Source organism: Bos taurus, chromosome 1 (assembly GCF_002263795.3).
Source record: "Bos taurus isolate L1 Dominette 01449 registration number 42190680 breed Hereford chromosome 1, ARS-UCD2.0, whole genome shotgun sequence".
NCBI classification, from domain to species: Eukaryota; Metazoa; Chordata; class Mammalia; order Artiodactyla; family Bovidae; genus Bos; species Bos taurus.
This window is the reverse complement of record NC_037328.1, coordinates 153622433-153694521: the sequence shown is the minus strand read 5'-3', so window position 1 is coordinate 153694521 and position 72089 is coordinate 153622433. Positions and strand designations below refer to the sequence as shown.

Here is a 72089-nt window from a genome sequence, read left to right as displayed (position 1 = left end):
AAAAATCTTCAAGAGATGGGAATACCAGATCACCTTACCTACCTCCTGAGAAATGTGTATGCAGGTTAAGAAGCAACAGGTAGAACCGGACATGGAACAACAAACTGATCCCAAATTGGGAAAGGAGTACGTCAAGGCTGTATATTGTCACCCTGCTTATTTAACCTATGTGCAGAGTACCTCATGCAAAATGCCAGGCTGGATGAAGCACAAGCTGGAATCAAGATTACCAGGAGAAATATCAATAACCTCAGGTATGCAGATGACACCAGCCTTATGGCAGAAAGTGAAGAGGAACTGAACAGCCTCTGGATGAAAGTGAAAGAGGAGAGTAAAAAATCTGGCTTAAAACTCAACATTCCGATAACTAAGATCATGGTATCTGGTCCCATCACTTCATGGCAAATAGATGGGAAAACCGTGAAAACAGTGACAGACTTTATTTTCTTGGGCTCCAAGAAATAACGTCAGATGGGGACTGTGGCCATGAAGTTAAAAGATGCTTGCTCCTTAGATTTTCCAGTAGTCATGTATAGTAGTCATTTTCCAGAGTCAGACTATAAAGAAAGCTGAGCGCCGAAGAACTGATGCTTTCAAACTGTGGTGTTGGAGAAGACTCTTGAGAGTCCCTTAGACTACAAGGAGATCCAACCAGTCCATCCTAAAGGAGATCAGTCTTGGATGTTCATTGGAAGGACTGATGTTGAAGCTGAAACTACAATACTTTGGCCACCTGAAGCGAAGAGCTGACTCATTTGAAAAGACCCTGATGCTGGGAAAGATTGAGGGCAGGAGGAGAAGGGGACAACAGAGGATGAGATGGTCGGATGGCATCACTGACTCAATGGACATGAGTTTGGGTAAACTCCGGGGGTTGGTGATGGACAGGGAGGTGTGGCGTGCTGCAGTTTATGGGGTCGCAAAGAGTCGGACATGACTGAGTAACTGAACTGAACTGAACTGCTCCTTGGAAGAAAAGCTATGACCAACCTAGACACCATACTAAAAAGTAGAGACATTACTTGGCTGACAAAAGTCCATCTAGTCAAAAGCTATGGTTTTCCCAATAGTCATGTATGGATGCAAGAGTTGGACCATAAAGAAAGCTGAGCACTGAAGAACTGATTGTTTTGAACTGTGGTGTTTGAGAAGACTCTTGAGAGTCCCTTGGACTGCAAGGAGATCAAAGCATCAGTCCTAAAGGAAATTAACTCTGAATATTCATTGGAAGGACTGATGCTGAAGCTGAAACTCTAATACTTTGGCCACCTGATGGGAAGAACTGACTCACTGGAAAAGACCCTGATGCTGGGAAAGATTGAAGGCGGGAGGAGAAGGGGACGACAGAGGATGAGATGGTTGGATGGTATCACTGACTCAGTGAACATAAGACTGAGAAAGCTCCAGCTGGAAGTTGGTGATGGACAGGGAAGCCAGGTGTGTTATAGTCCATGGAGTCTCAAAGAGTTGGCCATGACTGAGCAACTGAACTGAGCTGAGCTGTACTGTAGCATGCCAGACTTCCCTTTCCTTCACTAATTTTTATTGTTGGTGTTGTTTTTTTTTCCTTTTTCGTTCACTGATTCCTAAAATGTTGATGTTCACTCTTGCCATCTCCTATTTTACCACATTCAATTTACCTTGACTCACAGACCTATTATTCCAAGTTCCTATGAAATATTGTTCTTTGTATCATGGGTCTCTACCATTACCACCAGACAAATCCAAAACTGGGCATCATTTCCACTTTGGCCCAGCCTCTTAATTCTTTCTGGAGCTATTTCCCTGCTCTTCTCCAGCATACTGGACACCTACTGACATGGGGGGCTCATCTTCCAGTGTCCTATCTTTTTGCCTTTTTATACTGTTCATGAGATTCTCAAGGAAAGAATACAGAAGTGGTTTGCCATTCCCTTCGCCAGTGAAATGTAAGACTGGATACTATAAAACTCCTAGAGTAAAGCAGGCAGAACATGCTTTGACAGAAATTGCAGTAATTTGGGGGGGGGTGGGGGTAGGGGACCTGTCTCCTAAAGTAAAGGAAATAAAATAAAAAAATATACAAATGAGACCTAATTAAACCTAAAAGCTTTTGGAGAGCTAAAGAAATCTTCAGTAAAACAAAAAGACAATCTATTGAACAGGAGGAAATACTTGCAAATGACCAATAGGCGATTGATATCCAAAATATACAAATAGCTTATACAACTCAAAAAAAGAAACCCAAACAACCTGATTAAAAAATGGGCAGAAAAACTGAATATTTCTGTTTCCAAAGAAGGCATGTAAACAGTCAACAGACACATAAAAAGATGCTCAAAATCACTAATCATCAGGGAAATGCAGACCCACCATGAGACATCACCTCACACCTGTCAGAATGGCTACTATTAAAAACACAAGACATAACAAACGCTGTCTGGGATATGGAGAGAAGGAAACCCATGTATACTGTCGGTGAGAATGACTGGTGCAGTCATTACAGAAAGCAGTATGGAGGCTTCTTCAAACACAAAAATAGAACTATCATATATGACTCAGCAGTCCCACTCCTGGTATATATCTGAAAGAAAGCAAAAAGACCAGTTCTAAAAGATATACACATCCCAATGTTCACAGCTACATTATTTACATTTGCCAAGATATGGAAGCTACCTAAGTGTGTCCATCAACAGATGAACAGATAATAAGATATGGTATGTAAACAAACACACACGTGCGCGTACACACACACACACACACACACAGGAACACTACTCAGCCATAAAAAGTGAATTCTGCCGTTTGCAGCAACATGGATGGACTTGGAGGCCAAGACGCTAAGTGAGTGGAGAAGGTATGCAGCCACTGCAGTGTTCCCGCCTAGAGAGCCCCATGGGCAGAGCGGCCCAGCAGGCTGCAGTCCATGGGGTCACAAAGAGATGGACGTGGAATACCAGACCACCTGACCTGCCTCTTGAGAAACCTGTATGCAGGTCAGGAAGCAACAGCTAGAACTGGACATGGAACAACAGACTGGTTCCAAATAGGAAAAGGAGTACGTTAAGGCTGTACATTTTCCCCCTGCTTATTTAACTTCTATTCAGAGAACATCATGAGAAACGCTGGGCTGGGAGAAGCACAAGCTGGAATCAAGATTGCCGGGAGAAATCTCAATAACCTCAGATATGCAGATGACACCACCCTTATGGCAGAAAGTGAAGAGGAGCTAAAGAGCCTCTTGATGAAAGTGAAAGAGGAGAGTGAAAAGGTTAGCTTAAAGCTCAATACTCAGAAAACTATGATCATGGCATCTGGTCCCATCACTTCATGGCAGATAGATGGGGAAACAGTGGAAACAGTGGCTGACTTTATTTTTGGGGGCTCCAAAATCACTGCAGATGGTGATTGCAGCCATGAAATTAAAAGATGTTTACTCCTTGGAAGGAAAGTTATGACCAACCTAGACAGCATATTGAAAAGCAGAGACATTCCTTTGCCAACAAAAGTCCGTCTAGTCAAGGCTATGGTTTTTCCAGTGGTCATGTATGGATGTGAGAGTTGGACTGTGAAGAAAGCTGAGCACCGAAGAACTGATGCTTTTGAACTGTGGTGTCGGAGAAGACTCTTGAGAGTCCCTTGGACTGCAAGGAGATCCAACCAGTCCATTCTGAAGGAGATCAGTCCTGGGTGTTCACTGGAAGAACTGATGCTAAAGCTGAAACTCCAATACTTTGGCCACCTGATGTGAAGAGTTGACTCATTGGAAAAGACCCTGATGCTGGGAGGGATTGGGGGCAGGAAGAGAAGGGGACGACAGAGGATGAGATCGCTGGATGGCATCACCGACTCGATGGACGTGAGTTTGAGTAAACTTTGGGAGTTGGTGATGGACAGGGAGGCCTGGCGTGCTGCAGTTCATGGGGTCACAAAGAGTCAGACACGACTGAGCGACTGAACTGAACTGAACTGAACTGATCCTAAGAGTTAACCCTTCTTCTGGAAAATTCTTACTGCCCCTCAGGTCTCAGCACAACCATCTTCCCCAGACCACCACATTTCCCCTCCTCCCAGGCTAGTACAACCCCTTGTCACGTGCTTCCACTCCATCTGGCAATATTCTGCTTAAAGTTTCCTCCCACCAGGCTCCACAATGCAGGGGTTGTGTCTGTGGGTTCACAGTGGGATCCAGCATGGAACTGGCCACATGGTGAGTACACAAGAACTGAATGAGCGAACAGCCCACTCTAAAAGGGAACACAGAATCAGACTGGACACGTGAAAGCCCAGGCAGGTCCTGTGAACTCTAATTTGACACATTTTCTTTCCCTAACAATAACTCTGCAGTAGAGAAGCTTGGCAGATCTACCTTGGCCATGTGATCAAAATTAACATTGCCAGTAATAAGACATATCAATACCATGTACCCCCTGATAAGATGCACTGAGAAAAGCACCTCATCGCTTCTGTGGTATTCTTATCAAAAAGTCATAACCTCAGTGCGAGCGTGAGAAAACATCAGACAAGTGCAACTTGAGGGCCATTCCACCAAATAAGTGACGACGGGCCTGGACTGTTCCAACGTGTCACAGTTATGAAAGACCAAGGACTGAGCAACTGTCACAGGTCAGAGAGACCAGGGGACACGGCCACCATGTGCCACGTGGGGTCCTGCACTGGGTCCTGAGACAGTCCAAAGGACATTCGTAGGGAAACTGGAGACATTTGAATAATGCCTGTCAATTATATAATAATACTTTATTCATGCTAATTTGCTATGGATAATAGTGCTGTGTCTATGTAACATGTTAACATTAGGAGCAGTTAGGTAAAAGCTAAAGTTTCCCAGGTATTCAGAGGCCGAAAACCTTAAGCGCCACGTTTAACACGCCTCCTCTTGCCTGAGCACCCGCACTGGCCCATTAGTGCCCGTGTAGGAAGCCCATCCCCTCTGTCCACCTGTCAAGGCCCCTTCCAGCCCGACTGCCCGTGGGAGCAGAATGAAACGGGTTCCGGGGTCCCCAGTGCTCGTCTTATCTGTGTACTCACTCACCCAGTCTCCTGGGGACAAGGTCTTCGCCTCTTCCGCTTCTGCCAAAGGCACGGTCCCTCTCCGGCTTTATGTGGCTCAGAGGTCATGAAGGCCTTCCAGAATTTGCCCTTCCCAGGGCTGATGACTCCTTCTTCTCCCACGGCCTGGCCCTTGGATGAATATGTGTCCCATGGCACAGCTTCATCATGCGTTGTTAAGTCTTACCTTGCTCATCCCCTGTGATCCCAAACATCCCCTGTCCAGCCTGCTTTCAGTTGACTTTTCCAACCTTATTTCTCTTCCCCGTTCATGTTATACAAACTCGAGCCAAACAGGATGCCCATCACATAATCACCGTGGTCTTATCCAGCACCCAGCAAGGGATCTCACACACGGAAGGAAAGAACCCCAGTTTCCCTCCCAAGTCTTGGGCAGTGATGCTGTCCCAACTGGAAATCAGTGAAGACGTCTCCTTCATCTCTTCGTACACATTTCCACCTCTGTTATTAAGGCCTACTTCAAATACAGTCTGTCTGTTTTGGCTCTGTTGTAGGAGATGCTCTGGTATGCTGCCCAGATGCCCTCTGCCAGGCCTGTGCACCCATGCCCCAGCTTCCCTGAGGGTTGACTGCAAATAGCTCACAGATGCCTCCCTTGTCCTGAGAATAGACCTCAGCTGGCAGGATCCCCTTGTCCCTGGAAGTGACTCCCCCAATCCAACCAGGGCAGCTGATAGATAGCTAACAACTGCATGATATGAAGTGCAAAGAGCCAACCCACTTGTCTCAACGGGGAGAGACTGTGGAGCTGTGGATGCTACAGAGCTGCCATGAGTCAGGCCAAGGCTGCTGAGTTCGTGTCCTTGCGTGGCTTCTTCCGCTGTCTTATCTGCCTGCACACCCTCCCTTATAGGTTTCTCCTGAAGTACATTTCCTCAATAAAGCACTTTCATGAGAATTCCCATTTCAGGCCCACTTCTTGGAACCTGACCTAGAGCATACAGGAAACCACCAACATCCAGCTAAGGTGGGCAGAGACGGTTATAACTTGTCTGCAACGTGTCATGGACAGCAGCTATTTCACAGGCATTATCTCATTTAATCTTCTCAACAATCCTATGCCTTGGAATTGCTAATCGCTCTTCTGCAGAAAGCGTAACTGCAGAAAGGCTTAAAGTTAAAATCAGAGTCATGATTTCAACTCGTTTCTGTCCTCTCCACCACACTCAGCTGCTCACTCGCATAACCTCAACCCTCAGAGGAACTCAGTACCTGTTCCTGAGCAAATAAATGAGCCACAGCTAGGCTGCCTCAACTCCATTTATACAGTTTAGAGGCTTTGTCCAACTTAAAGAAATTGGAGCCAGTACTGTGCTAAGCGTAGGGAGCTAAGAGTTGTAACCTGGGGGAAACTTTGTAAGACCCGTTCTTTCAGATTCCTTCCGGAGTTCCTCTGTCTTGGAGATAAAGATCTTCCTTTCTCCCAGGTATAGGGAGGACACCTCTCACATGAGGGTCTTATGACCTTCTTCAGGGGAAGGTCAAAGAGTTCTCATATTCCTTCAGCAGAAAATATTCAACCCACCAAGGTGCCATGTTTGGGGGTGGCATATCCTGAACATCCCCAGCGCCCCTTCCCTCACCAAAACCCTGTAAGAAGAGCTGTGCTGGGGAGAGAAGGGCAACGCATCTGCTTTGAAAGAACAGGGGACGGGTAGCTGCCTGGGACAAGGGCGGTGGGGGTGGGAGCAGGGGATCTTAGAAGAGCCTCGGGGGTCTCGAGGAACAAGGCAAGGGTCATCTAGCAAGCAGGCGAAAAGGGAGCGGAGGATGATCTCGGTCTCGGTCCGAGAGGACGTCGAGGGGCGGCATGGGTGTGAGAAAGCGCTCGGCGTGCTCGGGACGGCCGCAGGTGTGAGGCGTGGTGTGCAGGCGAGACCAGCGGGGAGACACACGGCAGAGGCAGCTGCGGGTCAGGAGCCCGCGACGGCCCGAGAAGGAGCGCGAATCCGGAGGGCCCCGCCCGCAGCAGCCCGGAAGTCCCCTCCGCGAAGGCGGGCTGGACGCAGCGCCCGGTGAGACCGGTGAGACCGTCTGAGATTGTGCAGCGAGAAGGAGGACCTGTCGGCTCCCGGCAAAGGCTCAGCCCAGCGCCCGCCCGCTCAACGGGACTGCTGGCAGACAGCGCCAGAAATAAATACCCAGCTGTAACAGAACCAAGGCACGGGTGTTTTTCAAGTAAACAGCCTCACTTCACCTCACCTGAACTCACATGAATTCTCATTTTGTCCTGCTGGCTGGAAACTGCCGCAGGAATGCAGGAATTTACTGATAAGGTGTCTCAGTTAGAAGGAAAACTGAGCGGCATCCTCTTTGGTCCTTTATCATATGTTTTAAAACACGAGGGCTAGTTCTTAAGGGAAAACTTAAACTGGGTATGAATTTCAGCCCAAAGGGGTAAGAAAACTGTTGAAGGTTAGTTTCTGCATAAGCTGGCTGGAATCAATGTCCCAGCCCACATGCTGGAGTCCAAATATTCTTTAAGCAGGAAGTTTTTCGGTTCCTGATTTCTTACCTCCTTGAACATCAGGGGCCCAACAGTTTAGCGATTCTCATAAAAAAGATGTATACTTTTACATAGGCTTGAAGACACTAGAAAATACCGTCTCCCTTCAATGTCGTATGATGAAGAACCATTATTAACATTTCTAAAAAAGCCGTTTTGCCTGGCATGCAATTAATGAGTTGTATTCTCTAGTCACGTGGTTCTAAATCCTTTATTCCCAAAGGTCTGTGCGACGGTAAATGAACTCTGCTCATTAATCCTGGTGACCTGTCTGAGAAGAGATGGGGAATAATAAGAGGAACCGGAACGTTCCTTGTGAGTGAACTGAGAGCAGAGCGCAGGAAGACACTGCCTGGTGCAGCAGCTGGGACCCCAGCAAAGCCCGTGCCTGGGCCTTTCCGGCCTTCTCTCCCTGCACTGCGGTCCCTGGGGAGTGCAGGCCCCTCCGTCCTCAGCCTAGTTCACTGCCTGCCAACAAAGCAGGAAGGTCTCGCTCCCCTCCCCTTTACTGTTCAAATAATTACCTGGGCCTCCAAAACCCCTGTGGATCATTAATCAGTTATGGACCCTGGACTTTCTCCCGGCAGGCTGTGAGCAGGAATGCCCAGTGGGACTCCAGGGCGCAGAGCCAGAAGAGGGAATTTGTTACAGGCACCTGCTGTCAGCAAGGTCTTGATTTCAGATCCCTAAACCTAAGGCAAGGCTCAGAAGCCACACAACCCAGGGGGCTGCAGGATTAGCTTTTCCTGGGAGCTGCTCGGTAATGATAAAGTTTAGATGGATAACCGCTGGAGGTAGAAAGAACATAGCCATTTCCTCTTTTGGAAAAGGAGCCCCAAACGAGTTACTCTACAAGCTAGTATACAAAAGGCCAATTCTCTTTTCTTTTTTCCTTCTTTTATTTATTTTTTAATTTAAAAAAATTTTCTTTTTTTTTTTGGCTGCACTGTGCAGCTCGCAGGGTCTTAGCTCCCCGACCAGAGATCGAACCCTTGCCCTCCTTGGCAGTGAAAGCATGGAATCCTGGCAGCCCCTGGACTGCCAGGGGAATTCCCTAAGGCCACTTTTTCTTAAAAAAAAAAAAAAGAAAGAAAGAAAGAAAATGCAGTCCTTGTCATGATAGTCTGTGTTATCCTAACTAGAATCTTAGACTTTGAGGTTTGAAAAAGTGCTTTCGAGGGCTTCCCTGGCAGTCTAGTGCCAAGAATTTACCTGCCAATGCAGTGGACACGGGTCCCGTCCCTGGGCGCCACATGCTGTGGAGCAACTATGCCCACGCGCCACAACTCATGAGCCCAACGTGGCAACTCCCGGAGCCCACGTGCCTGGAGCCCACATGCCTGCGTCCTGTGCTCTGCCACAAGGGAAGCCGTGACGAGAGGCCTGCACACTGCAACGAAGAGTAGCCCCACTCGCTGCAACTGCAGGAAGCCCACATGCAGCAAGGACGACCCAGCGTGGCCAAAAACTAATAAGCACATACGTGAATCTTGTTTTAAAAAATGCTTTCGCGATGATTTCACTTAAACAGGCCATCTTACAGATGAGGAAACTGAGCTCAGCAAGTCCACACGACTTACTCAAGACCCTCCAGCGAGTCAGTGTCCCCAAAACTGGACGAGGAGCCTCCAGGTCCCAGCCTAGTCCAACCCCTCTGGGGTTGCAGGTAATATGCTGGCAAGAAGCAGAGAGCAAGGGAGTTACCGTGGCCCATCCTCCCCGAGCAGTTGTCATGCAATAATAATTCATTAACACATTGTTTTTATATGAAAATATACATGCTATTTTTTAAATTAAATTCTAAAGATTTAAAACAAGTCTCTTCGAGGAAATTCCACGCTTGTGGTAGTGTTTAAAGCTGTGTTCCTGGGCCATGACACTGGTGATACACCGTCAGTATGGAAGCCACATGTGGCTATGGAGCATCTGAAGTAGGGTTGATAAGAGTTGAGCTAGGCTGAAAGGGAAGACAGACTTCAAAGCCGTAGGTCCAAGAAATAATAAAGTTTCTCAATAACTTGTTGTGGTTACATGTTGAAACGATAATATTTTAGGTAAATTGGTTTAAATAAAGTACATTATTAGGGCTTCCCAGGTGGCTCAGTGGGGAAGAATCTGCCTGCCGATGCAGGAGACACAGAAGGCACAGTTTCAATCCCTGGGTCAGGAAGATCCCCTGCAGTTGGAAACGGCAACCCATTCCAGTATTCTTGCCTGGAGAATTCCATGGATAAGGTACATTATTATAAGTAATTTCAGCTGCCTCTTTCTCTTTTAAAATTTATTTTGTTTTTTCATTTATCTTTGGTTGTGCTGGGTCTTCATTGCTGCATGTGAACTTTTTCTAGTTGCAGCTGAAGTGGGGGCTACTCTCCAGTTGCATGTGAGTTTCTCATCGTGGTGACTTCTCTTATTGCGGATCTCGGGCTCTTGAGCACGGGCGTCAGAGTCGCGGCACACGCCGACAGTCGCCCTGCAGCGTGGAGTCTTTCTGAACCGGGGATGGAGCCCATGTCCCCTGCACTGGCAGGTGTGTCCTTGACCACTGGACCACCCGGGAAGTCCTTTTCTTTTAGTGTGGCTTAATAAACTGGAAGTTGCATTTGGGCTTGCATTATCCCTCTGTTGGACAGTGGCCGGACTAGAGGGTGGCTATTAGGGCTGCTCAATAGCCGGCTTCTCTCCCTTTCAACACACGCAAAGAGTGCAGCTCCCTGACCCCAGTGAAATTAGGTGTGGTCATGTAGTTGGCTTTGGTCAATGACATGTGAGTAGAAAAGACACACGTTCTCCTGGGCAGTGCATGTAACTGCCCACGCGGGAGCCTTCCAAGGAGCTCGTGGACGTGAATGTGGAGACTAACCGCCGTTAAGCTGCAGTGAGCGGACGCTCCCACTGATTTGCCCAAGATCTGGAGTGTGAGCTCAAAATCAACTTTTTAGAAATACGCAGTGAGATCTGGGGATCATTCACTCCTGTAACATCACCTAGTGCTAGGGAGTGAAAGTCGCTCAGTTGCGTCTGACTCTGCAGCCCTGTGGACTGTAACTCACCAGGTTCCTCTGTCCATGGAATTCTCGAGGCAAGAATACTGGAGTGGGTTGCCACTCCCTCCTCCAAGCATTACCTAACACATTCCTAAATATAACTTTCTGGTGTAAAGGTGTGCGGAGAATTACGCCCTGGCAGCATCTCCCAAACCTGCTTCACCACAGAACACTCTGAAGGTGTGATTTATTGACAGGAGACTAATTAGAGCTCATGCGTACCCAGATTAGTGAAGACAGCAAAATTTAGAACACAAATCAGTTAATTGAGCCAAAGATCAAAATTTGACTTGTATGTTTTAGTCAATAAAACCAAAAGTTAATCACTTTTATGTTAAGAATGAACAAACCAAAATCATTTATTTTACTTTTAAAAATATATTTCATCAACATTTTTTATAAGAATAATACTTTGTGACTTTTTAAAACTTGGGTGCCTGCTCAGTCTCATAAATACTATTGCTGATAAAGGATAACACCTTGTACGTTCTTAAATTTTGTCTTTACAACATTATGATCTGAAAAACGGTCACCTTTTCCAGAAAAGGAAGAACAATATGATCACTGTGCTCCGCTGTATTTGGGGGTTACTGAAACAGGCTTCTCCAAAATTCAATTATATCATCCTGAATAGCTCACTTCCTTCTTTTTTTTTTTTTATAGAAAGCAAAGTCTGTGATTTTTCATTTTCACTTTGAAGGGTTTACTTTTTGCTTGTTTTAGACTGACACAATTTGCTAACCACCGAGCCTGCTTTTGGTTTAAAACTTTCTTTTTTTCAATCTCAGATCGTCAGAGAGCAGGGTTATATAAAAATACAGCGTATTTTTGCATGCAATGAGAACTATTATTACAAATTATTTTTATTGAAATATAATTACTGCAATCTCTTAAAGTGGGTTTTAGTATATTCACAAGTCATGCCACCATCGTGACCAATTTCAGAATATTTTTATCACCCCACAAAAAACCCCATCCGCATGAGTAGCCACTCAGCACGTCCCTTTCCCCCCAGCTCCTGACCACCGCTAGTTAATTTTTGTCTCTATCTATTTGCTCTTTCTGGATATTTCTTACAAGTGAAATTATACATGATGTGGTCTTTAATAACCTGGAGAAGGAAATGGGAACCCACTCCAGTATTCTTGCCTGGAGAATCCCAGGGACAGAGGAACCTGGCAGGCTACAGTCCATGGGGTCACAGGAGTTGGACACGACTTATAGACTAAACCACCACCATCTTTAATAATGATTTTCACGTCGCGCTCGCCAATTCACAGTCCTCAGATGGCTGCTGCCCCTCCAAGCCTTACGACTGTGTGGAAGGGAAAGAGAAAGAATGGCGGGCAAGGGGCTTCTCTTCAGGAGGCTGTGCCTTTTCTTCAGGAGGTGACAGAGTCGGGGCTGCCCCCTCAAGAGCTTCTGCCTGTATCTCACTGACCCGAAATGTGTTGTGTGTCCCACTTGCCATAACAGAGGATGAAAAGAAACATTTCAGCTTTTGCCACCTTTGCAGTTGAGACAGATAAGGGAGACGGGGGTTAGAGTTTGAGTTTGAGTAAGCCAGCCTACAGTGTCTGCCGTGATCCTTCTTTTGTGGGGCTTCAGCTACTTATACTACTCTTGGTCTGGTCTGTACAATCCCCACAGTGCTGCCTCCTCCTGTGCTCAAATGAGGTATCTGATTAGATCACACTTATCTCCTGTGAAACCTCACGATTATACTCTTGGGAGTGGTAGCTTTCCCAGCTTCCTTGTTCAACACCTCTGCATTCCTCCCTTGGTAAATACCCTAATGCCAGCTGGTTTTCATCCAGGTGTGTAGCTGTATTAATCTTAGGTGATCAAAATTACACAAAGAAATAAATGCTTGCTTTCTATTATACATTCGAGACAGTAGCTAATATTAATCTGGTCTGATTTTTCACTAGCCTTGTACTTTTAATTCTATTCTTGGTTCAAGCTCATTTTTCCTCAGGAAAAAAAATCCTTTTTTCTTTATATGAGGCTACTAATGTCTAAAATACTAATTGTACCTGATCACACTTAAATATTTTATTCTCAGTTTAACTCCTCATGATTTGACTTCCTAATGTGTACCAATATAGCCCATGTTAAAGCCCTGATATTAACAGGGCAGAAAAGAGTTTCTTTGTACTCCTTCCCTAGAGAAGTGGGAATCTCTAGTTAGATAAGCAAGGAAAACCATTTTAAGTGTTCCTTCCCTAAATAAAAAATTTGCTTTAAAATAATTTGCTGTGTCTTATCTAGTAGAACTACAAGTTGTATAACAACTTATTTGTAAAAGTAGTACCACACTTTCAACAAGGGGTTGGACAAATAAGAACCTACAAATTCAAACAATCTGTGTGTTAAAGCCAATAGTAAACAAAGGCTAAGAAGGAAAGGCGAAGTCAAATATAATCATGTCAAATATGTATGGCAGTGTTATTCTTTCGATTTAGTGAGATGCAGGAAAATATAGGGAAAGAAGAAATGGACTCATATTTCAATCTCGAACACAAACCTCGTGCACATTTACATCTGAGCGTCCCATCAGCTCCACGTAACAGCATCATCTGCAGCGTGCCTGTCCTCACCTAATTCCCGCAGCAGCATCATGCCCCTCTGAACTTCCAGGCGGCCTACAACAGATACGCTGATGGTGGTGCTGCACACACAGGGCTTCAGCACGTCCTGCAGGGGCCTCTGAAGCTTCCGTCCAAGCCGGCTGGCAGTCACCTGTTGCTCTGTGTCTTCTCGTCCTTCGCGTCTCTGGCCAGAGTGCAGACATGATGGATGGAACCGGAGCCTCTATCTTGGACCACAAGGTGCCCTCGAGACTAGAGGTCACACGTGGTGGACCTATCAGACCCAAGCAACCCTGAGTCAAGGGGGACTTCCTGGAGCCATACCTGCCCTGGACTCCCCACCTCCAGGCGTTTATGTGATAAAAAAGGCAACTTCAGTCGTATCTATGTCACTGTTGTTCTGTGCATGCACTCCACCAAGCCTGCAGAGACACACTCAAGGAGCAGTTAGAATATGAAACGCTTCCTCTGTATTTTCATGTCCCCTTCATGGGTGATCTGGCTCTCCTCCATTCCCATTGCCTCTACAGGAAAGGGTGACAGAGCCTCTGGAACCTGGCAAGATGGAGAAAAGATGCCCCCGGTTGCTCAGGAGCCCTGTAGGGAGAAGACAGGAGAGCATGGACTATGAGACCCGTGTATCCTGACACCCCACTCCAGGTCAAAGCCCCAGATGGTCAGGATACACCGGAAGAAGAGAGGGAAAGCCCCAGCCTGAGAGGTAAGCTGGTGGGCACGCAGAGTGATGGGGCTGGGCTGGGCTGGGCAGGGGCTAGGGCGGGGCCAGCCCCAAGTCCCCCCAGGGCCCCAACTCCTTGCTGTGCTTTGAGTGTGGACTGTGCTGGGCTCACAGCGTGGTTTTGGGATGGGTGCTGCCCAGACCCGCCCCTACAGGAGTATCAGGCCACACAGCAGGGGAGTTACCCATGTCCAGGGACCCAGGCAGGCCCCCCAGGGGTCATCAGCACAGAGAGCCCTTCCCCATGCCCCCCCACTCTACAGCTCCAACCAATGAGGAGCCAGCCTAGATCAGAGGCCCTTGTCCCCCTCCAACAAGAGGCCTCAGAAAATCTCCATCTACCAGCTGCCATTTTTGAGAGAAACGGGAGGTAAGAAAGCTTCCCTGAAAAGAAATCTTATCCCAAGACCCAAATCAAATGAGTTCACCCTAAAGGGGACTGCTAAGAGAGACGGAAATGTTACCCACAGGAGCTCGCTCAGCCTCATTCACAACCTCCTCTATCCCTGTTACCCCAGGGGACCCTGTTGAAGAAAGTTAAATTTACGGAAGCTGCCTTTTCTCTGCACTTCTGAAGGTAGCCTGGGTGAACACTGGCCCCTGATGACCCTTTCAAGGTCATCAACATCAACAGCGGCGGATTGTTAAAGATGAGGAGTCTGTGTATCTGCTGCCAAGGCTGTGATAGGAAGGTGTGGGCCTTAAATAACATTAGGTCTTGAAGCGCTTTGCTAAAACAATAGCATTTACCGAGAATAAGAGTACAGTTTTTCGTGGCCCTAATGTGAATTTGTAAGTGGAGATTGTTTCTACTTGGAATCAAAACAACAAAAAAATGTACTCACCTCATTGTCATTGTGGATACATCTGTGGTCCAGTCGTGACATCTGGAACCTGTTGGATCCAGTTCTCTTTACAAACAAAAAGAATTCTAATATTAATTCTGTTTTTTGAAGACATGGATATTTACTTTACACTGGGGCTGTTTGATATAAAATGTTCAGAGTGTTAGGAGAAAAACAGATTTGTCTAATTTGTAGCTTGAAACAAAAGCTTTTGTGATACTGGATTCTGGAGAAATTTTGTTTTTACTTGTCAGGCTTTTGCAGAAATGCCCATTAAACATTTGGACAATCTGTTAACAAAGTAGCATTCCTTTTAAACAATAGTGAGATGTCAATAAAACTCAAATGATTTTTGGCTTAAAACATAGCCAAACAATCTTTTGTTCATTTTTTAAATTGTTTTCAATTAAATAGAATTTTTTTAAAGTTCCTTAAGGGAACACTTGTGATTTGGTATCATGTGTGCTTAAAATTGGGTTAAACTTTCCTATGAGATTAATATTGAATGCACGCATGCTCAGCCACTTCAATTGTGCCCAACTCTTTGCAAACCTATGGACTGTAGCCTGCCAGGCTCCTCTATCCATGGAATTCTCCAGGCAAGAATATTGGAGTGTGTTGCCAAGTCAACCTCCAGGGGATCTTTCCAACCCAGGGATCGAACCCTCATCTCCTGTGTCTCCTGCATTGCAGGCAGATTCTTTACCCACTGAGCCACCTGGGAAGCCCGAGATTAATATTATTCTGGAGTTAAAAGTCGAAATTCAAATTGAACACTGTTTAATGAAGGCCAAAGTGTCTCTAATGTTAAAGTTTATTTGTAGCATACCCTTAGAAAAAAGAAGGAAATTAAGAAACTTGTACTAAGCGGCCAAATACATTTTTCCCTGATTGCCTCTTATGAACTTATTTCTTTTCAAATTCTGAAAGTAATTTCATGGCCTGTGTAGGAAATTTGAAAGATTAGTATGATGATAATAGATCCATAATATTACCTGTTAGACCATAATACAACAACTGTTTTTATATTAGTTTATGTCGCTTTGTTCTTCTGTCAACTTGCTATATTTTAAATTAATCAAACCAGCAATCTGGAACTGCATTTTGCTAATCTGATGGATAATATATCACCATGTCTTTGTTTTTATCTACTTTTGGAAGTGTTAAAAATATTAACCAGAAAAGAGTAGCAACCAACCAATCAAACAGTTACTCAAAAAGGATTAAGGGGACTCTTCATCCTCTATGGCCAATACTATGGGAAGTAAGTACACAGCTGATTTCTGCCTTGAGGGATGTGCACGAAGAGACAAACATGCATGAAACCATTAAGAAACGAAAGAGGGCATTTAATATGGTAATAGTTATTATCTTAGTGATTATTAATTGGGACTGTTTAAGTGAGTCTAAGGCTCAATCAGGCTCTCTGATTTCAAGCAACAGAAACCCCCTGAAGGAGACTTACTGGAAAGATGCTGAGCTCTATCACAGAATGTCAGGCACTGGAATCGGGAACCACTGACTCCTGAGCTCTTAATTCATGTTCTAATGGGAGAGAACCTCATTGATCCAGGTTAGGTCAATGTTTGTTCCGATACAACCAGTCATGGCTAGAAGAACCCAGGTGGCATCTCGAGTTACCCAGAGGGCAGTCATGGTCGACACCTACATTATAGCCATCCCCTAGAACTCCCTTCTGGTATCAAGCGGGAATGTGCCTGAGCCCAGAGGAAGAATCATGACTAGTTCAGGCTGATTACTATAAATGCATTCCCCTTTGGCCAGATACACACTTACCTAGACTCCCTTTGAGCTGGAAGTGCATACATCACATAGTTCTGGCCAATAAGGTATAAAAGGAAGTCTACTAGCAAAGATTTTCTTCCCAAATAAAAGAGAGATGTAAAAAGAGATTTCTTTTCTTCCTTCCATGAGGATAAGTCAGGCTTTCCAGTACTAACCAAAGTGACTCAGAGGTACTGGCTTAGAGCCCTGACGTCGTGAGCCTCAATACTGGCCCTAGCATTGCTTACCTCCAGACCTTATATTTATCAGGTGTTTTTTCATAATTAGTATTACTTAATCACTTTTTACCAGGCATTTTTTTTTAACCTGTATCCCAAAAGCATCCAAAACAGTGGGCATCGCTCTGGAGCTGTGGGAAGAAGAGTTTCTCTTGGAAGGGTATGAAAACAAGAAGCAACATATTGCCTTATCTGGGGTGTTTTCTTTGTGGGCCGGGTGTGGTGTTAAGTACCAGATGCCTATCCGTTCACCTACATTCTTCTTCCACTGACCCTCTCAGGTAAAACAGCATTTCCCCCGTTCACAGACAAGAAAACAGAGCTCCAGAGAGGGGAACAGCTGCCATCCCTCCTCACCACGAAGCATGGGAGACAATGCAAAGCCAGTGTAAATCCGAAGACTTGCTATACTCTTTCCCCACCTTCAGGGGTTTTGCCACTCAATACTGCACATTACGCAACTTGGGCTCTGAAACGTCTATGAGAGAAGGAAGATAAAGGTGGGACAGACAGAAAATTTCACAGAGAAGGGGAGACTTGACTGACCTTCAGGAGCAGGCAGAATTCAGGGAGGAAATGCCCAGCTGGAAGGGTGTTCTAAAAGGCAGGAACACAAAAGGCAGAATGAGAAGGGGAGGTCGGCGAGACAGTCTGATTAGGGCAATGCCGGCGGGGTGACGCAGTGAAGGCAACTAAGAGCCAGGCTGAAAGGCAGAATTTAATGTGATGAAGCTGGAGCCAGGAAATGTTGGAGGGCTTGTGCGCAGCGCGAGAGAGCAATACTCTGACAGCAGAGTCTGATGCAGATTTATGTGACGTGCATCCCAGTCATGGAGCTATCAGAATCATCCAGGCACAAGAAGAAGAGAACGTGACCTGGCTTTTATTTTAACCCACGGTATGTCCTATGGCCTAAAAGAAAGTGGTATGAACAGAAACGAAGCTCTGTTAGAGAATCAGAATAAAGGACAACAGACAGAACTTGTTGACTGACCAGATATGGAAATGACAAAAGAATGCTTCCCTCAACTGTCTTTCTCTCTCCTTTTTTGAAGCATGCGTATTCTCTTCTTTACTATGTCTTTTCTTTCTTTATTTTCTGATTTTCCTTCGACTTGTGTTCTCCCTTTCACTTCCTTTTCCTTGTCTAGGCTGGCTGAAATGCTAGCGGCAGCTACGAAGTACAAAATGTTTACCAAATAGAGAAAAGAGGGGAGACTTCAGGTGAATAAATACAACATTCACAGGATCAGCATTTAGAGCCTAGCAGGATGGGCTCAGAAAACAATTTGATTAACACAAAGAAAAGACAGATTTTTTTTGGTCAGTTCCACAGAGGACACAGGGAAAATCCTTAGTAGGGAAAAGGAAACAGCTTGTCCTTTTTAGGGTGATCAGAGATTCATTTATGTTTGTGTTAATCAAGTAGTTTTCTGAGCCCATCCTGTTAGGCTTTAAATGCTGATCCTGTGAATGTTGTATTTATTCATCTGAAGTCTCACCTCTTTTCTCTACAGGTATTCTTTCTCTAAACAGAGGGGATCAGCGGCAAGAACAGAACTTCAAAAGTTGTTGGATCTTAGCACTGTTGCCCTGAGCAGATCTCTCAGGGTTTTTAGGCACTTTCTTTGACAGTGAGGGGCTATTTGATTTAAAAGAGTTCTTATTGGTTTTTTAGGAGGATGTCTAGGAAGGGGTTGATGTTCAAAGGTTCAACAGTCGATCTTTACACCAGAGATTTCCTTTCCTCTCATTTGTGGCTTACATCTCTTCAATTTAGGGAAAGAAATTCTTGGTAATGAAGGTAAGTAATTCATCACCTTGGATTAGAACTTTAAAGAGGTGCTCGCTTCGGCAGCACATATACTAAAATTGGAACGATACAGAGAAGATTAGCATGGCCCCTGCTCAAGGATGACACGTAAATTCGTGAAGCGTTCCATATTTTTAATTGATATCTATAGGATATTTCATCCCAAAACAATGAATTTCACCTTTTTCTCAAGCGCACATGGAACCTTCTCCAGGATAGATCACATCCTGGGCCATAAAGCTAGTCTTGGTGAATTCAAAAAAATAGAAATCATTCCAAGCATCTTTTCTGACCACAATGCAGTAAGATTAGATCTCAATTACAGGAGAAAAACTATTAAAAATTCCAACATATGGAGGCTGAACAACACGCTGCTGAATAACCAACAAATCACAGAAGAAATCAAAAAAGAAATCAAAATTTGCATAGAAACGAATGAAAATGAAAACACAACAACCCAAAACCTGTGGGACACTGTAAAAGCAGTGCTAAGGGGAAAGTTCATAGCAATACAGGCATACCTCAAGAAACAAGAAAAAAGTCAAATAAATAACCTAACTCTACACCTAAAGCAACTAGAAAAGGAAGAAATGAAAAACCCCAGGGTTAGTAGAAGGAAAGAAATCTTAAAAATTAGAGCAGAAATAAATGCAAAAGAAACAAAAGAGACCATAGCAAAAATAAACAAAACCAAAAGCTGGTTCTTTGAAAGGATAAATAAAATTGACAAACCATTAGCCAGACTCATCAAGAAACAAACGGAGAAAAATCAAATCAATAAAATTAGAAACGAAAATGGAGAGATCACAACAGACAACACAGAAATACAAAGGATCATAAGAGACTACTATCAACAATTATATGCCAATAAAATGGACAACGTGGAAGAAATGGACAAATTCTTAGAAAAGTACAACTTTCCAAAACTCGACCAGGAAGAAACAGAAAATCTTAACAGACCCATCACAAGCATGGAAATTGAAACTGTAATCAAAAATCTTCCAGCAAACAAAAGCCCAGGTCCAGACGGCTTCACAGCTGAATTCTACCAAAAATTTAGAGAAGAGCTAACACCTATCCTGCTCAAACTCTTCCAGAAAATTGCAGAGGAAGGTAAACTTCCAAACTCATTCTATGAGGCCACCATCACCCTAATACCAAAACCTGACAAAGATCCCACAAAAAAAGAAAACTACAGGCCAATATCACTGATGAACATAGATGCAAAAATCCTTAACAAAATTCTAGCAATCAGAATCCAACAACACATTAAAAAGATCATACACCATGACCAAGTGGGCTTTATCCCAAGGATGCAAGGATTCTTCAATATCCGCAAATCAATCAATGTAATACACCACATTAACAAATTGAAAAATAAAAACCATATGATTATCTCAATAGATGCAGAGAAAGCCTTTGACAAAATTCAACACCCATTTATGATAAAAACTCTCCAGAAAGCAGGAATAGAAGGAACATACCTCAACATAATAAAAGCTATATATGACAAACCCACAGCAAACATTATCCTCAATGGTGAAAAATTGAAAGCATTTCCTCTAAAGTCAGGAACAAGACAAGGGTGCCCACTTTCACCATTACTATTCAACATAGTTTTGGAAGTTTTGGCCACAGCAATCAGAGCAGAAAAAGAACTAAAAGGAATCCAAATTGGAAAAGAAGAAGTAAAACTCTCACTATTTGCAGATGACATGATCCTCTACATAGAAAACCCTAAAGACTCCACCAGAAAATTACTAGAACTAATCAATGACTATAGTAAAGTTGCAGGATATAAAATCAACACACAGAAATCCCTTGCATTCCTATACACTAATAATGAGAAAACAGAAAGAGAAATTAAGGAAACAATTCCATTCACCATTGCAACGGAAAGAATAAAATACTTAGGAATATATCTACCTAAAGAAACTAAAGACCTATATATAGAAAACTATAAAACACTGGTGAAAGAAATCAAAGAGGACACTAATAGATGGAGAAATATACCATGTTCATGGATTGGAAGAATCAATATAGTGAAAATGAGTATACTACCCAAAGCAATTTATAGATTCAATGCAATCCCAATCAAGCTACCAACAGTATTCTTCACAGAGCTAGAACAAATAATTTCACAATTTGTATGGAAATACAAAAAACCTTGAATAGCCAAAGCGATCTTGAGAAAGAAGAATGGAACTGGAGGAATCAACCTACCTGACTTCAGGCTCTACTACAAAGCCACAGTTATCAAGACAGTATGGTACTGGCACAAAGACAGAAATATAGATCAATGGAACAAAATAGAAAGCCCAGAGATAAATCCACGCACATATGGACACCTTATCTTTGACAAAGGAGGCAAGAATATACAATGGATTAAAGACAATCTCTTTAACAAGTGGTGCTGGGAAATCTGGTCAACCACTTGTAAAAGAATGAAACTAGAACACTTTCTAACACCATGCACAAAAATAAACTCGAAATGGATTAAAGATCTAAATGTAAGACCAGAAACTATAAAACTCCTAGAGGAGAACATAGGCAAAACACTCTCTGACATACACCACAGCAGGATCCTCTATGACCCACCTCCCAGAATATTGGAAATAGAAGCAAAAATAAACAAATGGGACCTAATTAACCTTAAAAGCTTCTGCACATCAAAGGAAACTATTAGCAAGGTGAAAAGACAGCCTTCAGAATGGGAGAAAATAATAGCAAATGAAGCAACTGACAAACAACTAATCTCAAAAATATACAAGCAACTCCTACAGCTCAACTCCAGAAAAATAAATGACCCAATCAAAAAATGGGCCAAAGAACTAAACAGACATTTCTCCAAAGAAGACATACAGATGGCTAACAAACACATGAAAAGATGCTCAACATCACTCATTATCAGAGAAATGCAAATCAAAACCACTATGAGGTACCATTTCACACCAGTCAGAATGGCTGCCATCCAAAAGTCTACAAATAATAAATGCTGGAGAGGGTGTGGAGAAAAGGGAACCCTCTTACACTGTTGGTGGGAATGCAAACTAGTACAGCCACTATGGAGAACACTGTGGAGATTCCTTAAAAAACTGGAAATAGAACTGCCTTATGATCCAGCAATCCCACTGCTGGGCATACACACTGAGGAAACCAGAAGGGAAAGAGACACGTGTACCCCAATGTTCATCGCAGCACTGTTTATAATAGCCAGGACATGGAAGCAACCCAGATGTCCATCAGCAGATGAATGGATAAGAAAGCTTTGGTACATATACACAATGGAGTATTACTCAGCCATTAAAAAGAATACATTTGAATCAGTTCTAATGAGGTGGATGAAACTGGAGCCTATTATACAGAGTGAAGTAAGCCAGAAGGAAAAACACCAATACAGTATACTAACGCATATATATGGAATTTAGAAAGATGGTAACAATAACCCTGTGTACGAGACAGCAAAAGAGACACTGATGTATAGAACAGTCTTATGGACTCTGTGGGAGAGGGAGAGGGTGGGGAGATTTGGGAGAATGGCATTGAAACATGTAAAACATCATGTATGAAATGAGATGCCAGTCCAGGTTCAATGCATGATACTAGATGCTTGGGGCTAGTGCATTGGGATGACCCAGAGGGATGGTATGGGGAGGGAGGAGGGAGGAGGGTTCAGGATGGGGAACACATGTATACCTGTGGTGGATTCATTTTGATATTTGGCAAAACTAATACAATTATGTAAAGTTTAAAAATAAAATAAAATTAAAAAAAAAAAAGAACTTTAAAGAGGTACCAACACCACTGTACCCTTCGCCAAAGGGGCTAAGGAAGTCAGACTCCCATGAGACAACATACAAAAGACAAGCAACTCAAAAGAAAAGTGGCCAAAGGCTAAGAACAGGCCGGAAGAAGAACCTGAACAGTCAACAGACAGCAAAAAGAGGCTCGATTCCATCAGCAATCAGGGAAATGAAAAGTAAAATGAAAATTAGATGCTGTTTCTTGCCTACTGGGCTGGCAAATTCAAGTGAAATAATATCAATATTAGGTAAGTGAGCACACAAACTGATAGCTGTAAACTGGTATATAATGGTACAGCACTTATGGGCAGTTTCCTACTCTCTACTAAAGTTTGAAAGTGCATATCCCATGACCCGGTAGTTACACTTGCTGGTGTTCACTGCAGAAAAACACTCACGTGGCTCTGATTAGACAGGGCTCACCGTCTCTATTTGTAGCAATGAAACAGTGAAACCAACCTAAAGGTCCATTTAGCAGGAAATAGCTAAGAACTATGACATATCCATAATATGCGAAATTATGCCACAGTTAAAAGGCATTAGGTACTGATATTGTTAGGTGCTGATATTCGGAGAAGGCAATGGCACCCCACTCCAGTACTCTTGCCTAGAAAATCCATGGACGGAGGAGCCCGGTAGGCTGCAGTTCATGGCGTCACTAAGAGTCAGACAAGACTGAGCGACTTCACTTTCACTTTTTACTTTCATGCATTGGAGAAGGAAATGGCAACCCACTCCAGTATTCTTGCCTGGAGAATCCCAGGGACAGAGGAGCCTAATGGGCTGCCGTCTATGGGGTCGCACAGAGTTGGACACGACTGAAGCGACTTAGCAGCAGCAGGTACTGATATTAGAAGTCTCTTAATCATATTGTTAAAGGAAGAAAACCAAGTTTCAAGATGTATACAGTATGATATCATTTATGTTAAAAACATACAACAAAGTATTGTATATAAATATATATAATCTACAGTGTGTTAAAAAGCAGAGACATCAGTTTGCTGACAAAGGTCTGTATAGTCAAAGCTATGGTTTTTCCAGTGGTCATGTATGGATGTGAGAGCTGGACCATAAGGAAGGCTGAGTACTGAAGAATTGATGCTTTTGAACTGTGGTGCTGGAGAAGACTCTTGAGAGTCCCTTGGACAGCAAGCAGATAGTCAATCCTAAAAGAAATCAACCCTGAACATTCATTGGAAGGACTGATGCTGAAGCTGAAGCTCCAGTACTTTGGCCACCTGATGTGAAGAGCTGACTCATTGGAAAAGACCCTGATGCTAGGAAAGATTGAAGGCAAAAGGAGAAGGGGGTGGCAGAGGAAGAGATGGTTAGATAGCATCATCAACTCAATGGACATGAATTTGAGCAAGCTCCAGGAGATAGTGAAGGACAGGGAAGCCTGGCGCGCTGCAGTCCCTGGGGTCACAGAGTTGGACATAACTCAGCAACTGAACAACAGCATGTGCTATGTTAACTGTATATAGTATATCTAGCATAAGTATCCATAGTATGTATTTTAACAAGTATACTAAAAGAAGTGCATATTTTCCCTTAGCACCAGTACTTTTGATAAATACAAATCACAAACACTGCATATAAGTATCCAAAAGAGAAAGCCTAGAAAAGGGTCTGCAAGGATTCATACCAAATTGCCAACAGTGTGTTACCTCTGCGGAGGGATCTGGGTGCAGAGCTGATGGTCGGAGGGGATTTAAACTTTGCCCTGAATATTTTAAATTTCTTTAGAAAGAGGAATGCATTCTTGAGGTATCAAAAATGGATAAGGAAAATAAAACATTTCAATGTGGAAAGAACAAAACTATGGACATGAAGGTGAGGGTGACTAGGGCTGAGGAAAGGGGGCTGGGAGAGTTCCACCAGCCTTTTCTCCTCACTCCTCCACAGTGTGAAACAGCTTCTGCTTCTCTGATTTGCAAACTTCTGCTCACTGACACCTCTTGACTCAGAAAAACACAGTTTCAAAGCGATTGGGAGGAGTACAAGCGTGAGTAGGGAGCCAGCAGTGGGAGCCCAGCCTGAAGATGAGGCTGTTGAACACTTTAGATGTGACCCCAACACTTGGGGAAAGGACTGGAAGACCTTCCAACAGGCAAAATTCAGAGGGAAACTTCCGTTCATCAGGTAGCCTCCTCAGGAGCCAATTATGTTCGGGGGGTTTCCTTCATTTTGATCAAACGTCTGAAGTCTTGGTCCTGGCCCTATTTATTAATGTGACTATATCAGAAATACTGATCAGACTAAAAACGCTTTTTTTCTTTTTTTTAATAAGAAAAGCCTCCCAGCCTTCCTTCCTTGGCTGCTCTCATGGAAACTAGGGATTTAATTTGTTCCACTATATTAGCCCTTTCTTCTTCCATGGAGTTTGCTAAAACAGCCTAATGGTTAAGAACTCAGACTCAGAAGCCAGACTGGATTAAAACTGCTCCTCTGATATTTGCCAGCTGTGCAATCTTGGGCAAGCTATTTGACCTCTTTGTGACTCTGTCTCCTTCTCTATAAAATTGGGATGATGATAAAAGTACCTATTGTTATTATAAAGACTGGATGAACAAATGGAAGTAAAATGGTTAGAATAGTGCCCAGTATGTAGTAAGCGCCATATCAGCAGCAGGGATTTTTGTTATCGTTGTTATTTTGAATAAGTGAATCAGTTTCATGATTATCTGTTTGGGCAGGTCTTATGAAGCCACTGTAAAGATTAGTCCAGCTTGGTTCAGATCGACTCCCAAATTTAGGCAAACTGCTTACAATGTTAAGAGTTGAATGAATAACGTGTGATGCAGGTAGTAGGGTAAAAGGTGAAAACACAGGCCTTAAGCAACACTGCTCAGCAAGTATGCACGGTGCCCTCAGGAGGTATGTGCGCTGCTGGGCCTTGGGAATGCAGGCCCCAAAGAAGCTAAGGCGTCAGACATTGGCTCAAACTCTAGTGTGGCGCTGGAAGAGCACAAATGTCTCTTCCTGTCTCTCTGGGAATTCTGAGTGTATGACTTATGGTTTCCAGGTCACTTCTGACTCCAAGCTTTGGTTCCTACTGAACTATTTCATCTGTGGATTGTCTTGTTGCAGACCATGCCACCCCTATCTACACTATGTTGCTCCAAAGCAGGAGAAAAAGACCCTCTCTTGACAACCCTCATAAAACACCACCGGCACAAGCCTGTATGTGTGTAGCAGAACCTTACTAAAGGTTTGAAGTAACGGAGGGGCATCATGTTATGGAGCCCGAGCAAAGAGCCATACATCTTTTAGCTGTTAACCCTCTTCTTAAAAGTACTTTGGGTGATCTCAGTTCAGTTCAGTTCGGTCACTCAGTTGTGTCCGACTCTTTGCGACCCCATGAATCACAGCATGCCAGGCCTCCCTGTCCGGCACCAACTCCCGGAACCTACCCAAACTCAGGTCCATTGAGTCGGTGATGCCATCCATCCAACCATCTCATCCTCTGCCGTCCCCTTCTGCTCCTGCCCTCAATCTTTCCCAGCATCAGGCTCTTTTCAAATGAGTCAGCTCTTCACATCAGGTGGCCAAAGTATTGGAGTTTCAGCTTCAGCATTGGTCCTTCCAATGAACACCCAGGACTGATCTCCTTTAGGATGGACTGGTTGGATCTCCTTGAAGTCCAAGGAACTCTCAAGAGTCTTCTCTAACACCACAGTTCAAAAGCATCAATTCTTCGGTGCTTAGCTTTCTTTATAGTCCAACTCTCACATCCATACATGACCACTGGAAAAACCATAGCCTTGACTAGACCGACCTTTGTTGGCAAAGTAATGTCTCTGCTTTTCAATATGCTGTCTAGGTTGGCCATAACTTTCCTTCCAAGGAGTAAGCATCTTTTAATTTCATGGCTGCCATCACCATCTGTAGTGATTTTGGAGCCCCCAAAAATAAAGTCAACCACTGTTTCCCCATCTATTTGCCATGAAGTGATGGGACTGGATGCCATGATCTTCGTCTTCTGAATGTTGAGCTTTAAGCCAACTTTTTCACTCTCCTCTTTCACTTTCATCAAGAGGCTCTTTAGCTCCTCTTCACTTTCTGCCATAAGGGTGGTGTCATCTGCATATCTGAGGTTATTGATATTTCTCCTGGCAATCTTGATTCCAGCTTGTGCTTCTTCCAGCCCAGCGTTTCTCATGATGTACTCTGCATAGAAGTTAAATAAGCAGGGTGACAATATACAGCCTTGACATACTCCTTTTCCTATTTGGAACCAGTCTGTTGTTCCATGTCCAGTTCCAACTGTTGCTTCCTGATCTGGATACAGGTTTCTCAAGAGGCAGGTCAGGTGGTCTGGTATCCCTCTCTTTCAGAATTTTCCACAGTTTATTGTGATCCACACAGTCAAAGGCTTTGGCATAGTCAATAAAGCAGAAATAGATGTTTTTCTGGAACTCTCTTGCTTTTTCGATGATCCAGTGGATGTTGGCAATTTGATCTCTGGTTCCTCTGCCTTTTCTAAAACCAGCTTGAACATCTGGAAGTTCACAGTTCAGTATTGCTGAAGCCTGGCTTGGAGAATTTTGGGTGACCTCACTCACCACCTATTTCAGTCAAGGTTTCTTGTTGCAAGCAATAACCACAGTACTTTTGGCTGATTTAAACAGGAAAGGAATCTCAAAAAGGACTGAAGAGTCAAGTTGGAATGTGTCTCTAGGAAGGACACGCAGGACCATGCTGGAGAACTGGTACAGTGACGATGCTTCAGACACTACCTCTGGGCCCTGAACAGCATCACAGCTTGCACAGCTGACCACAGTGGACACTGATGTTCTAACTGATGAAGGGCTCACTGCTGCTGTTGCCACCCTTCCAGAAAGCATTCTCTGCCGTCTCTGATTGTGGCATCCTTAGTCCCCTAGGGTGGATGAATTTCATTGGTCTTCTTCAGGTCACAGGCCCAGGTGCAGCTACAAGAGAGGCTGGAAAAGCAGTCTCTCCCTATAAAGGAGGGATTCTCAGATCGAAGAATGCAGGTTGTTTATGGCAAACATTTTCTATGTCTGTACGTCCCGAACGTTTTGTTTGTGAGCCATCTGGAGACCTTGTCAGTGCAGATTCTGATTCAGTAAGTGTAGGGGCGCCTGAGATTCCACAGCAGTGCTGCCGGTCTGAGGACCATGCTTTGAGTAGCAAAGCTTTATACCAAAGATTTTCAAATTTAGTTGCATATTAGACTCATTTGAGAACCTTTTTTTTTTTAAATACTAATGTCTGGGTGTCATCCTCACTGACTTAACTGGTCTGAGGGAAGGCCTCGTAATGCAAACTTTTAAAGCTCCAGACGATTGCAGTGACCTCAGATACCAGCTTTCACTGCAGGTTCCAACCGTTTGTCACTTTGCAGGGTTATTTCTTTTTTCCAAAAGCCCAGGTTGCCACTTTTCCAATCTGGCTTGGGTCCCCCTTCAAACTGAATAACTCTTATTTATTATGCAGAACAATTTGACACTCCACCCCCTATTTCCCGAGACCTAACTCTGTAAATCCAAAGACTGGATAGAGTTCTCCTAATCTAGGATTTTCCTGTTGCGCTGGGAGAATGTGATCTAAAGTGATCCATGGACAAAATTGTTATGAATGTTAACAGTTCTATATTTTAACATGCATTGCCCCAAAATGTAACTAACACAATAAATATAATTTCATAAATATTTTTATTTAGGACAAGTCAGTACATTTTTAAAAAATAGGTAAATAATGAGATAGAGATTCTGAGCAGATACAACTTAAAATATGAAAATGATTTGCAAATGAATGAGAGTGTTTATACTGCTAATTTTAAGCTTTCTATCCGAAGTCACAGGCTTTGGGAGCACAAAAGAACTGGCAGAAAAATTTTATTGGTCTTTTTTCTTCTCTCTTCCCTATCCGTCTCTGGAGGACAGGAAGCAATACAGATTTATTTCTGAATTTATGTGAATTACACTATCAATCTTAGCACACTGAAGTAGTTACAGTCAATTTTGATCTTAAATCACAATTGTTTTTCTGTATATTACATGGAGATTTTATAAGGTTTTAAGAAAATATGATCAACTTTTGAAAAGTCATGAGCTAAACAAAAATAACCATAAGAATTGCTTATGGAATATGAAAAATAGGTGAAATTCCTTAACCAGTTAATCTTTGACAAGAAAATGGGTGAAATTTTTTAGAATTCTTGAAAGTTAATCTACAATTCCAGAGAGTCCAAAAACTCCTGAGGAGAAATTTTTAAAACTCTTCAGCTTGCCACATCGTTGTGAAATTTCAGAACACCTAAGAAAAACAGCAATTAGATTGACAGCAGAGTTCTCTAGCAACAGAAACCAGAAGATAACAGAATAATATGTTCAGTATTCTGAGGAAAAAAGACAGCGGCTAACCTAGTATTACATATCCAGTAGAATTATCTTCAAGGAACAAGGGCAAAATCAACGAGTTTCAGGTGAAAAACTTGAGTTTGCCACACATCACACTTATTAAAGGAAATTCTACAGAATTTACTTCAGGCAAAAGGAAAACCTCCCAGAAGGAAGATCTGAGATATGCAAAGAAATGGTAATCAAAATATTTTTACACATCCAGATGGGTCTAAAAAAAGAATGATGTCTAATTTACAGAAGGAAAACAGGATAGAACTAAAGTAGGGATTAATAATAGCTTCTAAATTAGTAGGGGTGTGCCAAGTTAAAACATCCTAAGACCTTCGAATTTTTCAAGAGGTGAGTAAAGATATTTAGTGGCTTGAGACTTTAAAACTTTTATAGCTTTGTTAAAAGCTATAAAACAGTAGAAAAATCACCTTACAATATACAAGGTGAATGACTCCAAATAGAGAAAAACACACATGCCCAAGTGCATGCACACACCCCAAAAGACATTTCTTTTGCAAGTTTGTGACATTTTAATCTTCATTGTCTGCCATTCTTATTCATGTTAGATAGTGTAATTTTTCATTCTGAGCTTAACTTTAAAGGGTTCTTTTATCCTGAGAATCCCTTTCACCCTTTTATGGAAGCATACTACAGGCTGGTTTTGTTTTTGCCAGGCATTCCAGTTGCACCTTGTCTGGGAACATTTTGCGGGGAGGAGGCAAAGGTTAAGAGGAATTAATTTGTAGGTTTTGAAATCCCAACACCAGCCCAAGTTCTATAAACTCCAAACTCATGAAATGCAGGCTTAGGATTTTTAAATTTCATCAGTTAAATTATTTTCATTTTCATCCAGAAAGAGGACAGCTGCTTGTCTCCTGGGTGTTTTCCATTTGCCGTAGTCTGCCCTGTTCCTGAGTTGATGTCTCTCATGGCCAACCGCCTTTTGCAGTGTAGTCAGTACCAGTGCCCACCCTGAGCCACTCCACACCCCGACCTCTGCCCCTGCACTTTCAGGCCTCAAGTTACAAACACCAGTGTTCTGCCCACACCTAAGATGACACTGGCACCCCACTCCAGCACTCTTGCCTGGAAAATCCCATGGACAGAGGAGCCTGGTGGGCTGCAGTCCATGGGGTCGAGAAGAGTGGGACACGACTGAGCGACTTCACTTTCACTTTTCACTTTCATGCACTGGAGAAGGAAATGGCAACCCACTCCAGTGTTCTTGCCTGGAGAATCCCAGGGACAGGGGAGCCTGGTGGGCTGCCGTCTACGGGGTCACACAGAGTCGGACACGACTGAAGTGACTTGGCAGCAGCAGCAGCAGCAAGATGACACAGCTGTTCTCTCGTCCGCCTCTGACCTGGTTTCCAAGAATGCAGCGGTTTTTCAATTCCAAAACCAGTAAGGTTCAGGGCAAACCAGCAGATTAATCACTGTACACCCTAGCCCTCACACCCACGGTCAGAGAAGAATCAGTTCAACAACTCACTGCTCTGATTTTCAGTTTATTTTGATTTCTGGCATCTTGGTATTTGCCTTCATTTTTATAAGTTTAGCAGCACATTCAAAAGAAGGTTAATTATTATACATACTATCCAGTGATGTCAGGTGTTTGTGGTCAGTTTTCTGGTTCCTGAAAAAAATAACATTTTCTTGTTTCTCATCGGTTCAGAAGTGAAATCAGCGCAACAGTCACGGGTACTCCTTGTGGACACAGCGTGCTAGGGTAGTTTCCAAAGTTCTGTGCTTTGCTGCCCCAGCTGCCCTGCAGCTCACCCTTGCTCTCGGCCTTGTTTCTCTGACCTTGAGGTGGTTTTAGAACTCTCTAGGCAGGCCTTGCTTCTTTCAGTGATGCCTAGAAGAAAAATTCTCCCCCTCACAACGTAAACTCCCCAAACAAAGGAATGTTTGACTGTTTTGTTCCCTCCTACACCTTGGGTTTCTGGCAACCACAGGCCTTGATGACCTGTTTCTTCAAAGAAGGAACATCTTGAACGCCAAGCTGGCCTGCCCTAGCTGGTGTTTCTTTCAATCCAACCCCATCTCCCTCAGAGTTGAAAGGAATTCGCCCAAGTTTTTGTACTTTTGACGCCTCCGTGCCTGTTCTCCATATCCATATTTTTATTTTCTATTTCTGTTGGCGTTTCCATCGATTTTGGTGGCGAGGGTAGGGGTGACCATGATCGGGCTAATCCTGTGCCTTCAGGATGCCATTTTGAAACTAGCGCCCGGACATATTCAAGTTTGTTTTTAACTTTAATGTATATGTGAGTATGCCTACTTATTTCAGGCGTGCCTCCACAGCACTTTTGGGGTAACACGCCTTTCGGTGGGTTGGCCAGCCCCCTCATCTGGGGCGGCGCTTGTGGGGGGGCGGGATGACCGCCCTCACGCGCCCCTTGCGTACCCCCAGCCTGCGCAGTCGTGCTGCGCGAGCCTCCCACCCACCCCTCGCCCCGCCCCCGCCCCCGCCGCCGGGGGGCGCCAGCGCGGCCGCCCATTGGCTGAGGCGCCTCCCGACGAGCCCCCCCGCACCTTGCGCAGGAACCACCTCCCCGCGCCCCGCTGGCCACGCCTCAGTCCGCCGGCGCCCCTCGGCATCGCCACCCGCCTCTGACTCTCTCCGTCGGGTCTGCTGCCGCTCCCTCTGCCCAGTCCGGCCGGGCAGCGGGCACGAGCAGACCCAACAGCAGCTCCAAGCGCGGTGCCCGAGGCCAGGCTCTGCTTCGTCCTCGAGCCCCTCTGAGTGAACACTGGCTGTCGCCATCATGGTGAGTGGAGGAGGCCCAGGGGGCTCCTTGGGGTGGCCAGGACGCTGAAGGGGGCCTGGGGCGGCACCCGGAGCGGGGCTGCCGGGCTCGCCTGTCCTAGGGGCCCAGCCTGAGGGCGGCCGAGGCGGCCTGGCACGGCCTCCGCGGCACCGAGGGCGGGCGGAGGGGATGAGGCCGGGCTGTCGGAGCCCTGGGGGCCGCCGCCCAGCACGTGCAGGGCTTGTGGCCTTCGGGCCGCAGGAGCCGGGGTGTGGCGGGGCGCCTGGCACTCGGCCCGCGGGGCGCCTGGCACTCGGCCGGCCGGGCTCCGGGCGGGCCCACGCCACCCCGGAAGGCTCATTTCCCGCGCTCACCGAGGCAGGCGGGCGGCCCGGCCTCCGCGAGATGGCGTCGGGCCTGGCGGCCCGTGAGGCGCACGCGGGCGGGACGCCGGCGGGCGGGGCCCCCACGGGCCGGGGGGCGGGGCCTGGGGGTGTGTCCCTGCGGGAGGGCGCGGGCGCCGCGGGGACCTCGTGCTTGTGCGGCGGCAGCAGCCGCGCCGACCTCGGGTGGGACGCCATCATCTCCTCACGAGGTCGGCGCTGCCCTCGCCTCGGAGCGGCCGCGGAGTGGGGAGCTCGAGGAATTTTGAACTTGGGAAATTCTTTTCCCTTAAAGAAACCAGAAACCTTCCAACAGAGCGTCCTTCCAGTATTAACGGGGTCTGTTGGGTGACATTTATGAGCGTTTTGTTAAATGCATTAGAGTTGATGCCACCTCGAGGAGCATCTCTTGAGAACAGTTTTGACCAACCATCAAGCTTCCGATGATGTATATAGCATTAAATACTGTAGTGTAGTATATCGCCTGTAGTGTAATAACCAGTATACACTATTTTTAGAAGTAAAGGGAGAAAATTTATATACAGTTTATTAGTGCACACAAAGTTTAAAGTAAAAGTTTACAAGTGTATGCCACTGCTGTTTGTAATAATTGTATCTTGTACTTATCCACATCAGTAATTACTTAATAAGCTGAGTTACTGTGAATGTTTACAGTTTTGTCCTTTTTTTTTTTTAAGAGGGCGGGGAGAGAAATGCATATGTTTATTGATTTTTTTCTTATATAAAACTAGCATATTAACTCATTAGAAAGTAATCAATGTAAGGAAGTAGAGGTCCATCTTAAACTAGGTATGTAACCACTCTGAAGTTTTGATGTATGTCCTCCCAGATTACTTTCATGTATGTATTGCAAATAGGTGTATTTTATAAAAAGTGTACCATGCTATGTAACAGTATATTACAACCTGTATCCTTCACTTAATATAGTGGGCCTTATTCCAAAGAGAAATTTAAAATAATTTTGAATACATAACTTCTTACTTTACCAAAAATTGTGTACTTATATATTACTATCACTTATTTTACCACATTCCCTTATAATGAGTAATTTGTGTGCATTAAAACAGTACAATAATGGGTGTCTTTGTGAAAATGTTTTGGCCTATTTATTCTATTAATAGCTTGAAATAAATTGCCAGGAGTAGATTGAATCCCTGGTTGAAAGGTTATACCCATATTATAACAATTTTGAACTATGATAATTTTTTCCTAGTAACTCTTGGTGAAGGATATACTAGTATATATTCCCACTAGTGGTGTGTAATATCACCCCCTTTCCACGCAGTGAAAGGTAGTATATGTTTTAAATTTGCCAGTCTAATTGGAGAATATTCCACTTGTGTTGATGTACTTTTTTTTTTATCATTAGTGAAGTTAAAGTTTGTCATTAACGTTTTCCATTTCTCTTTTTTTCCATTCTTGATCCACCTTTCTATTTGTATTTGTCTTGTCATGGTGATTTATAAGAACTCTATATTAATATTTACATTTGTCATATATAATGGAAAAAATTTATAGTGGTGATAAGGAGAGACCCTTATTTCTAGTTTCAGCATAAATTACTGTCATGTTTTACTTTGAACTTAATGATAATCTAGAATTAGATTGATAGAAAATAAAGTTCTTTCATTTTACTTTTCTTTAAATTAAGAAATACTGTATTTTATCAAATGATTTTTCTGTGGTGAATTATACTAACAGATTTCCTAATAACCATACTTGAATTTACAATAAACTGTTCTTAACTGTGTATTTTTTGTATGCTGCTAGACTTCCCATCTCTGTGTTGGGTGCAGGAGTGTACCATCTTAACCAGATTTGGGGATAGTAGTCATATCCCATTTTTTTTCAAGACTAACGTGTATTTTTGTATTCTTGCCTTTTTCTTGCTTAGCTTTCCCAGGATTGTATGTTTATTGTTTGGATTCCACCTCCCCTCCCCTGAGAGTCTACTCTTGGATTTACATAAAAGGCTTTATTCTGATTTTCATGTACAGTTTCCTTAATAGAATTTCCTGTGGCTCAGACAGTAAAGCGTCTGTCTACAATGCGGGAGACCTGGGTTCGATTCCTGGGTTTGGAAGATCCCCTGGAGAAGGAAATGGCAATCCACTCCAGTACTATTGCCTGGAAAATCTCATGGACAGAGGAGCCTGGTAGGCTACAGTCCATGGGGTCTCAAAGAGTAGGACACTCACTCCATTTTTTTCTTTAATAACTACTTCCTTCTCTGGATGTAACACTGATGACTGCAAATTACAGACTTTTAGTCTGACCTAGTCAGTATACATAGATTTCAGTTTGCTTGCATGTAGACTTTAATAGTTGAATGAAATGTTGTCAAAGAGCTGACATCGCAGATGCTTTAGTGATGATAAGTTTTATTTCCAGTTTTTAGTTATCTTTGTCACTTGATCATTCAAATATAAAAGGGAATCCGTTACTGAAAATAGTAGTGATGAGAATTGTGTATATGATGGCCTCCAAGTTCACCCTTACTTAATATTCCAGAATTACTCATTTTAGAACCCATCAACTCACTTGAAGGTGTAATTAAGAAAAATAATTACTTCTGTCATCTAATTTACATGTAATTTATTTTCTGCATGTTATTGATTAGTTACGATTAATTCTTTAACACCAAACTTTTAGCTTTAACCTAAAATAGCATCACTAGCTCAGTGGACATGAGTTTGAGTAAAATTCAGGAGAAAGACACAGAAGCCTGGTGTGCTGCAGTCCATGGAGTAGCAAAGAATCAGACACAACTTAGCAGCTGAACAACAACAGGAATTCATTTGTAGAGTATTTTTGGCAATAGTTTAAAAGTACGCAAAGATTGTCTATTGGTTGTGGATTTGTATGCATAAGTTATGTGCTGCTAATGCTAAGTTGCTTCAGTTGTGTCCAACTCTTTGCAACCCAATGGACTGTGACCTGCCAGGTCCTCTGTCCATGGGATTTTCCAGGCAAGAATACTGGAGTAGGTTGCCATGCCCTACTCCAGGGGATCTTCCCCACCCAGGAATCAAACCCACGTCTCCTGCAGGCAGATTCTTGACCCACTGAGCCACCTAGGAAGCTCATATATAAGTTAATAATTGTAAAGAAATATACACACAGGCAGTTTTAAAATCCCTGTTGTTTAGGCCTCTTGAAAGGAGTACATTCCTTAGTTTAGCTTTGAGCGCCATCTGCTGGCTAAGGAATAGGATGGACAGAATGGTGCCTTCCTTAAGACCTGACCATAGTGAAATCACTAGATGAATTTTATACTTAATATCACGTAGAAGGCAATGGCACCCCACTCCAGTACTCTTGCCTGGAAAAATCCCATGGATGGAGGAGCCTGGTAGGCTGCAGTCTATGACGTCGCTAAGAGTCAGAAACAACTGAGCGACTTCACTTTCCCTTTTCAGTTTCATGCACTGGAGAAGGAAATGGCAACCCACTCCAGTGTTCTTGCCTGGAGAATCCCAGGGATGGGGGAGCCTGGTGGGCCGCCGTCTATGGGGTCACACAGAGTTGGACACGACTGAAGCAACTTAGCAGCAGCAGCAGCAGCAGCAGCATACTTAATATCACAACCTGTACAACCCAAATTTTTCTTTTTCTCAGATTACTGTTTTTTTGTCTCAAATATCCATATTACTTAAACAGAACATGAGATTTAGAACTTTACTCTTCAATTCTGCCAACAATATCACAGGGTTTTTCAACTGACCCTATGCAGATTCGGGGCCAGATAATTCTTTGTTATGGGGGGTGGTGTTGGATTGTGTGTTGGATTGTAGGATGCTTATTATATCTCTGGTTTCTACCAACCAGATAACCAGGTTTGTTGTTGGTCAGTCACTAGTCACTGTCTGACTCTTTGAGACGCTGTGGACTGCAGCTCACCGGGTTTCCCTGTCCTTCACCATTTCCCCAAGTTTGTTCAACTCATATCCATTGGGTCAAGGATGTGATCCAACCATCTCATACTCTGTCGCTCCCTTCTCCTGGAGCCTTCAATTTTTCTCAGCATCAGGGTCTTTTTCAATGAGTCGGCTCTTCTCATCAGGTGGCCATAGTATTGGAGCTTCAGCATCAGTCCTTCCAATGAATATTCAGAACTGATTTCCTTTAGGAACAACTAGTTTGATCTCCTTGCTGTCCAAGGGACTCTCAAGAGTCTTCTCTAGCACCACAGTTCGAAAGCATCAATTCTTCTGCACTCAGCCTTCTTTATGGTCGAACTCTCACATCTGTACATGATTACTGGAAAAACCATAGCTTTGACTATACAGACCTTTGTTGGCAAAGTGATGTCTCTGCTTTTTAATATATTGTCTAGGTTTGTCATAGCTTTTCTTTGAAGGAGCAAGCAACCTTTAACTTCATGGCTGCATTCGCTGTCCACAGTGATTCTGGAGCCCAGGAAAATAAAGTCTATCACTGTTTCCATTTTCCCCCATCTGTTTGCCATGAAGTGATGGGACCAGATGCCATGATCTTAATTTTTTGAATGTTGAGTTTTAAGCCAACTTTTTCACTCTCCTCTTTCACCTTCATCAAGAAGCTCTTTTAGTGCCTCTTCATTTTCTGCCATTAGGGTGGTGTCATCTACATATCAGAGGGTGATATTTCTCCCAGTAGTCTTAATTGCAGTTTGTGATTCATCCAGCCTGGCATTTGGGATGATGTACTCTGAAGCCACACTGGTGGCTTAGATGGTAAAGCGTCTACCCGCAATGCAGGAGACCCGGTTTCGATTCCTGGGTTGGGAAGATCCCCTGGAGAAGGAAATGGCAATCCACTCCAGCACTCTTGCCTGGAAAATCCCATGGATGGAGGAGCCTGATAGCCTACAGTCCATGGGGTTGCAAAGAGTCGGACACGACTAAGCAACTTCACTTTCACTTTCACTCTGTATAGAAGTTAAATAATTAGGGTTACAATATACAACCTTGCCATACTCCTTTCCCAATTTTGAACCAGTCCATTGTTCCATGTCCAGTTCTAACTGTTGCATCTTGACCTGCATACAGGTTTCTCAGGAAGCAGGTAAAGTGGTCTGGTATTCCTGTCTTTTGAAGGATTTTCCAGTTTATTGTAATCCACACAGTCAAAATCTTTAGCATAGTTTAATTGATGAATTAATTCATTAATGAAGCAGAAGTGGTTGTTTTTCTGGAATTCTCTTGCTTTCTCTATGAACCAGAAGATGTTAGCAGTTTGATCTCTGGTTCCTCTGCCTTTTCTAAATCCAGCTTGAACATCTGGAAATTCACGGTTCAGTTCTGTTGAAATCTAGTCTGAAGTATTTTTAGCATAATCTTCCTTATGTGAAATGAGCACAATTGTATGTTAGTTTGCACATTCTTTGGCATTGTCCATCTTTGGGATTGGAATGAAAACTGCCCTTCTCAAGTGCTGTGGCCACTTCTGAGTTTTCCAGATGGGCTGGCATACCGAGCGCAGCACTTACACAGCATCGTCTAGGATTTGCAGTAGCTCGGCTGGAACTCGTCACCTCCACTAGCGCTGTTGCAGTAATGCCTCCTAAGGCCCACTTGACTTTACACTCCAAGCTGTCTGGCCGTAGGTTAGTGACCACACCATCATGCTTCCCCAGATCATTAAGACTTTCTTTGTACAGTTCTTCTGTGTATTCTTGCCACCTCTTCTGAATCACTTCTGCTTCTGTTAGGTCCTTACTGTTTTTGCCCTTTATTGAGCCCATCTTTGCATGAAGTGTTCCCGTGGTATTTCTGATTTTCTTGAGGAGAGCTCTGGTCTTCCCTTTCTGTTATTTTCCTTTACCAGGTACACCCGTCAACTGAGAAAACCAAAAGGTGCCCCCGGGTCACAGAATCTTCCCCAGGTTGAGAATCAATATGTTATCATAACCCTTTTTACTCCAGCACAGTTTTCTGCGTGAATACTGCACCTCTCAACTGAAATACGTCTATCCATTGTGGTTCACATACAGCTAATAATATAAATAGTTTATCAAATAAAAAGGTATTGAAAATTCATTCACAAATGAAGGGGAAATTGAAGAGAAAGTCTAAGAATTTCAGAACTGCCTTGGGTGTTTGAATGTGAGTTAATTGAAAGAGATTGGTAAATTTTCTATCTTGGAAAGAAATCTAGTCGAATTTCTCTATAGTTCAAGGTATGTGACTTATGTAATATAGTCCCATTTAGAAAAAAGTTATAAAACATTTAAAACTGGAAAAGCTTTAAAATAGTTTTTGTTCTCTCTGACTTCATTGTCATGAAATATCACTGTAACATAGTTAAAGGAAAGAGTTAGGAGATGTTCAGATAGAAACACAAAGTATGTTGGAACATTAGCATGAGCATGAATTAATAGAGAAAAGCCCAAACACTCCAATTTGGTAATACAGCAATTTTTATTTCATCTCTATAGCAGTTTGTAGAAATCTTAAATTTATCGTAATTTCTGGCATCTAACAAAATAGGAACTCTTAATTTCCATTATTGTAACTAATTTCTATAACATTCTGCTAATATTTTCAAAAATATCTATCGGTTTCTTTTGTCCTTGTTCCTGTTTTCCTTCATAAGCTAAGGCATAATATCTTCATCTTTACCTTGCAGCCTTTTGTGCTTACTATTATTGTTATTGTTGTTCATTCAGTCCTGTCTGACTCTCTGTGACCACATGGACTGCAGCATGCCAGGCTTCCCTGTCCTTCACTGTCTTCCTGAGTTTGCTCAAACTCATGTCCATTGAATCGGTGATGCCATCCAACTATCTCATCCTCTGCCATCCTCTTCTCCTTTTGCCTTCAGTCTTTCCCAGGGTCAGGGTCTTTTCCAGTGAGTTGGCTCTTCACATCAGGGGGCAAGAGTTTTGTAGCTTCAGCCTCAGTCTTTCCAATGAATATTCAGGGTTGGTTTCCTTTAAGATTGACTGGTTAGATCTCCTTGCAGTCCAAGGGACTGTGAAGAGTCTTCCCCAGCACCACCATTCAGAAGCATCAGTTCGGCGCTCAGTGTTTTTATGGTCCAGTTCTAACATCCATTCATGACTACTGGAAAAACCACAGCAGTGGATCTTTGTCCGCAAAGTGATGTCTCTGCTTTTTAATATGCTGTCTAGGTTTGTCATAGCTTTTCTTCCAAGGAGCAAGCGTCTTTAACTTCATGGTTGCAATTAGCGTCTACAGTGATTTTGGAGCCCAAGAAAATAAAGGCTGTTGCTGTTTCCATTTTTCCCTGTCGGTTTGCCATTAAATGATGTGACCAGATGCCAGGATTTTAGTTTTTAGAATGTTGAGTTTCAGGCTAGCTTTTTCACTCTCCTCTTTCACCTTCATCAAGAGGCTCTTTAGTTCCTCTTCACCTTCTTGGATTAGGGTGGTGTCATCTGCATATCTGAGGCTGGTGATATTTCTCCCAACAATCTTTGATTCCAGCTTGTGATTCATCCATCCCAGCATTTTGCATGATGTACTCTGCATAGAAGTTAAATGGGCAGGGTGACAATATGCAGCCTTAAAAACAAATTATATTTCATAGCATCTATGATTTTAGCCTGTGAATCTAGTGATGACATCTGCTTTCCAAATTACAGTCTGCTGCAAATCCTGAGACTCCAAACTCAACCATCTCCAGAGAGGCCAGCACCCAGTCGTCTTCAGCTACCACCAGCCAAGGCTATGTTTTACCAGAAGGCAAAATCATGCCAAACACTGTTTTTGTCGGTGGAATTGATGTTAGGGTAATGTATTCATGTTTTCATTTATTGAAAGTATTTTGTGAATAGTGGGATTTGGGTAGTGTTGTAAACATAAGGAGAAGGAAATGGCAACCCACTCCAGTGTTCTTGCCTGGAGAATCCCAGGGACGGGGAAGCCTGGTGGGCTGCCGTCTATGGGGTCGCACAGAGTCGGACACGACTGAAGCGACTTAGCAGCAGTAAACATAAGACTTTGTTTTTTTTTTTTAAAGTACTTCATGCAGGTTTGGAATTGTTTTTATGTATAACCTTTAGGGGCTAAAATATCTTTGATATAGATATGTAGTTTGGGGATGCTTGGAGGAGATATTTCCACATCACCAAAACTTCTTTATAGTATCATTGAAATTTTTGAATGTTGAATTTTTACTTTTAAAAATCAAATTCTTCTGCATAGATGGATGAAACAGAAATTAGAAGTTTCTTTGCTAGATATGGTTCAGTAAAAGAAGTGAAGATAATCACGGATCGAACTGGTGTGTCCAAAGGGTGAGTAAAACATATGTTCAATATAAATTATAATAAATACCTCAACTATATAGCATGTATAGAATTCCAGAAAAGAAAAATCGAAAACGTATTCTCACATTTGCATAAGAGAAATTTGTTGCTTTGTAACTTTCATGTAGAGGATAAGTTTTGCTGCCAGCTCTTTTATTTAATCATTTGCCTAGTGTTTGTATTTAAATATTTCTTGTCTTCATTTCACATAAGAGGATTAGTCAGTTTTATCAAAGAATTGTTTTCTTCATACGTTTCACAGTATCTTAAATTTTAATGATTTTGCCATAGATAATAAGTTAAACTCAGATTCATAGGTATGAATTTTTTGTTAATTAAGTTCCTACATTGCCTTAATCTTTGTGAATTCTGACACAAATCTGTAGATCAGGGTAGGAAAGTAAAACAGTAGTATTTATAGAGAATCTACCACGTACATCTTATAGTTATTTACCTCAGTATATTTTTCATCCTTTATCATTATTTAGTCAGTTATAGAACACTAGTTTTAAACCATGTACTGATACGGTGGTGATTTTATACTTCATCTATCTGACTTTCTAGCTATGGATTTGTTTCATTTTATAATGACGTGGATGTGCAGAAGATAGTAGAAGTAAGTAATCTTCTTTTGGAAAAAATCTCTCATGTTATGGATGTGGTGTTTAGTATTATTTGTGTCCTGAATATATACTCATTCTTTTATAAGATATAGAAATAAATATATTTCCTGTTTGAAACTCAGGCTTGGAATAATTTACATAACTTAATCAGAACCTCTGTATTTTTGATTGAACATCCAGCTTCATGAACTAGAGACAGGAAAGATTAGAGACAGAGTAAAGTTTTTTTTTTTTTTTAAATCAAATTCCATAACTTCTCAAAATTTTATTAGAGTGAAGGTAAGTAAGGTGGTTTCATGCTGTAAGTTTTGATTTGGTATATTCTTAACACTGATCTTACCTGATACTAGTAATTTTAGAGAACTTGGGTATTAATCAAAGTCTTGGAAGTAAAGACTTGGACATTAATTCTAGTTTTGATACTGTTTTATTTTCAGTCACAGATAAATTTCCATGGTAAAAAGCTGAAACTGGGCCCTGCAATCAGGAAACAAAATTTGTGTGAGTAAAGAAAGGAATTGTTCTTGTTGACACATGTGTGGCTTTTCAGAGAACTGAAAATAGGCTTTGTTTTCTTTTTATTCTTTAAAAAGGTGCTTATCATGTGCAGCCACGTCCTTTGGTTTTTAATCCTCCTCCTCCACCACAATTTCAGAGTGTCTGGAGTAATCCAAACGCTGAAACTTACATGCAGCCTCCAACCATGATAAACCCTATAACTCAGTATGTTCAGGTAAGAAGTATCTCCACTCCTTTTTTTAAATTTTTTTGGTGTGTGTATTATACTAGAGATCTTATTATTGATGCGAGCACCTTAAAGAGTAAGCCCGTCTTAGTTCTTACCCTCTATGGAGTCATGTCAACGATTTCCATAGTACGTGACAATCCTAGTGCTGTTTGAATCCTTCTAAATGGTGGGACGTTGTGTTAGAAATGTCATTCTTGGCGTTGCTTGTTCTTGTTATTGTTCAGTTGCTAAGTCCTGTCCAACTGTTTGCAACGCCATGGACGGCAGGATGCCAGGCTTCCCTGTCCTTCACTATCTCCTGGAGTTTGCTCAAACGCACGTCCATTACTTCAGTGATACCATGCAACCATTTCATTCTCTGTTGTCCTCTTCTCCTCCCACCCTCAGTCTTTCCCAGCATCAGGGTCTTTTCCAGTGAGTTGGCTCTTTGCATCAGGTGGTCATATTGGAGCTTCAGCTTCAATATCACTCCTTCAATGAATAATCAGGGTTGATTTCCTGTAGGATTGACTGGTTTAATCTCCTTGCTGTCCAGGAGACTCTCAAGAGTCTTCTTAAGGACCACAGTTCGAAGGCATCGGTTCTTATGTGCTCACGCTTTATGGTCCAACTCTCACATCCATACATGACTACTGGAAAAACCATACCTTTGATTATACAGACCTTTGTCAGCAAAGTGATATCTCTGCTTTTTAATATGCTATCTAGGTTTGTCATAGTGTTTTTTCCAAGGAGCAAGCGTCTTTTAATGTCATGGCTGCATTCACTGTCCACAGTGACTTTGGAACCCAAGAAAATAAAGTCTACCACTGTTTCCATTTTCTCCCGTCGATTTGCCGTTAAGTGATGGGACCAGATGTCAGAATCTTACTTTTTGAGTGTTGAGTTTTAAGCCAGTTTTTCCACTTGCCTCTTTCACCTTCATCAGGGAGCTCTTTAGTTCTTCGCTTTCTGCCATTAGGATGGTATCATCTGCATATCTGAGGTTGGTGATAATTCTTCTGGCAATCTTGATTCTAGCTTGTGATTCATCCAGCCCAGCATTTAGGATGATGTACTCTGTGTAGAAGTTTATTTATCAGGGTTACCACGTACAGCCTTGCAATATGCCGTTCTTAATTTTGAACTAGTCCATTGTTCTATGTCTGGTTCTAACTGTTGCTTCTTGATCTGCATACAGGCTTCTCAGGAGGCAGATAAGGTGGTCTAGTATTCCCATGTCTTGAAGAATTTTCCTTAGTTTTTTGTGATCCACACTTTGAAAGGCTTTAGTATAGTCAATGGAGCAGAAGTAGTTGGTTTTCTGGAATTCTCTTGCTTTCTCTATGACCCAAAACATGTTAGCAGTTTGACCTCTGGTTCCTCTGCCTTTTCTAAATCTAGCTTGTACATCTGGAAGTTCTTGGTTGACATGCTGTTAAACCCTAACTTGAAGGCTTTTGAGCATTACCTTGTTAGCATGTGAAACAAGGTCAATTATATGGTAGTTCAAACATTATTTGGCATTGCCCTTCTTTGGGATTGAAATGGAAACTAACCTTTTTCAGTCCTGTGGCCACTGCTGAGCTTTCCAAATTTTCTGCTATGCTGAGTGCGACACTTTAACAGCATCATCTTTTAGGATTTGAAATAGCCCAGCTGGAAATCCCATCACCTCCACTAGCTTTGTTTGTAGTGATGCTTCCTAAGGTCCACTTGACTTCACACTCCAGGATGTCTGGCTCTAGGTGAGTGACCACATCACTGTGGTTATCTGGTTTGTTAAGGCCTTTGTTATACAGTTCTTCTGTGTATTCTTGCCACCTCTTCTGAATCTCTTCTACTTGTAGTAAGTCCTTGGCGTTTCTGTCCTTTATTTCGCCCATCTGCATGAAGTGTTCCCTTGGTGTTACTTCTTATCCTAAGCTTAAGTCTGCTTCTGTATAGTTGGTAAGTCTTTATCTGAGAACTGATCACTGTAGCCACATGGAATATATCTCCTTTCTATTTTTCCCCCAAATAACTCCTAAAATGCTTGAAGACAGTTTTCTTCATGTGTTTACCTGGTTTATTCTTTCCTAGGGTCAACTAGTCTTTATTTGCAATGATTTCCAAGTGCCTCTTCATACAGATTGTTGATTTCTAGATGTATTGTGGTTCTAACATGGATAAATTTCTGACGATTTAATTATATTTGTAAGTTCTATGAGTTTCTGGCATATAATTTGTCTTGATTTCTTTAATATTGAAATTTGGAATACTTGTCTCCTATTGATAATAAATAACATTTATTTTCTTCCTACTTCAGTTTACCTTCTTCGTTCAAAAGACATTTTATTCTTAGGAAAAGAAATAAAATAATAGTGAAAAGGCTCTGCAGTATCTCTGGTTTATTTGCATTTTTCATCTACCTGAAGTATAGAATATATCTTTTCTTACATTAAAAAAAAAAACAGCTACAAGAAAAGCCCTGCTTGTTCATAAAATTTACCATGAGGTATTATTACCTATTCTGGTATATTTTTGTATACTAGTACCTAGATATTTTCAGTCAATAAATATTTATTGAAATATTTTTTGAATATTTATTGAAAATATTTATTGAAATACCTCTTTTCCAGGTTGGGGTTGTACATTGCCCTTAACTTTTAGAAGTAAAACACAGGAAGAGCCAAAATGTCTATGGGGAGTATTCCGTGTTACCCCAAAATACTGTCAAAGGAATACAAAACTGCCTACGAGTATCTTTACAAAAAAATAGCACACATGTATTAATTTAATGCTAACATGGGAATCTGTTCTAATAGAGCTTCATCATGATTAAGAAAGAACTTCTGGGTGGGAATAAATATACAAAAAAGATGAACTTGGGCTTGCAAAATCAGTCACTGCCTTTATTTATCTCTTCCTTCTCCCAGCCCAAAGGCTAACATTTGACAGAGAATACTTACTTCTTCATGAAAGCACTCACTCAGAATTTTGGATTGGATATAAAAAAATGAAGATTTCCTTATTTTCATGTTTTTATTGCATTGGGAATGATACTCCTTTCTGATTTTTAAAAATGTACGTTGTTCATTCATTCTTTCTGTAAACTTTGTTTGCAGGCTTATCCTCCTTATCCAAGTTCACCAGTTCAGGTTATCACTGGATATCAGCTGCCTGTTTATAATTATCAGGTAATTTAATAGGGATCAAAATTATTTACTTTGGAATATTATTTAGGCCTTTATGTAAATTTCCCTAATAGTTTGTCATTTAAAAGTAGTTGAGTGTGCCTAAAATTTAAGGAGAAACAGAATTAGTCTAAAATTAGGGCTTCTTTATTATTTAGAATAAGAATAATATTTTGACAGAAATGAGCTTAGCAAGCTTTCTCTTGTACTGTCTTACAAGTTTTGGTGTCCTCTTCTATATTTCAGCATGTAGTCTTCATTTGCTGTCTAATAGCTAAAACATACAGGCTGGATCTTATGAGTCTTTATAGAGGCATAGGTTGAGATAAAATGGTTACTCAGTTCTTAGAGCATTGAATTGCAATTATGTTTGATAATGTTTATTTTAGCTGGCTACTAGAATTTCTGTCCATAGATAATGACCGTATCTGTGACACTGTGGTAATAAATTCAAAGAGCTACTGTCTCTTGAGTTTTCCTGAAAACCAACTCCAGAAAATTGAGAAAAAGATGAAGTTAATATATGAAAGTAACAATAAAATCATACATATCATAAAGTACTTTTCCATTGTCTTTTGTTATAACAAGCTCAAGGAAACCAGCACCAGTACTTCAGCATTGTCTATTTCAGATCCTTGTGACAGTGTAAAGGAATATTTAAGTAAGCGTTCTTTTCTTTCTTTTTTTTTTTTTAAGATGCCACCGCAGTGGCCTGCTGGGGAACAAAGGAGTTATGTTATTCCTCCGGTAAGGTGAAGTAGCCGAGCATGTACTTCCTGTTCTGTATTTTAAAAGTATTTTACTGTTAACGTATTTCTTGACCCTTGCCATATCAAGTATGCCTGGAAATATTTTAAATGCCTTTTTACTTTATGTGTTACATTTCTTTGCACTCAAGTGTATACACACACACACACACACACACACACACACACACTCACTCCCATGGGAGAAACTGTGCTTTTTGTTTCTCAGATTATTTTGTCTGTACTTGAGCAATGGCCGCCCTGCATACCCCGGTGCTCAGAATATGTAACCAAGAAAGGTAGTACTAATACCTGTGCTATTTATAACTCCAAGGATTTATGATTAATATTGAATCTGCATCGAGTTTTCTAGCCAAAAAAAAATCTGTTGAGAGAAGCAAAAATGTTTTGCTCTCAACACTGTTACATAAGAAAATGAATAAAACAGAAGAGGAAGCTACCTCTAAAATATCTGAGCCTTTGTTACCTTCTGTCTTTTATCAGGATTGGATATTTGAAGGACATAATGTGAGCAAAAATCCTCAGGCACTGGGAAATTCCCTTCCCATTCCCATATTATATGTTGAAGTTTCTTACAGAAATTCTCTAATTCTAATTATGTTGACATTTCAAAATATAAGATTCCCATATTGCATTTCAACTATTTAGTTTAAAATAGTTTCTGAAATAATGTAATTGAACCTCAGAACAATACACATTTAAACTTTCAGTGTGAGCTCACTATTTTGCAGACTATCTAATGTACATCTCTTTAATTACACTTTTATCCTTTTAAATGTAGGCTTATACAACCATTAACTACCACTGTAATGAAGTTGACACCGGAGCTGACGTTTTGCCCAGTGAATGCTCGGTTCATGAAGCTACTCCGTCCTCTGGAAATGGCCCACAAAAGGCAAACGTTGACTTTTGTTCATTAACGTTTATGTTTCTATATGTGCTTTATTCAAGTTTTAATAATGGCTCTTTGAGAAACAGATATCTTTGCTCAAATTTAAATATAAAAAGCTTGAGTTACTGACTAAAAGCTTCACAATTTACGTAAAAGTTAATGAAATTCTAGGTACCTGCAAACCAGTTACTGATTTAGTTGTCCTTCCCTTTCTTCCATTTTCATTGGGTTTTTTTGGTTTGTTTTTTAACCATAGTTTAATAAATATTAACATGGTTTGACAGAGTCCAAAGGGTAGTTTTCCTCGAGAATCCTACTCTTCAAAAGAGGGATTAGTATGGCTTCTGTCCGCCTGTTTTTCACCAGTGTAGACATTTGCTTAGATGAATCGCATTGCACAGTTGTTCATGGCATTCTCACCACAGCATCACATCTAGTGGCAGTCCTCGAGAGTGCTGGGCTCACTAGTAATGGAAATACTTAAATAGAGGGATTTCTTTTTATCATTTTAGAGCAAATCCCTGTAATCTCTCATTCTTGAATTCTGTGTCTTTTGAATGGATGAGGATGTGAAAAGTAATTGATCTGACTGGAATATGCACAACACTGAACGATTCCCATAACAGTAAACAATTACCATTGGAGTATGTGTACTTCCTTCGTGTATTTCTCAATGGAAAAAATTTTAAATTACTGAACTCTGCAGTGAAAATAATCCCAGATTTGTGATACAATTTAAATTAAAAAAAAACCACCAAAATAACTTACAGTTATATTATCAGAGTTTAACCTGAATAAATGTTTCTTGAAATGTTGAGGGCTCACTATTTCCAGTCTAACAGGAAAAATTAAAAAGACTTAAAAACAGCTATCTGAAGGCTTGACTAATTGAGCTTTCTAAACCAGTACTCTATCACTAAGTTTATGAAACAATTCTTAAATTTGGTATAAGAGTTACATACTATGTGACATGGTGAAAATGAAAAAATTGGATGAGAATTCTTTAGAAATAAGTGTATGTATTCATTAAGATTTTTCAAAAAGCTTGTTACCAGTGAGTAAAAGAATGAAGAGTCTTTACTGAAAACTTCTGTGTTTCAGAAATCTGTGGACAGAAGCATACAGACGGTGGTATCTTGTCTATTTAATCCAGAGAATAGACTGAGAAACTCTGTTGTCACTCAAGATGACTACTTCAAGGTATGAAAAGAATTATATGTAGGATAAAAAGAACACTTGTCACCCATAAAGCATCTTTTTTTTTCCTGTGGTATACATATGTGTGTGTGTGTGTGTGTGTATGTATATATATATATATATATTGAGCTTACATAGAGCATATAATTGAACTCTTAGCTTTTGACTGTAGCCTGAGAGTGAGTTTTAAGTAGCAGTGTATCTGCTTAAATCTTGGTATAGTGTAGGTTACCCTTAGGGAAGAAATCTTTAGCAGAAGCGTATGATTTAGGTACTAAACAGCAACAATAATACTGTAATTCAAAGAGTTCTCGAAAGTTGACCAAATAGGAAAAGAAAATTTTAGATACCAAAAACAGAACTTAGAGTATGTGGATCTTGGACTAAGGAGAAGAAGGAATTGAATACTCGGCTGATGCACTTGAACCTTTTGGTGGAAGACGTAAGTGAAGTAGTAAAAAGAGCTGAGTAGAAAGAAAGTTGATTCAGAGTTGGTACAGTGGAGAAGAATGTGGGTGTTAGAATTTAAGAATGGGTCTGCAGTTTCTGATCCTAGTGCTATCACCTTGGACAAGTCACTTAGATCTTACTAAGGCTCTAGTTTTTACAAGTCTGAAATGAGTCTCTAAGATCCCTTTAGTTCTCAGTCTCTGAACATGGAAAGGAACTTGTCGCTTCACCAAAGGAAGAATATTGTGGTTAATAAAGGGAAGTTTTTTGTTGTGTTTTTACAGCAGGCTTATTGAGATACAATTTTCATACCCTGCAATTCACCCATTTAAAGTGTGCAATTTAATATTTCATAGAATATGCACAGAGTTGTACAGTCATAACTGCAATAAATTTTAGAGTATTTTGATCACCTCCAAAATAACGCCCCCTACCCATTAGTCACTCTCTGTTCTCCCCAACTCTCTAGCCTTCAGTTCAGTTCAGTTCGGTTCGGTTGCTCGGTTGTGTCCGACTCTTTGTGACCCCATGAATTGCAGCACGCCAGGCCTCCCTGTCCATCACCAACTCCTGGAATTCACTCAAACTCCTGTCCATCGAGTCAGTGATGGCCATCCAGTCACCTCATCCTCTGTCATCCTCTTCTCCTCCTGCCCCCAATCCCTCCCTCTTTAAGAATTTGCCTGTTGTGAGTGTTTCATGTCAATAGAATAATACATGTTACCTTTTGTGACTGACTTCTACCGACTGAAATGTTTTTGAGGCTCATCGATGTTACAGCATGTATTAATACTTCGTTTTCTTTTTATTTATGGATCTACCAGTTTGTGTTTATCAATTCATCACTTGCTAGACATTTGGCTTATTTTCCACTTGAAGGCCCTGATGAGTAATGGTATGAACATTTGTGTACTAATTTTTGTGTGGACATAGGTTTTTATTTCTCTTGGGTATATACCTAAGAATGAAATTGCTGAGTCAAATAGTAACTGTGTTTAACTTTCCAAGGAGCTGCCAGAATTTTTCCGAAATGCAGCATTTTACATTCAAAGGGAAATTTTAAACCATTGCTTTGTATTTTAAAACAGGGAAAGGCGAATAACTTTTTTCCACCAATGAATGGAAATAGGATAAAACTTAAAGCATTTTTAGAAGAAGTACTTAGGGCTTCCTTTAATACAAAAGACTAGAGCTGTAGCAGAATTAAGTTCTTAGCCATCTTCTCAATAGGGAGTAGACTTAGTCATTTAAAGTTGACTTTTGTTCTCTTGTTTTTCATTGTACATAGATAGTAAATTTAAAAGGAAAGAATTGGGGGCCGTGTGACAGCTTACTTTGCCCAAGGTTCTGAAGGTTAAACAGGCAGTACTAACGGATTTGTTTGTAAAGCAGAAACTCTTTACCCAGCGAGTCTTTACACTTGACTTTTTACCTGGTACTAAGCAAAGGCCTACCTTTGAACCTTGCAAAGTTTTCTGCTCCTCTGAGCGAAAAGTTGGAAGTTGTCTAGCATCTAGACCTGTTTATTTTGATTAGCTAAATGTTGTTATTGTTGTTTTAATTGAATTTAAATGTACTAAGGCAGGATATGGAGAAGGAAGTGGCAACCCACTCCAGTTATTCTTGCCTGGCAAATCCAATGGACAGAGGAGCCAGGTGGGCTACAGTCCATGATGTCGCAAAGAGTCAGACACAACTGAGCACTCACACAACACAGGATGTACCCTCTTTCCATGATAAATTCCACTCTTAATTCCAGCCCCTTCATAATCTTTCATACCCTGTCTGATTTTTTAAAATACTTGAGTTTGTGACCACTTTTCTGGACTTTAACCTAAATAGGATATTACCCTGTTAACACGTTACATAATTTCCAGAAGCTACCCTTTATATGATAGCGGAATTTAATTCCTAGGAAAAGGACACAATTAAGCCAAAAGCACAGAGAAGAAAATACTTTTATTATGTTATTACTGGTTCTCAAACTTCCCTGGTGGTTCAGACGGTAAAGCATCTGCCTACAATGCGGGAGACCTGGGTCCAATCCCTGGGTTGGGAAGATCTCCTGGAGAAGGGGATGGAATTAGAGATACCAAAGGAACATTTCATGCAAACATGGGCTCGATAAGGGACAGAAATGGTATGGACCTAATAGAAGCAGAAGATATTAAGAAGAGGTGGCAAGAATACACAGAACTGTACAAAAAAGATCTTCACGACCAAGATAATCACGATGGTGTGATCACTCACCTAGAGCCAGACATCCTGGAATGTGAAGTCAAGTGGGCCTTAGAAAGCATCACTACGAAAAAAAAAAAAAAAAGCATCACTACGAACAAAGCTAGTGGAGGTGATGGAATTCCAGTTGAGCTATTTCAAATCCTAAAAGATGATGCTGTAAAAGTGCTGCACTCAATATGCCAGCAAATTTGGAAAACTCAGCAGTGGCCACAGGGCTGGAAAAGATCAGTTTGCATTTCAATCCCAAAGAAAGGCAATGCCAAAGAATGCTCAAACTACTACACAATTGCACTCATCTCACATGCTAGTAAAGTAATACTAAAAATTCTCCAAGCCAGGCTTCAGCAATACGTGAACCGTGAACTTCCAGATGTTCAAGCTGGATTTAGAAAAGGCAGAGGAACCAGAGATCAAATTGCCAGCATCTGCTGGATCATTGAAAAAGCAAGAGAGTTCCAGAAAAAAGATCTATTTCTGCTTTATTGACTATGCCAAAGCCTTTGACTGTGTGGATCACAATAAACTGTGAACAATTCTGAAAGAGATGGGAATACCAGACCACCTGACCTGCCTCTTGAGAAACCTATATGCAGGTCAGGAAGCAGCAGTTAGAACTGGACATAGAACTGGTTCCAAATAGGAAAAAGAGTATGTCAAGGCTGTATATTGTCACCCTGCTTATTTAACTTCTGTGCAGAGTACATCATGAGAAACGCTGGGCTGGAAGAAGCACAAGCTGGAATCAAGATTGCTGGGAGAAATATCAATAACCTCAGATATGCAGATGACACCACCCTTATGGCAGAAAGTGAAGAGGAACTTAAAAAGCCTCTTGATGAAAGAGTGAAAAAGTTGGCTTCAAGCTCAACATTCAGAAAACAAATATGGCATCTGGTCCCATCACTTCATGGGAAATAGATGGGGAAACAGTGGAAACAGTGTCAGACTGTTTTTTGGGGCTCCAAATTCACTGCAGACTGTGACTGCAGCCATGAAATTAAAAGACACTTATTCCTTGGAAGGAAAGTTACGACCAACCTAGATAGCATATTGAAAAGCAGAGACATTACTTTGCCAACAAAGGTCGGTCTAGTCAAGGCTATGGTTTTTCCAGTGCTCATATATGGATGTGAGAGTTGGACTATGAAGAAAGCTGAGTGCCGAAGAATTGATGCTTTTGAACTGTGGTGTTGGAGAAGACTCTTGAGAGTCCCTTGGACTGCAAGAAGATCCAGCCAGCGCATTCTAAAGGAGATCAGTCTTGGGTGTTCATTGGAAGGGCTGATGCTAAAGCTGAAACTGCAATACTTTGGCTACCTCATGCGAAGAGTTGATTCATTGGAAAAGACCCTGATGCTGGGAGGGATTGGAGGCAGGAGGAGAAGGGGACATCAGAGGATGAAATGGCTGGATGGCATTACCGACTCGATGGACATGGGTTTGGGTGAACTCTGGGAGTTGGTGATGGACAGGGAGGCCTGGTGTGCTGCGGTTCATGGAGTCGCAGAGTCAGACACAGCTGAGTGACTGAACTGAAACTGAACTGAACTGGTTCTCAGCTCCATCCTTCTACATTGTAAGGCCTCATTTCTTGTATCTGCACATCTGCTGGCAACAAAGTGAAAGGAAATTTTTGCATATACTTTAATTTTTCTATTCATTTCCTTAAAAATTACATATCTTCATTATAGCTTAAGGATATGCCTTTAAAGATGCCAAAACTTGTATCTTTTAACCTAAAAGCATAGGGTTTCAGATTGAAATGGAGTGCTGTTCTCAAACCATCATAAAGCCATGATTTCTGTTAGATGTATTTTAGTAAAAATAAGACTTTTAAAAATTTCATGTTTTTCACCAGCTGTCTTTGGGACATCAGTGCAGAATCATGAATTAATAAGAATCTACATATTAGAAAACTAGATTTCTAAGTCCTCTTTTTCTGAGTCACTGAGATTTTTTTAACTGAATTGTTGAATAAAACTGATCATTGGTACATTTGTTATCTGAAAGTTCAGGAATGCTTTCACAAAAGGATCACTTTTCTGTCATTATTTATTGTTTTAAATCTTAAAAAAATGCTTTCTTTTAAGTAATTTTCAAGTCTCTTAGGTCATAATGGTAATAGGAATTTTCAATGAAATTAAAATGGATTATTTCTGTCTTTTCTAGGATAAAAGAGTTCATCACTTTAGAAGAAGTCGGGCAGTGCTTAAGTCTGTTTGATCCTCTCTGCTAACTTTCTAGTCTCATAGGAAGTCACAGGTTTTGAATAGTAAGAGACTGAAAGTTTTTCCACTGTTATAGAAATTTAATTCTGAATTTTGATAAATCACACTCAGACTTTCTATATGTTATATTAGATTGCTTAGTTTTATTTTACATTGAAACTTTTTCATTAGACATTTACTTAGAAACTGGTTCTGTGTTGAATATATAGTTAAAAGTTAAAAAATAATTGAGACTGAAAAGAATAACTTTAAGATATATCTGTAAGGATTTTTACCTGACATTTTAAGAGTTTAAAAACAAATGCTGATTTTTTGGGAAAAAAAAATTGTTTTAGAAAACCTATTTTGAAAGGTCAGAATTTTGATAGTTTAAATACAAGCACTTCACTTCTCCAACAAGTACCTATGAACAGTACAGTATCTGCAATATTGTGCTTTTATGATTTGTCTAGAAATTTACCACAAAAGCAGAGTTTTTAAAACTGAATTTTTAATCAGTGAAACTCAATGTATAGTTAGCTTTATTGAAGTTTTCCTTATCTAAACCCAGTAAAACAGATTCTAAACAAACAGTCCAATCAGTGGGTCTTATGTTTATTACTTCAAAATACTTTATCTTTTATCTAGAATCCACACATAGAGGTATCTGATGGGATGGTAATTAGGATTACTAAAATTCTGGGCCAAATTTTTTTTTAAAAGAATCTAAAACAAACTTAACTTTTCTAGGTACATAAACTTCTTAGTTGAGTTACCATTCTTTTTTCTTTTACTTTTTTTTCCCCTTGAAATGTTAAACTCAATGGCTGTATTTTAAATTGTGCAAAATATTGGTATTAAAGAAGGCTGAAACTTTGTCACTTAAAAGTTAATCAGAGTATCTGAAAGGAATTGTTTTTATAAGAAACATTAAAATATTAGCTATTTGTTAAAGAACAGATAGATTTTAATTTTTTTTTAGCCTGTTATTTTTCTTTCTTTTTTTTTTTTTTAAGTAAAATATGTCCAGGAGAGTCAGAGTAGTTTTGATGTTTCTAAACCACAAAAGTTGTTTAGTAATAAGCATATCCCCAAAACACACTTGAGTTAGTTAACAGTCCATTTTTAGATGAGGTGGCTCCTCCTCAGACATTGTAAATCGTGACAAGCACCTGGAGATCCAGAGCCCCTTTGCTGTACCCACAGTCTTGCTTCTCCAGTCTCCACTGTTCCTGCAGGTGCTCCTGGAACAGCGATGGAAAGGAAAGGAGGAGGAGTATAAGCAGTTTGAGGGTTAAGCCTTGGAAGGAAAGGGTAGCAGTGGGATAATCCCTTTCTAAGGGATTCACTTGGAGCAGTATCGTTTGACCTGCCATGGGTTTAGAGGAGCTTCCTGGCTTTTCTGTCTTGGGCCAGCCCCTTCATTAAAACACGGAAACTCCGTATAGCCCTGTCCTGACGAGGCTTCCGTGGGCCGTGCCATCAGTGCCCGTTGTCTTAGCACTCCTAATAATTTTCGTTCTGAATCTGAAGGGAAGAATCTTTTAACTTAATGATACCCAAGAGGGCTTTTTTATGCCTCAGAATTTGAAAGTGCCCTGAAATTTGTTCTTTTTAAAATTCTCTGTACTTTTTTGTGTGTGTGCTATAACATTCTTACATGTATTATTCTGTGATTAAATCTCCAGGTTACTAAAAATGATACCTAAATTCTAAAGAGCCAATTCTCATTATTCCAGTATGACCTTATTCGCTTAAGAAAAAGGGAATAAACATTTTGTCTGCTATTTTGTTGGACTGAAGTATTTAAAAGAGTAAGGTAGAAGAGACAAAATCCTGAACCTTTCAAAATGGAAAATTAATTTTAAACTTAAAAATGTGTTCCTATTACCTATGCTGATACTGTCTTTGCATAAATGAATAAATAGAAATAAAGAAACATTTTTTTCAGAAGTGTTTTGACCTGCTTACTCATCTCATATTATCTTTAAAAAATGGTGAGAATTTGGGTGGGTAGTATGTGACAAGATTTAGTGAGATCCTTGAAATTCAGAAGTGTAAATATTGTTCAGTTTCGTAAATCTGTCCAAGTTAGTTTATAAGAGCACATTTTGGTACATTGTAGTTTTGTTGCTTTATCTTATGAAGCTGAGATATTTTCATGAGGAAATAATTTCTTTTTTTGATTTTCTATTTGGTTAGTTCTGACCAAGCTTAAATAAAGTTTATAACATTTTGGGACCCTAAAACTAGACTATATATGTATCTTAAAACTGTTGCTTTAAATATGCTTGATAATTTAAGCACATTTGCAGTTAAGGATTACCACAAAATTCACAAAAAAGAGCCAAGCCATTAGGATGGAAAAAAGTTTTGTACCACGCTTTTTTTTTTTGTAAAAAATTGCAAATTATGGCAAAAATCAACTCCATGAAGTTTGGTCACCCCTGTAAGAAACTTATTCTGCCTGCTTTCTTTTTTTGTAATAAGAACATGTTAACCTTATGATTGTTCAAAATAACTATTCAATATTGATTAGCACCCTTGAATTGCAAGGAAGTCATTGGGTTTAGTTTATAAAGCCTCGTGCCCACCTCTCTGAAATTCTCTTGGTTGTCTTTAAAGGTGAGCTCATAAAACTGGACGGCCACATTGCTTAATTGTTTTCCCTCCTTTCACTGGTTGGTTGGAGGTAATAAGGAGCAGCAGTGGTAAGAGAGCACGCCTCGCTGCTTTCATGAAGAAACACTAGAGAGGGTGGGAGGCCATGAGGCAGAGGAAAGCTTCCCATTGACCAGGTCTTGGAGACAGGCCCCGCTGCTGAGCACGATCATTTGGAATCCTCGGAACACTTCTAGATGAAGATTGCTCCTGTACATACTTTAATAACTGTGGAGTCTGGCTTTTCCCAACGTTATGTGTAATATGTTTCTCTGTGTGTAACTGAATACTTTTGAGCAATTCCTCACCACCCATGATCAAAGACACTGAGTTTTCCATCTGTAGATGGTGCATTTGGTAGTAGAACACAATAAGCATGAGAAGTTGGAGCTATAAACGTGCGGTGTTGCATGCTCAGAGAGAGCATTCAGTCTGCATAGCAAAGAAATGACAGGTAATTCTGCATTACATTTGGAGTTAAAAACATCTGTCCAATACGGCTGTAGCTGTGGGCCAGTACCACAAAAATGCAAAAAAATTGTCTCTTGATAGAGAAACTGAAGCTATCACTGTACAATTAGCTCTTTCTGTGATGGTTATATTTTATGTTTTTAACTGGTCTGAAAAGTTTTCCAGTTGAGTCTCCAGTTCATTTTCCCAAGACACATGGGGGCTTTGTATCCTATATTCACCTCTATTAAGGCTGTGTGCCAGGAATATGCCTTTTCTCACATAATGAAATCCTAGATACCAGTTCTCTAGGTCCTTAACAATAGAACAAGTGCTTGCATTACTGGGATGTTGGGAATCATGAAATCTCTATAAATTTGAAGCAATAGTTAAATTTCAAGCAGTTCAGAAAGTTGAAGGTATTAACCCTTAATCAGTTCTTTTTTTTTTTTTTAAACAAACGCAAAAACACATTAAGGCTGTAGTTATATATGTTGTCTTTCCCCAGAATAAAATGAATAGAGATCCACTAGATTCTGGTTCACCATTGGCTAAAACTATTTACTGTAGAAGAAAGTCAGGGCAGACACGCAGCCGTCGGTGCTGGGAAGGCCAGGTCAGCTGTTTCCAGTGGGCTGGTCCCCTCTGCAGTGCTCACGCGTTGAACATAGTTCATATTTCCAACCTATACCCGTCCCTGAGAGTAGATCTGACTGGACCAGTGAGAATAGGGGAGTGACTTACAATACTGAGGCCATTTTCTCTTCACGTTTACCTAAGCTAGACCTCCTTCAGACTGTCAGTAAAGTGTAAACAATATTAAAATAGCGTAACTGCTATTGAGGGCAGGAGGAGAAGGGGGCAACAGAGGATGAGATGGTTGGATGGCATCATTGGCACAATGGACGTGAATTTGAGAGAGTGAAAATAGACAGGAAGGACAGGCAAGCCTGGCGTGCTGCAGTCCATGGGGTCGCAAAGAGTCGGACTGGACAACAACATACCTGCTAAATGAGTGAAGCTCAACTGCACTTTTTTTCTGAATGTGGCGTGGTTGCAGCTCATTATTTTGGTTGGTGATACGTCTGTGACGAAAAACCCATACACTGCCGTGCGAGGTTTTATCTGTGATTAGATCCAGCCTCGTAGGATGTCAGAGGACATTGAAACAAACACCCGGGGTGCTTTTCGGAGATTCAGACTCCTGGGCCCCAGGCTCAGATACTTACTCTGCAGACATGGGTGGGCTCAGTAACACCCAGGTTTGTGAAAGTTGCTTGGGGTTCATCTCTGTAACATTCGCTTTGAGAAGTACTGCCCTAGGTGGGAGTATCTCAGTTAACATCTCAAGCTACTTCTACTCTGAGGATAGCTGAATTTGGAGAACAGCTCTATCAGGCCCATTTTGATTCCTTCATAAGAAATTTTATTGGCTTACTCTTTCCCTGCCAAGCCTGTGCCCAGGAGTGCCAGTTGTCCAGGGATGACTCATGAATAGGCGGAAAAGTAAATCGAGTGAAGTCTGAAAGTCAAGACTTGTGACCAAAAATGAATGGTAAGAGTGACTTAAGGAGAAAAGCTGAATGTTGAGGCCAGGTGTATGTCAAGGGTGAGGGACTAGCCCCAGCTAGGAGGGCAGAGTGGACTTTTTGGAGGCCAAGATACCGTATTTGCTTCCTGGAGGAATGACCAATGTCTTTGGCTCACTTGGCCAATTTTAATAACATATAACTGAGCTTAGAAAAGTATGGCTTTAACTCTTGAGAGTCCCTTGGACTGCAAAGGTATCAAACCAGTCCATCCTAAAGGACATCAGTCCTGGGTGTTCACTGGAGGGATAGATGCTGAAGCTGAAACTCCAATACTTTGGCCACCTGATGCAAAGAGCTGACTCAGAAGACCCTGATGCTGGGAAAAATTGAAAGCAGGAGGAGAAGGGGATAACAGAGGATGAGATGGTTGGATGGCATCTCCCGACTCAATGGACATGAGTTTGGGTAAACTCCAGGAGTTGGTGATGGACAGGGAGGCCTGCCGTGTTGCAGTCCATGGGGTCGCAAAGAGTCGGACACGACTGAGCGACTGAACTGAGCTGAAATAATAGCCTGTTGTTTCTCCTACTCCTGCCTTGGAATGAACTAATATGTCTCATCCTTAGGAAGATTATTAGTAACACATCAATATTGGAAATACAATGTTAAAAAATCAAGTTCCAGAAACAGTTTTGAGCATAATGAAATCTGAATTGTGTTTATGTGTGTGTGTTTTAAAAAATTCACCCACAATTCATGTTGAAGAGTGTAGAAATAAGTATACCTTTAAAGAACAATAAATACCCCAATTAGCTTAAGAAATATCTATCAATAAGCAGCAATTTCCTCAAAAATATAATATTCCATTGATTTAAAAATTCCCTGTATGTCTTCCCTGACCATAGCCTTTTTCTCCTTAACAAGAGTTAGCCACTAAATTGAATTTTGGTTTAATTATCCACTAACTCATTTGTTTCCACATGTGTTTTTAGATGCTTTTAATTTTTTATTTCACTTTTTTGGGGATTTTGTTTATTTAAAGACATTTCTTAGAGCAGTTTTTGGTTCATAGCAAAACTGAGGGGAAGGTACACAGATTTCTCATATACCTGCTGACCTCACACATGCACAGCCTCCCCCTTCTCAGCATCCCCCAACAGAATGTGACGGTTGTTACAACCGATGAACCTACACTGACACATCATAATCCCCCCAGATCCGTAGCTTGCTTCAGGGCTCACTCTTGGCATTGTGCATTCTATAGGTTTGGGCAAATGTATGACGGGACTCCACATACAGAGTATTTTCACTGGCCTGTAAATCTGTTCTCCCCCTGTTTATTCCTCCAACCTTACCCCCACTGCCAACCCTGGCAACCACTGTTCTTTCTCTCTGCAGAGTCTTGCCTTTTCTGGAATTCCATGCAATTGGCATTTTACAGTGTGTAGTCTTTGCAGACTGGCTTCTTTCACTTAGTGACACACATTTCTTTCTTTCATGTCTTTTTATGTCTTGATAGTGTATTTCTTTTTAGAGCTGATGAATAATATCCTGCTGTCTAGATGGACCGTAGTTTATCCTTTCGCTACTAAAAGCATCTTGGTCACTTAACAAGTTTTGGCAATAAAGCTGCTATAAACGTCTGTGGGCAGCTTTCTATGCATGTGGGAGTTTTCAAATCGTTCGGGTAAATACCCAGAGTGCAGTTGCTGAGTCACAGCATAAGCGTAGATTTAGTTTTCTAAGAGACCTCCACACCGCCTTCCAGCGCGGCTGCACCGTTTTGCGTTCCCAGCAGCAACGAGTGAGAGCCCTGGCGCTGCACGCCCTCGCCAGCTCTGGGCGTTGGCAGTGTTGCGGATCCTGGTCGTAGATTCTAGTAAGTGTATAGTGGTTCCTTACTGCTTTAGTTTGCATTTCCTAGATGGCATGTGACGTGGGGCACCTTTTCCTATGCTTATTTGCCATCTGTGTATTTTCTTTGGAGAAGCGTCTGTTAAGGTCTTTGGCACATTTTGGATTGAGTTGTTTGTTTTCTTATTATTGAGTTTTAACAGTTCTTCATGTTTTGGGGAAACAGTTGTTTATCAGATGTACCTTTTATTTATACTTTCTCCTCCAGCATATTTCAGATGTACCTTTAGAAAATACACTCAACAAGTCTGTGACATGTCTTCTCATTTCCTTGAAAGCATCTTTTGCAGAGCAGATGGTTTTAATTTTAACAAAGTCTAACATTGATTATTTCTTTCATGGGTCATGATGTTGCATATAAACAGTCATCACCATACCCAGGGCCATCTAGGTTTTCTCCCATGTCATCTTTTAGGGTTTTTCTAGTTTTGCATTCTACATCTAGATATGTGATCTATTTTGAGTTAAATTTTTTTGAAGGGTGTGCAGATTCTTTTTCTTTTTTTACCAGTGGATGTCCAGCTGTTGCAGCATCATTTGTTGAAAAGACCAGCTTTGCTCCTTTGCCACCTTTGTTAAAAATCAGTTGACCACACTTTGCGGATCTTTTTCTGTGCTCACTATTTTGTTCCGTTGATTTTGTTTTTCCTTTTCTTTCTTCCCATTCTTCTTTCCTTCCTTTCTTTTCCTTTCTTTCATTTTAACAGCTGTATTAAAGTTGTATAATTAGTGTGCATTAAGCTACATATATATTTTTTTTAAATTTTATTTTATTTTTAAACTTTACATAATTGTATTAGTTTTGCCAAATATCAAAATGAATACACCACAGGTATACATGTGTTCCCCATCCTGAACCCTCCTCCCTCCTCCCTCCCCATACCATCCCTCTGGGTCATCCCAGTGCACCAGCCCCAAACATCCAGTATCGTGCATCGAACCTGGACTGGCATCTCGTTTCATACATGATATTTTACATGTTTCAAAGCCATTCTCCCAGGTCTTCCCACCCTCTCCCTCTCCCACAGAGTCCATAAGACTGTTCTATACATCACTGTCTCTTTTGCTGTCTCGTACACGGGGTTATTGTTACCATCTTTCTAAATTCCATATATATGCGTTAGTATACTGTATTGGTGTTTTTCCTTCTGGCTTACTTCACTCTGTATAATAGGCTCCTCCTACAGCTCAACTCCAGAAAAATAAATGACCCAATCAAAAAATGGGCCAAAGAACTAAATAGACATTTCTCCAAAGAAGACATATAGATGGCTAACAAACACATGAAAAGATGCTCAACATCACTCATTATTAGAGAAATGCAAATCAAAACCACTATGAGGTACCATTTCACACCAGTCAGAATGGCTGCGATCCAAAAGTCTACAAATAATAAATGCTGGAGAGGGTGTGGAGAAAAGGGAACCCTCTTACACTGTTGGTGGGAATGCAAACTAGTACAGCCACTATGGAGAACAGTGTGGAGATTCCTTAAAAAACTGGAAATAGAACTGCCTTATGATCCAGCAATCCCACTGCTGGGCATACACACTGAGGAAACCAGAAGGGAAAGAGACACGTGTACCCCAATGTTCATTGCAGCACTGTTTATAATAGCCAGGATATGGAAGCAACCTAGATGTCCATCAGCAGATGAGTGGATAAGAAAGCTTTGGTACATATACACAATGGAGTATTACTCAGCCATTAAAAAGAATACATTTGAATCAATTCTAATGAGGTGGATGAAACTGGAGCCTATTATACAGAGTGAAGTAAGCCAGAAGTAAGCTACATATATTTAAGTTGAACAATTTGATGACTTTTGACATACGCTAGTGGAGGTGATGGAATTCCAGTTGAGCTTTTTCAAATCCTGAAAGATGATGCTGTAAAAGTGCTGCACTCAATATGCCAGCAAATCTGGGAAACTCAGCAGTGGCCACAGGACTGGAAAAGGTCAGTTTTCATTCCAATCCCAAAGAAAGGCAATGCCAAAGTGTGCTCAAACTACTACACAATTGCACTCATCTCACACGCTAGTAAAGTAACGCTCAAAATTCTCCAAGCCAGGCTTCAGCAATATGTGAACCATGAACTTCCTGAGGTTTAAGCTGGTTTTAGAAAAGGCAGAGGAACCAGAGATCAAATTGCCAACATCCACTGGATCATGGAAAAAGCAAGAGATTTCCAGAAAAACGTCTATTTCTGCTTTATTGATTATGCCAGAGCCTTTGACTGTGTGGATCACAATAAACTGTGGACAATTCTTCAAGAGATGGGAATGCCAGACCACCTGACCTGCCTCTTGAGAAACCTATATGCAGGTCAGGAAGCAACAGTTAGAACTGGACACGGAACAACAAACTGGTTCCAAATAGGAAAGGAGTACGTCAAGGCTATATATTGTCACCCTGCTTATTTAACTTATATGCAGAGTACATCATGAGAAATGCTGGACTGGAAGAAACACAAGCTGGAATCAAGATTTCTGGGAGAAATACCAATAACCTCAGATATGCAGATGACACCACCCTTATGGCAGAAAGAGAAGAGGAGCTCAAAAGCCTCTTGATGAAAGTGAAAGTGGAGTGAAAAAGTTGGCTTAAAGCTCAACATTCAGAAAACGAAGATCAAGTCCCATCACTTCATGGGAAATAGATGGGGATACAGTGGAAACAGTGTCAGACTTTATTTTTTTGGGCTCCAAAATCACCGCAGATGGTGACTGCAGCCATAAAATTAAAAGACGCTTACTCCTTGGAAGGAAAGTTATGACCAACCTAGATAGCATATTCAAAAGTGGAGACATTACTTTGCCAACAAAGGTCCGTCTAGGCAAGGCTATGGTTTTTCCTGTGGTCATGTATGGATGTGAGAGTTGGATTGTGAAGAAGGCTGAGCACCAAAGAATTGATGCTTTTGAACTGTGGTGTTGGAGAAGACTCTTTAGAGTCCCTTGAACTGCAGGGAGATCCAACCAGTCCATTCTGAAGGAGATCAGCCCTGGGATTTCTTTGGAAGGAATGATGCTAAAGCTGAAACTCCAGTACTTTGGCCACCTCATGCGAAGAGTTGACTCATTGAAAAAGACTCTGATGCTGGGAGGGATTGGGGGCAGGAGGAGAAGGGGACAACAGAGGATGAGATGGCTGGATGGCATCACTGACTCGATGGATGTGAGTCTCAGTGAACTCTGGGAGTTGGTGATGGACAGGGAGGCCTGGCGTGCTGTGATTCATGGGGTCTCAAAGAGTCGGACACAAGTGAGCCACTGAACTGAACTGAACTGACATACACACAAACATACACACCCCCGCCCCCATCACAGCAATCAAGACAAGTAGCATTGCCATCACCTCTTTGTAACTCACTCCCCACTCACCCCCAACTATCACTACAGATTTGTTTTACACTTTCTAGAATTCTATGTAATGGGATTGTACAGAGTATCCTTTCGCATCCGGCTTCTTTCAGCATGATTATTTTTAGATGTGTCCATGTTGTTGCGTGTATCCGTATTTCTTCCTTTTTGTTGCTGTGTTGTATTCCATAATACAAGGCTTCCCAGGGGGCTTAGTGGTAAAGAATCCACCTGCCAGTGTAGGAGATGCAGGTTTGATGACTGGGTCGGGAAGAGTCCCTGAAGGAGGGCATGGCAACCCACTCCATTATTCTTGCCTGGAGACTCACTCCATGGACAGAGGAGCCTGGTCGGCTACAGTCCATGGGGTCGTGAAAGAGTCAAGACACAAATTAGTGTCTAAACAATTCCGTGATATAAATCTACCACAATTTGTTTATCCATTCTTCTGTTGATGGATACTTGGATTGTTTCCAGTCTGAGGCTATTACAATAAAGCTGCTGTGAACATCTGTATACAAGTCTTTGTATGGACATACGCTTTTATTTCTTTTCTGTGAACACCTGGGATCAGCTGGGGCCTATGATAGGTTCGTTTTAAATTTGTAAGGAAGCTTCGAGACTGTTTTCCAGAAACACACAGGTAAGGCAGCGTCACGATGTCTCCTGTCATGTGTGCTACTGTGTTGCTTAAAGTTTCTTATAAACTTAAATGTGAGCGTTTGCTTCACCTGTGCTTCTGATTGCCTGGAGACAATTTCTTTCCCTTCTCTGCTTACCGTTTTATTTTTTTGCAACAGTTTTATTTTCATTATTATTTAGAATTGGCTGTGCTGAGTCTTCTGCGCTGAACAGGCTTCTCTCTAGTCGTGGCGAGCTGGCCGTCTCTCATTGTTGTGCACCGGCCTCTTGTGGCTTCTCTTGTGGAGCTCGGGCTTGAAGGTGTGTGGGCTTCAGTGGTTCAGTAGTGTGATGCTCGGGCTCAGTAGTTCAGTAGCGTGACACACAAGCTCAGTGGTTCAGTAGTGTGACACACGGGCTCAGTGGTTCAATAGAGTGACGCATGGCCTCAGTAGTTCATTAGTGTGACGCGTCGGCTCAGTAGTTCAGTAGTGTGACACTCGGGCTTGGTGGTTCAGTAGTGTGACATGTGGGCTCATTGGTTCAGTAGTTCAATAGTGTGATGCACGGGCTCAGTAGTTTAATAGTGTGATGCACGGGCTCAGTTACTGGGGTCCAGCCCTGGTTGGATCCAGGGATTCCCTCAGGATGACGGCGTTGGCGATTTAGAGGAATAGCGTCAGTGGAGAGAATCAGAGCTCTAATTATAATTGGTTTACGTGGGAAATCAATATAACCCGTGACACCAGGTTTGCACTAACCACGGAGGCCACAGGCGCTCTCTCGAATCGTGGAAGGTGCCCCACCTTAGGCACCTTCTCGAGTGGGTCTTAGAAGCCCGGGCAAGTAAGTGGTCTCAGCGGACCCCCACGCTCCAATTACTTTGGCCTGAAGAAACAGTAGAGACAAAAGGAGAGAAAAGGAGACGAGAAAGAAGCGACACGGGGAGACCGAGCTTAGTGAGCAGGGTCCGTAGCTTTTTTTTCAACAGGGGCTTTTGTACCCCAAGTAGCACATAGAAGATAATAGGGGATGCAAAGTCACGCAAGGTTAGCAGACCTTAATCATTATCGAAACCAGGCGTTCTTTCAGACACCAAGGCTTTAGGTGATTTACATCATCTTCTGGTCAGGAGTTGGAGAAGGAAATGGCACCCCACTCCAGCACTCTTGCCTGGAAAATCCCATGGACAGAGGAGCCTGGTGGGCTGCAGTCCACGGGGTCGCAAAGAGTCGGACACGACTGAGCGACTTCACTTTCACTTTTCACTTTCATGCATTGGAGAAGGAAATGGCACCCCACTCCAGTGTTCTTGCCTGGAGAATCTCAGGGACGGGGGAGCCTGGTGGGCTGCCATCTATGTGGTTGCACAGAAGCGACTTAGCAGCAGCAGCTGGTCAGGAGACCTGCTAACGTTTTTCTTCTGATAAGAGTTAGTCAACCAGAAAAACTTATTTTCTCTAAAGGTGACTTTTCTTAGAGTTTAGTACCACTCCCCAAAAGCAGTAGACAGAGTTGGATTCCTATAGGGCAGGAGTCTCGTGGGGGTAATTAAGGGAAGAATTTATTAGCTTAGGGGTCTACGGTTATTATTAACATTAAAGCTTCTTCTTATATTTCTTATATATCAGCTATATTAATCAATACACTCCCAGGAACACAGTGGGTGAGAAATATGGAAACTTGGCAGCAGGTATTAACTCAACAAAGAAATCTTCTATCAGTTCTATTTTAACAATTTCTAACTCCCCGGGAGGCTCTGCATTGTTAGAATAACTTAAGTCTCCTGTGCCTCACATGGTTGGGAGGCCGTAAACAATCACATGCGTAGCTGTAAGAGTCTGGGAACCTGTTAGGCAGGTTAGAAAGCTCTCTGAGGGGATCACAATTGGAACACAGCTTATTATACCCTGGAGACTTATTAACTAGAGCTCTAAGTTGCTTTTCTTACAGATAAAAGTGGTTGGGGATAGCCCCTCGTGACTGTCAGAGGAGTTGGTGAAAGTCATGAAGCAGTAAAACAGACAGGCTCAGGTTTTGGGATAGACGCTTAGGCACGTCCAGAGGGGCACCCCTCAAGTTCTGGCTCGCCTTGCCCACCAGAACTCTCCCACATGACCTTGTCATGGGTGGGGACTCCCCTGCTGGCTCCCGGCACTCAGTAGTTCAGTAGTGTGACGCACAGGCTCAGTATACAATAGTGTGACGCACAGGCTCAGTATACAATAGTGTGATGCGCGGGCTCAGTGGTTCAGTAGTGTGCTCCATGGCATGTGGGAACTTCTGTAATCAGGGATGGAACCCACGTCTCCTACACTGGCAGGCAGGTTCTTTACCCCTGAGCCACCAGAGAAACCCAGCAGTTTTGTTTTAAATCAACTTTTTTGAAGTGTAATTTGCATACAATGAGATCTACCTATTTTAGGTGAACAGATCGAGCTTTGGCAAACGTAGGTCCCCCTGAAAGCACTAACCAGGTATAGAGCATTTCTGTCCTCCCCAAACACCCCTGCCCCTCCCCCAGGTGACCACTGACCTGACTGGTCACTGTGATTGTGACTCTGTAAGCACTGGAAGTTCGTGTAAATGAAATCGAGCAGTCTGCTTACGTGGACGGCATCGTGTTTATGAGAGTCATCTTGTCCCTACATGTTTCAGTGGTTCATTCTTCTTTCCCCTGCTAATTAGTATTTCGTTGTGTGGAGGCACCACGCTTTGTCTGCTCACCCATTGTTGATGGATAGCTGGGCTGTTTCCAGTTTATGGATGGTTATGAATGATGCTCTGTCAACATTCATGTGAAGGTTTTGTGTGGATATGTATTTTCATTCTCTTGGGGAAATGCCTAGAAATGGAATTTCTGTTCATATGCTAAGTATCTGTGTAACGTTTTATAAGAAACTTCCAAGCTGTTCCTCAAGATAGTTGTATTATTTGCATCCCCACTAGCAACATCTGGAGAAGGCAATGGCACCCTACTCCAGTACTCTTGCCTGGCACATCCCATGGACGGAGGAGCCTGGGGGGCTGCCGCTCTGGGGTCGCACAGAGTCTGACGTGACTGAAGCGACTTAGCAGCAGCAGCAGCAGCATCTGTGAGTGCCACAACATTAGGTATTGTCAGTGTTTTTAATTTTACCCAGTGTCACGCATAGCAGTTTTTAAAAGCTCCTCGAGATACATATACTTTTCTGTATATAATAAATCAATAAAAAATTAAGAAAAAGGGACTTCCCTGATGGTCCAGTGGTTAAGACTCTGCACTTCTGGTGCAGGGGGCCTGGGTTTGATCCCTAGTTGGGGATCTAAGATCCCACATGCTGTTCAGTGCGGCAAAAACAATGAAAAAAAAGTTAAAAAAAACAACTCCCTAAATGATTATAATGTGCAGCCAAGGTTGAAAACTGCCAAGCCAGACTAGATAGGTTCCAAATGTTTAAATAAGGGCAGGTATTTTCACTTGCGCATTCACGGTTTTCTTTCCCCATTCATCCCCTCATTCACCCCAGGAGAGCTCTGTCAGCTCTTTACTGAGCATGGAGAATACAGACGCAGCACAGCCCTCCTGCATGACTTCAAGATGTTTGGTGTCGAGCATTTTCTTTTTTCTCATGGTCACATGTTATGACCACAGTCATTTCAGAGTTTGGTTTTTTGCTGATGCTGGACCTTTGCAGCTCCGGCCTACGTTCAGTCTGATGGTGGTGAGGGGAGGTGGTGGGGTGCTTCGCAGTGTTGAGGTATTGCTTTGTTGGTTTTGTGCTTTTCCTTCCCTGCCTTCTTAGACACTGGTACTTTCTTATGTACGTATTTAACTTTGGGGACCATGTTTTGTGGGGTTCTTTTTTTTTCCACACTGCTCAGCATGGGGGATCCTAGTTCCGTGACCAGGGATCAAACCCATACCCCCTGCAGTGGAAGCGTGCAGTCCCAACCACTGGAGCAAAGTCTTTAAATGATGATGTGGCAGGGGGTTGAACAATAAATAAAAAACGGACATATTTTATCCCTGGTAATCGCACCAGTGCCTGCACACAGCATCATGGCTGGTTTCTGATCTTTGTTTTTTATTTCTCTCCTTTTTTTTAATATAGAAAAAAATGCACAGAATATTCTTAGAAAAATAAGACAAATTGGCATAATATTATAACATTGTCACCAAAACCTAGTAAAGAATATAGTAGGTGGGTGAAGGTAAGATGCATATAAACCGAGCAAAGCTCACATGTTAAAGTTGTGTCATAATAGTAAAATATTCTCTTATTTGATATTAAACTTAACACTATAAAAAGATTTTGAAGTGATGCAGCAAGGCCTGCCTCCCTGGAACTGTTAGAATGAGTTATAAAACTAAAGCAGAGTCTATGCAGAATTGTTTTATCTTCTAGGGTCCAGGTCACTTTAAGGATTGTAAAATTGCCCATAACTTGCAAAACAGATTCTGCACAGAGAAACTAATAGAAAATAGATTCCATTTTCCTTTTCCTTGTGGCCTGAGTGGTTCCAGAGACCCCAGAAGCCTTGATGCAAAATAGCTGGTGAAAAAATCCTGACAAAGAATAGAAATTTATTAGTCTAGCTTTGGATCTAAAGAAATCTCATCTCTAACATGGCTAAGTGTTCATCAAGAAGGTATTCTCCAGAGCAATCTCAAGCCAATTTCACCCCTTGACTGATATTCTATACAATGGAATTAAACCATTTTCAATACTTGCTGCGTTTATTTCATTGAAATTTCTTTTCATTGCACTTGTTCTTTTTTTTTTTCCAGACATGGAAAATTCCATTCTTTTAAAAATATTTTTACTGAAGTACAGTTGATTCACAATGTTGTTAGATTCAAGTATATAGCAAAGTAGTTCAGCTGTGCACATATGTTATCTATTCAGGTTCTTTCCCATTATAGGTTATTACCCAGTGTTGAGGTAATACACTGCATTACACAGTAGATCCTTCTTGGATCTTTTTCCTATGTGTATCGGTTTTTACACAAGTTGAACACATTATCAGTTTTTTCCAGCTTTATTAACTGACACATTTTGTATACATTTAGGTTGTACAACATGGTTTTTTTAAGTATACATAATGTTTGAAGTGATTACCATAATCAAGTTCATTAGCACATCCATCATAGTTACTTTGTGTGTGCGTGTGTGTGGTAAGATATATTCTCTCAGCATAGTTCAGACATATAGGACAGTATCATTAACTCTAGTCATCATGGTATACATTAGATCTCCAGAACCTACTCATCTTAAAACTGAGAATCTCCCCCATTCTCTCTGATCCCCAACCCCTGGCAACTCCCAGTCTCCCCTCTGGTACTATGAGTTTGACTTTACTAGGTCCCGAATCTGAGATGGCACAGTATTTGTCTTCCTGTGCCTGGCTTCTTTAACTTGGCATAATGTCCTCTAGGTTTGTTCATATTGGCGCAAACGGTAGACTTTTCTTCTTTTTTCTCCTTGAATAATCCCCAGTGAGTGTGCATATGTGCACGTGCCCCGCGTGGTTTATTCATTCGTCTGTCAGGGCACGCCTAGGTTGTCTCCGTATCTTGTATTATAAATAAGGCTGCAGTGAACATGGGGTTGCAGGTGTGTTTAAGATCGCTATTTCATTTCAAAAAGTGAAATTGTGGGATCACATGGAAGATCTACTTTCAGTTTTTTGAGGAACCTCTGTGCTATTTTCCATTAGTGGTTGCACCAATTTACATTTCCAGCAACAGTGCACCAGGGTTCCCTTTGCCCCACAGCTTCACCAACGTGTGTTATCTCTTGTGTCTTTGAGAATAGATTAGTTTCTTGAACCACATCAGTTTTTCCTCATTTAGTTTCAACCATTGTGATGTTTGTTTTGCTTTTCCAAAACCAAATTTCCCCGAGGTCAAATCTCGTGTATCTAAGTTTCGTCAAGAAAATGTAACCCTTCTGTCCAGTTTTAGTCAATAACGTATTTTTGCCATGCACAGCTTCATTTGTTTTCAGTTTTATTTTGTGTTGATTATTTCTACCAGTGGTAACAATTAGAAGTTAAATGAAAATTGGTTGTATTTATTTCCTACATAATCAGTGAAATTGGGGCCATTTAGTAAGAGATAAGGGTGCACAGAAAGAGAGGAAGGGCTATACTTGTGCATGCGTGACTAAACTCTCAGTTACTGGATCAAAAACGCAGAGTGGAGTGGGATTGCTGGGTCATATGGTAGTTCTAAACACTTTTTTTCAGAGAAAGCCTTCGTTCAGAAAGGTAATGCACCCCAATATTCACTGCAGCACTATTTACAACAGCCAAGACATGGAAGCAGCCTAAATGTTCATCGACAGATGAATGGATAAAGAAGATGAGGTACATACACAAGGGACTATTGCCCAGCCACCAAAAGAGGGGAGTGATGCCGTTTGCAGCAGCATGGATACACCTAGAGATGATCATGCTGAGTGAAGTAAACCGGACAAAGACGAATAGAGGACATCACTTGCACGTGGAATCTTAGAAAGGTACAAAGGAACTTATGTACAAAACAGAAATAGAGCCACAGATGTAGAGAGCAAACTTACGATTACCGGGCGGAAAGATGAGGGAGAGATAAATCGGGAGGTTGGAATTGACATATACGCACGACTATATATAAAATTGGTAACTATTAAGAACCTATTGTATAGCTCAGAGAACTCCACTCAACACTCTGTAATGACCTATATGGGAATGTAATGACCTTTTCCCATATAGGAAAGAATTAAAAAAAGTAGATATATAACTGATTCGCTTTACTGTACATTTGAAACTAACACAGCCTTATAAATCATCTATACTTCAAAAAAAATTTTTTTTAAATACATAGTGGAAACATCGAGGTCAGCAAAGGCAGCTCCAAGACCAGAGCCCAAGCACCCTGCTTCAGCTCTGGGCCGCTCTCTCTGAGGCCAGCCTTCATTCTCCACTCCCCAGCAGATCTCTGGTCTCTTCTCTTCGGGGCTGCCTGGCCGTGAGCTCTCCTGGCTCAAGCCACTGGCCTGAATCGGACAGAAACTCCTAATCCCCTGAGTTCATACACATTGAACTTCTTCAAAAGGAACCAATTTCACTTGAGTCAACGAAACATGGCCAAACTACACGCAGACCCCAGAACAGCACAGAGCTGGACGGGGTAGGAGGAGCTGTGCTTCAGGACTGGTGTGAACAGCAGGGCCGTTCCCCGCCCCTTTTAATTACCTGCATTCTTTCAGGTGTGCGTGGCCCCTTACACAGCCCATCTGCTACTGGGAGTTATCCTGAGCTGAAACTGCACCCCTGTCCCAAGACGTAGATAGAAACTTGTGTCAACAAAAATTGGCTGCAGACTAAATGTGTACCAATAGGGCAATGATTCATTCAGGGTATTTTCATGCTATTTAATACTCAGCCACAAAGCAAAGATTAACACATTCCTCTGTTAAGAAACAGAGAGTGAAGGGACTTCCCTGGTGATCCAGTGGTTAAGGATCTGTGCTCCCACTGCAAGGGGCCTGGGTTCAGTCCCCGGGGACTGAGATCTGCAGGCCGCATGGTGCAGCCAAAAAAAGAAGGGTAGTAAATATTGCAGACTTTGTTGGCTGAGTGGTTTCTGTCACAAATAATCAACTCTCCCATTGTAGCCTGAAAGCAGCCATAGACAATATGTAAAGGAATGGACATGGCTGTGTTCCAGTTAAACTCTATTTATAATTTTTAAAAAAGGGTAGATTTGGTTTATGGGTCTTAATTTACAGACTCCTGGTTTAAAAAGAAAATACAGGTTTGCATTTATTGACGTGGAGAGTTCATCATAATATACTAGTGGGTTAAGAAACGACAGATTTTGTTATTGTCATGCCACTACTGTAAGACAAAGGGTTATATGCGCAAATAAGTACAGATTCCCAGGTGGCGCAGCGGCAAAGAATCCATTTGTCGGTGCAGGAGACACAAGAGACACGGGTTCAATCCCTGAGTCGGGAAGATTCCTGGAGAAGGAAGCTTAAACCTGCTCCGGTGTTCTTGACTGGAAAATTCCATGGACAGAGGACAGTGGGCCACAGTTCATGGGGTCGCCAAGAGTCAGACACGACTGAGCAAGCCACGCTGGTATAGAGAAGGGTCTAGAAGGATGATCAACAAATGATAAGATAATATCTCATGGTTGAAGGTTTGGGGATGATTTTCTTCTTCTTTATGTTTTTATATATTTTTATTATCAGAAAAATATTTTTATTTAGTAACATATACTCTGGCATATAATAACATGGTTGTTGTTGGGGTCACTACAAACAGCTGTGGAGTCCGTGCACTGCGGTGTTTGAAGATGTCGCTCACATAGACTACAGCATAAAGGGTGCCCCCTGGAGTTGTGTTGTGGAGAGGCCCTCTTCTCTCCCATTCTCTGTTCAGCCCTGTCCAGTTATTTCAACAAACATTTACTTGGAATCTACTATATCAAACATTGTTGCACGCACGACAGAAATAGCAAAAAGCAGGCAACAATCTCTGCCCTTCCCGCGGTTACATTCCAGCGAGGGAGGGAGGCAATAGGCGGAATAAACTGAGGGGTGTTAGAAGCAGTCATGAAGCAGGGTGGTTAGGAAGGCCTAGGATGCTGCAGCAGGGATGCGGCTTCAACTTTAAACAGTATTGGCTGAAAAAATGCACAGCCTAAAAGCTGAGAATTGTGTTTTATCTGACAGGCAAAACTAAGGACTGAAGCCCAGAAGACTGCCCCTCAGATAGCTCTGAGGGACTGTTTTGAAGAGGTGAGGAAAGAGCCAGGATATTCAGGAGTTTTTGTAACAAAGCCCAGGTAGTTGGAACCTCACAAGATTGCTGTTAATTTAAGTCAGATGTCTCAAGTCAATGACTTGAGCTTCTTTTCTGTGTGTGGGAAGATGTGAGTCTGAGCTGATTAAAATGGTTCCTTTGTTACCCATCTTAGTTATCGAGGGCCAGTCGCCTGTTTCTCTCCATCCTGAATCCTCTCAGGGTGCACAGTAGGGGCCGCTGCAGTGGCTGCCAGCTCA

The 72089-nt window shown here is 41.8% G+C and overlaps 1 protein-coding gene and 2 non-coding genes across 3 annotated transcripts; all 3 read left to right on the top strand.

The window, feature by feature from the left end:
- The first annotated feature begins 18664 nt into the window (after positions 1-18664).
- On the top strand, positions 18665-18771 carry LOC112448349 (U6 spliceosomal RNA). The gene has a single exon (XR_003036721.1). It is a non-coding gene; the product is annotated as a U6 spliceosomal RNA (small nuclear RNA).
- A 12682-nt stretch (positions 18772-31453) lies between these two features.
- On the top strand, positions 31454-54451 carry DAZL (deleted in azoospermia like). The gene is given in 11 exon segments (NM_001081725.1): positions 31454-31595; positions 39567-39713; positions 40129-40220; positions 40797-40848; positions 41293-41356; positions 41449-41588; positions 44690-44761; positions 45455-45505; positions 46307-46420; positions 47519-47617; positions 52475-54451. Coding segments are annotated over 11 exon segments (888 nt in total). The 5' UTR covers positions 31454-31592; the 3' UTR covers positions 52529-54451.
- An 11835-nt stretch (positions 54452-66286) lies between these two features.
- TRNAR-UCU (transfer RNA arginine (anticodon UCU)) lies at positions 66287-66359 on the top strand. Its single transcript has one exon. It is a non-coding gene; the product is annotated as a tRNA-Arg (tRNA).
- Positions 66360-72089: the final 5730 nt, after the last annotated feature.